Here is a 72,089-nt window from a genome sequence, read left to right on the forward strand (position 1 = left end):
GGTTCTCACCTAGATCTTTAAGTGGCAATCTTTCCCTCTTAGTTATATTGTATGAGATATATGATTTACCTTCATAAATCTTCTTCTCTAGTTTGTTTAGTTCATCCACAACTAACCTATGGAAGGTATCTATGACATTGTCACTTGGTAATACCGGTGTAAAAATAGTTTTAGGTTTAAATACACTATTGAGCGATAAGTCCTGTGTAATATTCAAATCACATAGAACTTGTCACATGTTGGTAGTTTCATCATCCACATTATTTAACGAGAGTAGAGTTTGAATATCCTCTATATCTTTTATTGTGTGCAGACTAGATAATGTCTCTGGTACCGTCATATGTGTTTTGTTACCTTTTTCTGCAAATAATTTCTTGAGTTTCAATTGTCTTGAAAATGTATACAAATCAATATGTACCTCGGTCATATTACAGTGACTGGCAAGACAAAAACCCAAACCTTTACCTAGTACATTTATTTGCTCTTCGGATAACACATAATCAGACAGATTGACAATTGAAATACCATCATTGTGTACATTATCAACAGTTGTATGTCCATCACATGAGTGTAATGTTTTTAGGTTTTTGAATGTTTGTTCTTGGATGCCCTGTTCTGTACTCCCATTGTGTTGGAGGGCCCTACTGGTCCTCTTTCTTTTCCCTCTACGTGTTCTTTTGATTTTGGTTGTATTGTTTGGGGAAACTTTCTCCTGTTGCCCAGTCAGTATCTCTTGGCCTCCCGTAAAAAACCCGAGGGGACATTTGGATCTATATCAGAAGTTGGACTAGAACTGTCGCTTGGTGTTTCTCTTTCCTGTTCTCCAGATGTAATGGAGACTTCAGATTCACTTTCCGACATTTGTCTAGTGGTGTTGGTGTCATTTACTGTTTATTTAATCGAGATACCATCAAACCTTTTGGCAAAGGTATAAATACGTCCTTCTTTATAGTCCCTCTCATCTCTATTTATCTTTGTCATTTTTTTGTCTTTGATGTATGATTGATGTTTGTCTAGAATGTCTTTTAATATCTTATCATTTTTTTCCTTCACTTCAGGTAGAATCAGGTTACATATTTCTAGTTCCAACTCTTGGATCTCTCTAAGTAGAGTGTCTCTTTTTTGTTCAGCATGTTGTATCAATATCATCATCATCCCCTTTGATGCTTCGAAAAGCAATTGTTCCCATTCTTGTAGATGTTTAGATGATAAATCGTCAAAGGAGGGAAAAATTACTATTCGGAGCCCTCGAGGTACCCTTTTATCTGAAATGTATTTCTTTAAGACTGTAGCATCCCACCAACGGGATAGTTCCTGTTTACGTAGTCTTTCTAGCCTAATATATTTTTTCCTCATTCCTTCTGATTGACTATTTCTTATTCCTACATCAAGGATTGGTTCTGTTTGTCATTTGAAGATTGTTGAAAAGATTTGTTCTCTATCACCATTGAATTGATCCATCTGAGAGATTGTAATATTCCGTATGTCTGTCCTTAGTACTTAGTTACTAAACTCTTTTTGGGAAGTGCTGGCCGGTTTGTGAAATTTATTTCATTGGGGGAACTTATATACAACAGAAAACCTATTACTTGCCGCACATTCCTATAATATCGAGTATTGTATAGGTGCTCAATACATTCAAAACATGCCTGTTGTCAAGCATGTGTGTAGGAACAAGAAAACTTGTACCAGCAAGCTACATTTATATCCAAGGATGAGAATGGAGCACACATAGACTAATGTCATTCTATTATCAATTCTGAAGTGATCATGAATCACTGAATTGTGTAAGAGAACCGTAGTAATATAAGTATACCCAGATGTGGTATCAGTGCAATGTATGACGATTTAAGAACTAGAAAAAAGTATTTTATAAATCTTAATCATTAAATTTAATACATACAAAAAAAAAATCTAAAATTACAATACAACTAAAGTACACTACCAAATGACCTATTGTTACATGAAAGTATTCACCAGAAATTCAACAATTTCTATATTTAAATCAAGAACAGAATGGTTCATCCCTTAAAACATTCATACAAAGTCCAACAAATTAGTTATAAGGGTGGAAATTATCCACTCTGATGATTTGAAGCGGAAGGATTTCTCTTCATCCAATAGGGAAATAGGTTGTCAAGTTCATCCAAATTCAGCCGACACGTGTTTCGTCCTACAAAGGACTTTATCAAGGCTGACAAAGCAAATGATATAATTACTTGTTTATACCTATAATACCGCTAATGTCCAAATTAATAGTAACCAAAACATTAAAATAACCCACAATATATCGGCATAATAATGACGATATAAGTGTCATAAAATTACAAATACCTGAGTGATAAAATACACCATGATACCACAAGAAATCACCAAATTTTAAGTGTATTAAAAACAAACAGAAACCATACTTCTAAATATCCTCACTTGATATTCGAAGTATTAATGAGCCCAAGAGGGGAAGTGAAGATGATATAAGAACAAGATGATATGAAAACACCACTGGGCATAGTACCCCCATGAATATTTATTGTGTTCAGTTCCAAAGAGCCAACATTTTTTAAAGTGTCACAGGGATTCAGATACCAAAGATAGTCGATGATTTAATTTGTGTCCAAGAACCCAGGTGGGTATACTGACAAAAGAAAGGATATATTAGATTATGTACCTTTTTCTTTTTATTATTTGTTGTATTTTATTAGAAATATGAGTCCACAGATTTTTTCAGAGTCATGAAGAATCTGTAAAAAAGGGAGCCATAAGTATCCCTTGTTCAAAACATACAGCCAGAGTTCTATATGTTATTTGATCCAGCAGTCCAACTAACCTGTACTTAAAAGTCTCCATTGGAAAAAATGGCCTATAAATGTCCAAACTCAACCTGACATCCAAATATAGGGTGCCTAAAACGAACCAAAGTAAAGAAAGTTCAATATATAGTCCAAGTAGGAGAGATAAATTGACTAAGCTCTCCCCACACTGTCTGGGGTGTCAAAAAGAATAGAAGAGAAACTTTTACAAGTGCCTTATAATGTATAAGATATATACTAGGATATTACCCCCTTCTGATATTCCTAATTACCTTTACATGTCGTGTGTCACCAGGTAGTCGATCCTTCGATTTCAGCTTCAAACAGCCGAGTGATTTAGAGGTTCGTTTTTATAAAAAGCAGCGTAATAGAAGAAGGACACATCCTTCTCATTAGGCACATCTATATGATAATGGCAATCACGAAGTGACCGCCATCTTGAAGTTCCCAACCGGCATTAATATGGGATGCCGAGTTTGCGGGGTACCGACGTGAAAGCAGGTATTTGGCCCCCCTGATGGGTAATTTGTGTCCGGTCATTAGCCCATCGCAAACCTGGAGCAACGGCACACCGCCCGCACAAGCGCAACGCCACGATAAGCGCGCATCGCATGTAATGGTAACCACGGGCAATTCTTTTAAAAAGAGTCACCAACCATTTCTGGCCATCCCAAATACTCTATAGTCCTGTCGGTAACCCTGCCCGTCATCCACAAAGCCATATGTGCCCAAAAGGCAATTGCCTCAAAGATAAATCGGAAAGGCTGGTCCGCATACACGATATCACATAGTTTGCGGTCGCCATCTTGGAATGTCCACAACTATATTCCCCAATACCAAATCAGTCAGAATCGGAAAGGCTGGTCCGCATAAACGGTATCACCTAGTTTGCGGTCGCCATCTTGAAATGTTCACAACAGTATTTCCCAATAGCAAATCAGTCAGAATCGGATCGAAACAAACATGGACATAACATTTTAAGTGCAAAAAAAGGAGAAAATGTCCACGTAACCCCCTCAAACCATGCTGGAATATCTCTCCTTGCATGATTCTGCTCTCATATGACGGGAGAATATCCAGGCAAGATATTAGTATATAAAAGTCACACTCCGACAATTGGTGACTATAACTATCTTTGTGTCTTTTATCAATGAAAGGTTGAGTCATGTCGGAATTTAGTATATGTTGTTTATATGTACAAGTCGCCTGTCCAATATATCTATTCATAATTGTCAGTGAGAAAATTTAGTACAATGTGAGTATAAGAGAGTCAAAAGTTTTCCAAATACATTAGTATCCATTAGTGAAGTTTGGGTGTAAGTGTCACGTCCACTGTATGATAAGAAAATATCATGCATAGAGGGAAGGCAGGTTCCAGAAAGCAATGTATCATAAAAATCATGTGACATATGTTTGTATATATAAATGTCTACTCTGTTGATTGTTGACACACATGTTGCCCACTTGTGGCACATTAAACAGACAGTTCTTGGAAACAGATTTTCAAAATCATATAGAATCATAAAAAATAATGCATTTCGTGATCTATATTCATTCCCATTCGTATACTCTTTAACCTAAGTATCCATTTCCCCTCATTTCTTCTGAGTTCCAATTCACGATTACCTCCTCTAGGATGTGCCCGTGTCTGACTAATGCCCATATATTTCAGCCTAGGGACCTCTATTCCAGAGTGTTCCCTACTAACATGGCGTACTATAGGTGATAATGGATCATTATTTCTCAGCACACGTATATGTTCTTGGATCCTCTCCTTTAGGGGACTGATGGTACTCCCCACATAGATCTTTCCACACTCACATACCAGTATATAGACTACATATTTGGTATTACAATTGATGAAATCTTGAATTTTGTATGTCTTACTACCATTAACGTTGAAATTGAGAGTCTTGTGCAAAGCAAGATTGCATACATTACATCTGCTACAATTGTAGAAACCATTGGGTTTAGCAGATTACCAATTGATCAATTTCTCCTTAGATGGCGGTAAAAAGCTTTTACACACAAGATCTCGAATGGTGGTCCCTTTCTTATGAATCATTGTAGGTTTAGTCAACAATAGATGTTTCAGAGTGTTGTCAGTGTGTAGAATGCCCCAATATTTGGAAAGGATTTTATAGATGTCCTGACTGTTCTGACTGAATGGGGTACAGAATGACACCAATCCTTTCGATGTCCGATTCTTTTGTCCACTGTTTCTTAGGAGGGATGATCTTTGAACTTTATTGATTTTCTTTCTGGCTTTGCTTATGGTTTGTATAGAGTATCCTCTCTGAATGAATCTGTTCTCTAGTCTATTTAGTTCCAAATCACATAGTTTGCTGTTGCTGCAATTTCTTTTTACCCGAATCATTTCCCCAAACGGGATAGCATTTTTTTGTATGTTGGGGTGAAAACTTCCAGCATGCAGCAATGCATTACAGGCAGTGGATTTACGGTATAGGTTTGAATGTACACAGTTGTTTTCTACAAATATTTCTAAATCCAAAAAGTGAATCCGATCCTTACTGTGTTCATGTGTCATCTTGATGTTGAAATCATTTTCATTGATATAGTCTATGAATTCCAACAGCTGTGGCTTATCACCAGTCCAAATCATAAGTACATCGTCAATGTACCTTCCCCAAAAGAATATATGTTCTGTCAAATTGGGGGGACCGTTCAACCACACGTGTGTTTTTTCAAAGAGACCCATTTATAGATTGGCATATGAAGGCGAAAAGCGTGAGCCCATCGCAACTCCTTGTGCCTGTTTGTACCACCTGCCTTCATGGATAAATACATTATTTTCCAATATGAATTTTATCATATTCACTAACATATTGGTATGTTCTAAATATGAGGCCGATCTGTTTGCAAGGAAATGTTGAATCGCTTCCAGGCCTTTGTTTTTAGGTATGCAAGTATACAGGGAGCTGACGTCTAAGGTTACCCAAATCATTTCAGGTGGCCATATGATGTCTTCTAGTTTCATCAGAACATCCCGTGTATCTTGCAAGTATGAAGGGAGGTTTCTAACAAAAGGTTGTAAAAAACTGTCTATATATTTTGAAAGTGTTTCAGTGGGCGAACCTATACCTGATATAATAGGTCTTCCTGGTGGTGATGTCTTATGTTTGTGAATTTTTGATAGTATATAAATACACGGAGCCTTGGGATATGCATTGAAAATGTATTTATACTCTAAGTCCGAGATTAGGCATTGATCTCACCAGATATGCAGTAATATATCTAAATCACACACAATCCAAAATAAGGGATTGTCCTTCAATTCCGTGTATGACATGCTATCCGCCAATTGGCGGTTGATTTCATTGATGTAATCTAGTCTGTTTAGGATGACTATATTGCCTCCTTTGTCGGCTTCCTTTATAACTATAGCCTGGTTCTCACCTAGATCTTTTAGTGCCAATCTTTCCCTCTTAGTTATATTGTATGAGATATATGATTTACCTTCATAAAGCCATAATTTGTGGTAGGCTAAGGAATTTGTGGTAGGCTAAGGAATTGAAGATATACATGTCCATATGATAATGCACAAACACATGAACAGGCACACATATAGCCATGTCATTTGTTGTCTGACATGGGTCAAATCCATTAATTATGAAGAGTTCTGCCCATCACAAAAACATATGCTGCATCTAGCATATTCACAATTGGTTAGATTGTGATGGCTACCCAGCCGACACTGTCAATATATGTTTTCACACTTTAGCTTTTGGTTTGTCATACTGCTACAAGGAGAGGTATGTGGTCTAAAACAAATTAGGTGTAACACAGCAGATATGTTTGGCCATGGTTAAGGTTAGTCACATTAAAATGCTGTTGCTAGGGAGCTCAAAAGTATGCTGCAGGTTAGTGGAACATATGTGGCATATTCACTCAGTGTGTGACTCTGATTCCATGATACCTACTAGTTCATGCCTGCTGACAGTGTCTGTGTATTGATATTGCACATCATCTCCAACTGTATCATACACAATTCTGGACATATGCAACAGAGCCCTCCCTAGACATGCTCAGCAACACACATTTCACTGTGCTGCTACATACGTTAAAATATGATTCAATTGGTTTGTACCCTTTGTTGTGCAAGCTAATGTGTTTGTATTGAACACTTGCAGATTATGCACCAGATGATGGTTAGTGTGCTGAAAGCCGCATGACTATAGATGTGCGAACATTAACACAAATGTAAAGATTCTTAGATCCTGTGGGCTTGCTTACCTACACCCTACATTCACAATGAAATTCCTCCTTGTTCTTTCCAAATGAATCTGGAGGCAAATTCTGTCGTGTTTAGCACACTGACAGCAAATTGATGGTAGGTGATTGTTACCTCCCCTAACATATTACAATGCTACATTCTGCATAGCTCAAACACAGATGTCAAAATGCTTTATACATGCGCTTATGACATTTAAGCATGTTTGAATGGTACATGTCACCTAGAAGACATAAATTTGGACATTGCATTGTAAACAGCGCCTTCACATATGCTTACATTTATATCTTAAAAACTATGCTATCCCAGTTTTTCTGATATACACACAGTTTAAACACACATATCCAAATATGACAAGATTGTTGGATGCAGTAAGTCCATTAACGAGCCTAAGCTGGCTGAATGACGAAGTTCAGAAGTATCCATCATCACATGCCTGAAGAATGCCTCAGGCATGTGATGTATTTAGTAATACTGCATTGCACCATGGGACATGGGTGACAAAACTGACCCTCGGAAGTACTAAGTGGTTGTTTTTATGGAAAAAGACAAGCATACATTGTATGTGACATCGTAAAAGCCATATAAGGGTTTACAGAGTGTTGACTAGTGGTAAATCTTTGTATTTTCCAACTTTATGCAAGGATGCATGTCTTCTCAGCAGGTTTTATGTTTCGGTATTACCCTCTAAGACCCATAGTTCTGAGCATGTAAATACTTTTTAGGCATATTACTCTGTGTACACGTGTAGCACACATGGAAGATTTCACATGAATGGAGTTTCGACATAGATCATCTGCTTAGCCTTCAACAGTGATGCTCTGGTAAATTTAGAAACATCCCCTGGTCATTAATGTATGTTGCATGAGGAAATGAACATAATTCCATATATTTTCATTCATAACTACCACCCACTAACCATTGAACAGTCCCTTGTGCCAGGGTATGGCAATGGAGCAATTTCCACGGTACTTGCTTTACACTTGCTGAATGTAGCTACTCTGAGGCACACAAGGTTCCCTTAGTTACTTTCATTTCTTTACATTAATTTATTTTGATATACATCTTTCACGTTTCACGTTTGGCATTATTGATATAGCTACACCACTAAATGCAGATTTGCAGATGGAACATACATACATACCTACTTTTCCACCAATCTCCAGTCCAAGGTGTTCAAGGAGATCAGACTTTCAAGCCACCACGTCACCCCATCGATGTTTAATCTGGGTTCCGGTCAGATCAACCCCAAACTTAACAAACCATGCAAACATTGAAACGTCTTAGTAAGTACTACCTTCCCATGAGTGGCATTACAAAGAGTTAGATCTTCAAATCTCTAAATGCCACTTTGTTTACAGTGACAGGAAATTAGGGGAAGTGTACTGTGGTGCACATGTGTTGGATGCAAGCAAGCAACATGATGTGCAGCACACACAGTCACTGCACACTGTTTGGTTCTGCGCTCCTTTTGGACTGTGCTAGAGTGTCTGAAGGTGCACACACTCTAGAAGCACACACAATCTCAGAATATGCACACTGTTCTACATTGCAACCTTTGTGTTCTGTATGTCTTGCACAGGCACATGTGTTCTGCACATAGAGTTATCATGGACATATATTTTGACCAACATGATGTTGGGCAGGGGAGAGAGGAACACAGAGCAACAGACCTTTGAAATAGGTGAGTGAGCTAATAAGCCTCACTGTAGGCCACCAGGCACTGAACCAGGAACACATGGTCATGTTCACTACTAATGTTCAATTAACATCATGCTACCAAACACACACATGATCTCTGTCTAACTCCTATCAAAGGCAGCAGCAGTAAATCTACTCTGAGAGCAGGTCTATGTGTGGCCCTCCTGGTCCAATAAGATTCCAATCCCTAACACAGACATATGTAATGGTACACACTCAAATGCCATTTCCCCTTTGGGACGAAAAAATATTTATAATTCCATCAACTATGCACTCAGGGCAGGGGTAAACTACTCTTGCTCTGCAGGGGTAAGTTCATATCCAAATTTCTCCATCACACCATGTTCAATGAGTTAGTGTGTGTACACATACAGTTTTATGTGACTTTTGCCATGGAGACTTCACACTCTTGACATCTCTGTATTCTTCAGGTGTTGTGATGTTTACAAAAAACATCCCCATTATCATATTTTTCTGGGTAATTACTCACATTGCAAAGTCATCTGCTCATATTGTTGTGTCACAGGACTTGGAGTCTCATCACATTGCTGTGAAATGCCTGTGAAATGTGTATTTTGACAAATGTGGTCAGAAGTGATATGACAATCTGGCCAGGAACTGACTCACATGTGCATTACTTTGATGATACCCACACATGCATGTATGCATTCTGTACAAATAAAATGTTAACTTGTACACATCATGCTTGGCCTTTTTCCATGGCAACTGTCACTCATGATCTATGAAAGTATAGGCTACAACATCTGCTCCTGCAAAGCGCTGCCATTATGCATGCTACCTGTGGAAATCATGGCTTGTCACTTACATGCAGTACACTGCATCACATTGCATTACTGCTTTGGTTGACTGAATATTTGGAGCCATGATCCCATGTTGCTCAACAGATTTGACAACATGATTGATACCTGTTTAGGCCTACTTCTTGTGAGAAGATGTGATTGACTTGATGTTTAAATTGGCTGTGACATAAAGACAACACAATGAATGAGTCCAAACATTTATCTTCATGTTGAACTTTGCTGAAAATGTAAAACATTTTGTCCATTGGGAAAATTAATTATGAAAATAAATTTGATACAATGGTTCTGCATCGCTGATTGTGTGCTGAAGGTCTCCATCATTGTCATCCACCTTTCAAGTCCCATGGGACATTTGATCTAACGCAAATGTTGTGTAGGATTGCCCAAATCAGGATTATCTTGTACACCGTAGGTGGGAGTATATCAATCTTCCCCCAGGCATATTGAGGCACAGAAACCTGAACTTCAGAACAGCGAATATCTGTTCCACCACATTCCAAGTTCTGGTCAGTGCCTGGTTGTTCTGTTTTTCTGGCTCTGTTTGGGGATGGGGGAATGGAGTTATGACCCACGGCTGCAGACCATATCCTTAGTCAGCTGGGAGTAGAAAAAAAGGTTAGTTATTATGTACATAGTTAACAAGACATACCTATTCATGTGTGTTATGTATACTGAATAATTCATAGACATTTCTTCCAGTATTGAAAGTTATGGGTTATATGGTTTAGACAGTTGACAATGGTTTGGGACATGTCTCTTCCAGTTCCAGTTATCTGTGTCAATGCTAATGCTGTCCATGTCCTGATATATTAGCCACTTCTACATGCTGACTTTCATATTTAGGCTGTAGATTACTGTAATAGGTGGACAATTCAATAGTATGTGCATTCACTACATGTGCACAGAGACAAATTAGTGATCAATCACATTTTGGGGGTCATTCAGACCCTGGCGGGCGGCGGGAGCCGCCCGCCTGGAGGGAACCGCCATATGGCCGCTCCGCGGTCGAAAGACCGCAGAGGCCATTCTGGCTTTCCCGCTGGGCTGGCGGGCGACCGCCAGAAGGCCGCCCGCCAGCCCAGCGGGAAACCCCTTCCCACGAGGAAGCCGGCTCCGAATGGAGCCGGCGGAGTGGGAAGGTGTGACGGGTGCAGTTGCACCCGTCGCGAATTCCAGTGTCTGCTGAGTAGACACTGGAATTCAAAGTGGGGCCCTCTTACGGGGGCCCCTGCAGTGCCCATGCCATTGGCATGGGCACTGCAGGGGCCCCCAGGGGCCCCATGACACCCCTCAACGCCATCCTGTTCCTGGCAGTCGGAACCGCCAGGAACAGGATGGCGGTGAGGGGGTCGGAATCCCCCATGGCGGCGCAGCAAGCTGCGCCGCCATTGGGGATTCCCAGGGCAGCGGAAAACCGACGGGAGACCGCCGGTTTTCCTGGTCTGACCGCGGCCAAACTGCCGCGGTCAGAATGCCCTGCGGGGCACCGCCAGCCTGTTGGCGGTGCTCCCGCATCCCCGGCCGCCGGGGTCGGAATGACCCCCTTTGTATCCTATATTCAGCACTAAGTAGGTTTAGACAGTGCTGACCTGTTTGGCACTCATACATACATATGTCCTTTTAAAATTTCTGAAATGTTGTTGCTTGGCTACATGACTTTGACCTAGCCTTTGATTTGTTCACTTACTTTGACATTGAAAAGTGCTGTCTACATGTATTGCATTTGCAACATGTGACATGGCTAGCTATACATGTTGTTGTTAGCCTTCAGCTAATGCTTGTTGTCAGACAAGTAATGCTGAACTTAGATGGACACACAGATATGGCAATGTGGGCCATTAGTATGTAGGACACACTGATATAGATACAAGTATCTTTCTACTATAGACCAGGACACAATGCTTTATTGTTTACCATATATAGGTATATGATTCTATCTTGTAGGGAATTCTGAATTTCTATCCCTTGATTCTGTCATCATTGTTGTGGCTTATAATGCTGAGATTCGGATACTGGGTACATTGGGATAGTGTGCCCTGGTTGTATTCCATTCTGTGTTTGTTACTGGTATATGACATGTTTGACAGCATTGTGTTTGAGTTTGTAAGTTTCACATTGAAGGCTTCACATGCTGGGAATTTGGCCTAGTTACAAAAATGTACTGGTGATCTATTACATTGGTTACATATGTCAATGTGACTTGATGCATATGCATGTGTCTGGGCCTAGACTTTCAGTATGGCTGAGACATGTATTTTGTAACGTTGGATCTCCCATCGGTACACTAAACTGACTTTCAAAAATGTATATGGTCTACATTGCATTGCATGACACAAATGGAATTTATAAGTACTTCTTCCAGAGTTGCTTCAGGAATTGTGATCAACATATAAGTATTCTGCCATGTGTGACACACTTACTTATGAACACAGGATTAGTTCACAAACCATTCATTTTTTTGAGGTTTAATTGGTACTGAGTCTAGGTACACCATTGAAGAAACACTCATCCCACACTTAAACATCATGTGCAGTTCGTACTAATATTAAGTTGTCTTGTGATGATTATTATCTTGATTTGTTAACCAGTGAAATGATGTGGTTCAGTCCATTTGGACAGTGTGAGATGAGACAATACTACATACAGATGTTCTATTGCTACTGCCATTACAGGATTAGTGACGGTAGGACTGAATAGGAATTTGTTGTCTACACATTGCTGTAAGTTGTTCCCACTATGTGCACATGACACTAGGAGCCAGATATTTGAGAAAGTGGCACAGTGCAGCACAGTAAGTGATCTTGCTGTGTGGCACTGCATCACAGGGAAAGGGCAGTAATGCATAGTATTTAAGTCATATGGCACACTCCTGTCCTTTCACCCTGCAGTGACACACAATAGGCAGCCTAGCACAAACACAGGCACTCTTGCACCATGGTGTAAATGTGCCTGCATTGCATGCATGATTGTTTTAGTGCAGGAAGGTGCCCCTTAGGGCACATGAACAATGTTTACAACCACATTTCTCTAGCTATGTGTGCCACAGAATGCAGCAAACATAGGAAGCGGAAGTGACTTAGACAACTTACGTCATTTATCCTTGTTATGCATCACCTGGGAAGGCATAATTATTTCATGCATTCTCAGGTTTACCATGTTTTGGATGCATGACATATGTCATCAAATGTGGGAGTTGCATGGATACACCCACACAACGCACATGGAACACTTCCCTTACACACAGTAACACAACACAGCATTTGTCTCTGTGTTTTATGACTCCAGATTTTGTATGCTATTCCAAGCCACACAAAGTGGCTTGGCCTGTCCTCAAATATCTGACTTCGGAGTTTGCATCACACATGTACCACAATGCAAACAAATCCATCATCTAACATTTTTAGAGCACGACAAATCACCCGTGAAGGTCTTGAGGTGCTGGAGCTGTATGCTGCTGCGTGGAGTGACTGTGCGGTCTGAGGTGCAGAGGTAGGTTGTTCCAAGCTTTGGCTGCCAGGTGCGAGAAGAAGCTTCCTCCACTGTTAGCTCCACGGATCCATGGGGTGTCTGCTATCAGAGGTGCCTGGTCAGTTGGTGAAAGGTCAGGCATTTCTTGATATATGTTGGTCCTTCATTGTGCAGGGCCTTGTAGGCGTGGGTCAGCATCTTGAACTGGCATCTCCTCTGAATCAGGAGCCAGTGTAGTTTTTTGAGATGAGGTGCGATGTGGGTCATTCTGGGGAGGTCGAGTACGGATCTTGCCACTGAGTTCTGTATTGTCTGGAGTCTCTTCAGGAGGTGTAGTGTGATTCCTACGTAGTCCATTCTGCTGGTGATGAGGATCTGTGTAACAGTCCTTCTGGTGTCTGTTGGGAGCCACCTGAAGAACTTGTGGAGCATGCAATGCAAAGGGTATGGAAGCACGTGGATAAGACTGTGCCGACTTGTTTCTTCATGGATAGCTTGCTATCCAGAATTATGCTGAGGTTGCGGGCATGGTCTGTTGGGACGGGGGTGCAGAGCTTTGCCAGCCACCATATGTCAGTCCATGTTGAGGTGTTGTTCCCAAAGATGAGGACTTCTGCTTTTTTGATGTTGAGTTTGAGACAGTTGTCCTTCATCCAGTCTGCTACGTTCATCATGCATCTGTGGAAGTGAGCTTTTGTGGTGAAGGGATCTTTGGACATTGAGAGGATGAGCTATGTGTCATCGGAATAGGCGATGATGGTCAGTCTGTGTGATCTGAAGGTGAAGAGGTGTTGAAGAGGGTCAAGCTGAGGATGGTCCTTGGGTGACTCTACAGATTATCTTCTTTGGCTCTGAGGTGAACATTAAGAGACTGATCCTTTGGGTTCTTCTGGTGAGGTATGAGGCAATGCATTTGTGGTGGAGTCTGTTGATCAGAACGTGATGGGAGACAGTGTCAAACACGGCAGACAGGTCTAGGAGGATGAGGACTGCTGTTTCCCCATGGTCCAGGAGGGCTCTGATGTCATCTGTGGCTTCAATCAGGACTGTCTAGGTGCTGTGGTTAGCTCAAAATCCAAATTGAGAGGGGTTCAGGTAGTTGTGGTGAGTTGCTGGTTAATCACTTTCTTGAGGATTTTCACTGGATAAAGGAGCAGAGAGATGGACAGGTAGTTCTTTAATTCGGCTGGTTCGGCAGATGGTTTTTTCAGGAGTGGCCTTACTCGGTGATGGAGGTATTCAGGAACTTCCTGAGCTTGTTGCCGATTGCCTTGCTTCCGAGATTGAAGACGTGGTGGGGGCAAGGGTCCGTAGGTGCTCCTAAGTGTACGGAGTACATGATGGAGATAGTGTCTTGCATAGAGAGGAGTTCCCAGTGGAGAGTGTCATTCCACTGGTCTTCTGATACCTTTTTCCAGTTTCTTTGCACGGATCAGGTGCCAGGGTATGTGGGTCCAGAGATGATGAGGTGTACGGAGTGGTGGTCAGACCAGATGAGTGGTGTGGATGTACCTAACTCTGTCTCTGGAGGTGAAGATGGAGCTGAGTGTGTGTCCTGTGATGAGGGTAGGGTCGGTGATGAGCTGCTTGAGGCCGATGTTGCTCAAGCTTTCCAGAAGGTCAGTGGCGTTGGCGTCACTGGAGTCGTCGAGGTGGAAGTTGAGGTCTTCTAGGAATATGTAGTGCTCGGAGTCAATTGCTTGCGGGCAATGAGTTCCGGGATGCCGTTGCAGAAGCTGGGACATGGGCCTGGTGGTCTTTAGGCAAGGGTGCATTTGATTGTGCTTTCTGCATCTGTGTGGATTTGGAAGTTGAGATGTTCCATTACCGCTGCTGGGTCAACAGGGGATGTCATGCAGCAGATGGTGTCCCTGTATATAATGCCTATTCCGCCTCTGTGCTTGTTGGTTCAGTCACAGTGTGTCATGTTGTACACTTCGGGGATGGCGATGGCGATGTCTGGTGCAAGGACAGGGTTGAGCTAGGTTTCTGTGAGGAAAATGCCATCCAGGGTAAGGAAGAAGGTCATGTCCCAGAAATTGGTGGCATGTTTAACTAGTGAACGTGGGTTGAGTAGCATGCACTGGAGTTGTGTCCTGGTGGTCTTGGTTGATGTATTGAGTGCATTGGTTGCCTCAGTGCTGAAGGTGAGGTGGCAGTGTCGGTAGGAGAACAATCCTCTGGTAGTACATGGGAATGAGTGGCAGCAGTGGTTGCTGGTGCATCAGAGGTCCTGGGCTCGGAGGTCAGCGGTGGTGGGGTGTAAGAGCCAGGAATCCTGGCACTGGGTGTGGTCAAGGTGTGGACGGGCGCAGATGTGCTTGCCTTTGCTGCTCTAGGAGTGTGCCAGCGGCACACCTGCTGCTCGCATCCGCTGCGCAGCTGCGCTGCAGTGGCCATTAAGTAGTTCCTGGGAGGAAGGAGGGCGCTGGGAAGCGGTGGGTGGGGCTACATTACATTAAATTGGTTACACTGTCAAATTGTTTCCAATTTTTAAATGAGTGCAGGTTCTAAAGAAGAATTTTCAAATGAAAAGTTAAAAATATTTTTATGAAAAAATGTTTTGGACATAAATTATTTTTTTTTATTAATTGTTGTATCCATGAATATATGCATTTAGCGCAATGCCCAGTAGATCTATTATATTAGTAGTATGGCCTTCCCGCCAATTATATGCTCTTACCTCAATGTAGGACTTGAGTCTGAATAGTGGTTCTTTCCCCCCAAATGTGGGCACTTTCCTCAATATTAGTTGAAGTGGTGTTAGAATACTAAAGTGGACCAACCACTCTCAAAAAAGACTTTGCCCATTGTCGGCTAGATAGGTGTGAGAACAATAAATCTGACCATTTTACCACCAATCCACATGCAGAAGCCTCAGTGTTAGCTGGAATTAAGTTAAAATAGTAAATCTGACATCCCTAAATATGTGCACTTTCTCTAATGTTAATAGAGTTGGATTCTAAAAGTAAATCTGACCCCTCAACATATATGCACTTTCTCAGGGTTAGTTGAAATGTAGTGACAATGGTATGCATGACCTCCACAAGTAAGGTGTTTATTATTTTCGTGCATGATTGAGTGTTATATCTTATTTTAAGTTTGTTTTCGATGTTTTGTTTGTATTTTAGTTTTAGATTTAGTTATATTTGTTTATGCCATTTATTATTTTTGTAAAAAAGCTTTAAGATATTAATTATCTTTTGTTATTTCAAAGTACATGTTATTTTCTTGAAAACTGAACATTTCTGTTTTGCATATTTGTAGAATTAGTAACCTTATGTCTTTACAAAATACAAATATATTTATTTAGGAATAGTATAATTATATTTCTATTTTTAGAAGGATAATGATTACAAAAAAATGTGAATTTATCTTTGTTTTTCATATTAAAGATTTTTTTTATGCACATATACATGTTGTGATTATTTGCAAAATAAATGTACATATATTTGTGTATATATTAAAGTCTAATTAGAAAAATAACTGTAATTGTGTTAATATATGTTAAATGATTAAAATGAACTAAAACTTAAAATAAAAGTAACTTTACTTAAATAAATGTATTTTTTCTAAATTATATTATCAATATTATTCGACATATTTTAGTTTTCATTAATTTTGCGAATTGTAATCTGAAGTTAAAAGTCAATATTATTGTAATAATTTCAATAGTAAGCATTTTTAAACTTAAGTTACTTTTGTAGGATGATATTTTGGAAACAATACTTGTTATTTTTATTAAAGTTTAGGGTCCATGAGATTTAGGTCATTAATATTTTGACCATTGTATGCCAGTATTGAAGTAGTCGCTATTCATGACTACAACCTTGTGGGACAATTAACCATTGGTAACAAGCCAATTGCTTCCTTAATCCTTGCAAATTCACTAGCTGTAATGCGGTTACTATTACCTACATGTAGATTAAAACAATCTTGCATAACAAGTCTAAACAACACAACCTCAACACAATTAATGCATTGGTGACCTCAACACTAGATTCTGAAGGATGATACACTGTGATACAAATATGGATGTTAGTTAACTCAAGGTACATTTTTTGGGAGCAGACTAGAGGTTCAAGGAATAGAAGCCCATATTTACAAGAAAATGACGCAGCATGGTGCTGCAGGCCAGCTTGCTGTGTTGTGCTGCACCATTAGGAAAGTGCAGGGATGAGCTGCATTTACAGAAATACGATGCATCCATGTACCTTCCTGTGCACTGGCGCACAATTGACTGCCTAGCCCCAATTTAGGCGTCCTTGCACTCAGGGGGACTGCATTGCAGGGATGATTGTTTATCTGCAGGAAGGGGTTCCTTGCTGCACATAAACAATCATTAATGTTGTCTCCCTCCTTCTATGTCTGCTGCATTCTGCAGCAGACATAGAAAGAGCAATAAATGGGGAGAAATAAAAGTATTTTTCCTAATTGCACCACTTTTATGCCACCCCTGGGGTGGCATAGGAATCTGATACCTTCCCAGGTTCACGAAACCTTGTAAATCTAAGAATACATCCGATTCCATGGATGTTGTGTGGGAACAACCACAGCAACACCCATGGAATGCTCTTTTCACACAGAGTTATGTATGAAAGGGGGTCATATCTACAAGGCAATGAAAAGCCAAGCAAGGCGGATTTACGTGGCCTTCTAAATATGTGCGGGCTCACTGCTCTGCGAAAAGCATCAGAAAACTGATGCTCCAGCTGCGTTATTGTGCCGCAGTGATATTGTAAACATGCCCCAGAGTGTCCTAGTCTGATATCTGCTTACATTCAAGACACTGTATAAAAATCAGTGCAACACCTATCTCCCAACCAATGTTCTGTATTAAGGCTCATGAGCTTAAAGACATTAGAAACCACATGACTCAAATGTTGTCAGTTACTGTTCTGCAGCTAGCTTCCAGTGGAGAATAGAAAAGCCCATTGCCAGTATATGAGCACATGACACACTCCTCAATGATGGTGAACCAAGGAGCAGTATTTAACCAATGCACCCAAATACCCCTGCCTAATCTTCATTCCAGAGATAACAGTGGACAGGAGCAATCAAATAGGGTTGGAAGGAAGTGTTTGTCCATTCTCAGTTCTCCAGTCGCTCAACCTTCAGATAATAACCATAGGGAGCACAGCAGAGGCTACCATTTCACGTAGCTGTGACATGTAAAGCAAGGCCTTTATTTTTTAGGGTGGTAAATAGGCTAGAATCCACTGTCAACCACACAGTATTATAGCAGAAGGGCTTGCCTTTGGGGAACCCCCAGGGTGGCCATGCTGTAATCTGACTGAAATCCTATGTGGGCAAAGAGTGAGCAATTAAAATTTATCAAAGAAACAAGATATCAAAAGAAGCATATACAAGGCCAATGTATTAGGTAAGAGAAACAAGTATTTGCAATGCAACGGGTCTCGATTTTGCTCGAGTTAGAGCAATGAGCATCGTATATTCCTAACCAGACTTTTCTTTCCACACAAATTGAAAGAAAAAAAACGAGCATGATCGTGCTATGTAAGACGCAGAGCAATCGTGCTGAAATTGAAAACATAAAAACCAAGCACGATCGCGCTATGTAAAACCCAGTGCGATTTCACTGCGTGGAAAATAATAAGATAAAGTAGTGCCGAAACCAGGCTGAAAACATTGAGCCTCGTAAGTTTTTAGTAGTTGGCCGGTGCACTCAAGGAGGGATAAACAACTGAAAAGGCATGACGTATGCATCCCTTTCACTGATGAATGCAAGCTCATTTTAAAAGGCAAGCCCACGAACCAATTAAACTGACAGGCGTGACATGGGCGTGGTTACAAGCCCAAAGAGAGATTACAATAGGGAAGGAGCGCTTGTGCGCTCGACCCTAAAAAACACCAAAAGAGAAGCTAAAGCACCTTTTAATAACTGTAGTAAAGCACACAGCACACCCAAAGGCTCAAAGGACCATTCAGAAATTTTTTCCCATTTAGTGACCTGGAAGTTAATAGAAGAATGTTTTCTAAATAGGACTTAATTTAATCCAATTTTACGAGAAACTCTCTCTGCACTAGTAAAATAAGTGATAAACCATTACTGTTTGGCAAACCATAGAAATTTTGTCACAATTTTTGCAGTGACACGATGTAAAAAGCTGCTAGATTCTGTGGTCTGTGGGCTCAATTACAAAACCAAATACGTTTCTTAGGTGTGTGCATTACTTCATTTAAATGTAAAAAAACACATTCCTGATTTACAAAATGTGATTTGAACTCTTAAAAAGATTTGCTCACTGGGAAAATTCATCCAGTGTGGTGTAATTTCTTTGTCAGCAGGTCTGCTCACTGTGGCACGCTTGTGAACGGTCAGTTGTGGAGACCTGCAAAATGAAATACTGCTGGCTATCTACAACAGTCACAAATTCCCAGGAGAACTCCTTGATTTTTTCCTGGAATTCAAAAAATCTGCTATGTACTCAAAATGGATGCATAATCCTACGCGAGTCAGTGGTGTAACGAAACTTGAGGGGGTCATACTGCAAAGAACATGGGGGGGAGAGGGCGTCTGGACTTTTACGGGAGCTCTCACGCGAAGGGTGGTGTGCTGAGGCCCCCCCTGGAGCTCACCCCACTCCGGCTCCGCAGGGCCTGCGGGGGCCTTTGTTACGCCACTGACTGGTGAGTACATTTCATACTTCTTTTGTGAATCAGAGTCCGTTTCATTGTAAACACCCGAAGCTGCTATTTCACAAGCAAGCCTTAGTCCGTGAGGTAAAAGTACTAACTTCGAACCAAATTCTGCCCAACAGCAATAGAATAATATACTCACTGTTTCGAGCCTGCTGCTGCTAAAAGATACCATAAATCAATTGAAGCAGGATTCCAGGCTTGGAAATCCCGGGCAGGCCGGCTGTATTCAGAATGTTGGCTTGGAGGATTGAAGCTGTCAGAATCAATCAAACATGCTGAAACCCAGCTTCCCAGGTGGCAAAAGCAAGCTATTGAGAAGTGCCACTCTCCCTAACCCTCTTTCTGCATCTCCAGTATAAAGTAAATAATGATTTTATAAACGAGAAGATGGATACAACGGTAAAGGCAAACTAGCGCGCTTCAAAAAACGAGCATATTGTAGCATTTGCTACTGCGCAGAGAACATAAGCAGTGGATTTAAATACTTACAAAGACCAATAACCTATGGAAAGAGGAGAACGCTAGAAGAGACCATTTCACAGCTGGTTCAGATACGGGGGTTTATAGCAAGCCGCAGACAAGCATAGCTGTGGTCCCTAGTAATGTACTTCTTTTCGGGATGTTTTGTTTCGACTGGTGTGCCACACAAAACCACTAAAGCTAATATGTATTAAGTTACAAGGTTTGTGGCGTTTTCTCCTCTGAAAGAAATATTGTGTGTTAGTTTTTGATAACCTAATCATTTAAATTATAGGAAGGCTTTTCACGTGACTTTCTGGTTTTCCGTCAATAATTCCTGAGCTCTTAGGGAGGACAATATAGGGAATTCTCAAGTCTCAGACGTGTTGCTATATAAACTCAAATTCCAATCATCTGTTTATATTTCTTCCTTACCCTATCTCTTTGGCTCGAATTACCATGCACCAGATTTTTATTGAAAAATGAAGGCGGTTATATGGATTTTTTTTTTATCTTCCCACTTTATTTCCAACCACCCACAGAAAAATAGTACATACTGCATTCCCCTAAATCCTGTTACTTTCTGTCAAGAACGGGAATATCATTCGAGTCTCGCCCTAGGACATAAGAGAAGCCCTTTCCCATCTCCAGCTGTTTTCTTGATTCCTGGATAAGTAACCATTAGTCTTTATTGCCCCTTTGAGGTTCATTTCACATGGTTGTGTATATCCTGTCTGTTCACACTATAGCACGCATTGCACGCTTTTGATGGCTGTCCTGCTGTGGTGGATGGCTTCCCGCTGGAGCTCATTTGGTGTTAGACAGCTTTCTGCTCCTGTGGTGTTGGTTCTTGCCTACAGCATTGCCCCTGCCTGCTTCTCATTCACTTTTTGCGGTTTCCATTTTGCTTCTATTTGTATTTTTAATGTAGCAGTGACTTTTTTTCTCTTTTAACGCAAGAAGCGCTTTGAAAAAGTAATTCTCCAATGTAAAGTATCAATTCGTGGTTAACTGAGGCCTGGGCGTGATTTCAGGCCAATCCTAACAGAGCAGATATTGGATGCACCAAGCAGGCCTCACTCTTTTTCCTCTTTGGGGCTCTATTATAGTGCATGATAAACAATAGGCCCCAGGAATATTACAGTGGTCAACAGTTCTACCAACCTGGCTAACTATAGAAGAGAAGTGATTGAGACATTCATTCTATCTCAACTCCCTTTTGAATAATTTCAGCTTGGATACTGGTAAATGCATTATTTGCACTTTGTAGACTACGAGAAACCTCAGTCCGGTGGCTAGACCAGTAATGCGTGGAACGGTTGCACCATTTTTCCCTATAATCCCATATCTTGCGTTAGAATTAGATATAAACCAGTGGTGATGGAGAACTCATTGTGGCCAGTTTGGTGGATCATGGTCAAGGAATGAGTTGTCTCTTACACCTGAATTTTTGCAAAACTCCTAGGCTATCTGCACTTTGTCAGTCTTACAACAGGTATATAAATCAATTAGGGGCATCAAATCCAGTCCACTTAGGGGCGTGGCCAACCCCCAGCAAAAAAGGTTGTTTCCTAGAGAGGCTCCTCCTCTTCTCTCCTTCTTTCCGACAAATCCCCCGGCATCCATTCATAAATCCTACTTACCAGTCCGAAAATAGCACAGACATACCTCTGCTCTATGGGAACAGGTCTGCTCTGAGTTGAGCTTTCAGTTCTGAAAGGAACAGGGTCTGGAGACAGGCAGGGCCTGAAGCAGCATGAGAGCTGCACCTGGAAAGAGATGAATCCTGGGGCAACCAAGCAGGTTGGGGCTGAATGGAGACCAGAGATATCAGCAGCTCAGTGGGAGAGGCAGCGAACCTCATCCCTTAGCGGTGGGTGTTACAAGGCGTGACTGCAGTGATCAGGGGGGTGCAGCCTGTGGACGGCAGCAGAGGAGGGTGAAAGGGCTGCCGCACATACAGAGGACATTGCGCAAGGCGCATTGGGCCCAACAGCAGTGCAAGCGTTTGGACGCTTACTCCACCCACTTCGCTGTGATCCCGGTGGGACTTGGAAGGCGACATCTGCTGCACACAATCTGTACCCCAATGAGAGCAGCATTGGCCCTAACACAATACCAAGGGTAACAAGTGAGGGACTCGCCTGTTACGCAGGCCCTAAATCGAGACAAATGGGCCCACCTGAACCTAGGGTGCGAATAGCACTCAACCTTCTCCACTCACACAGCTAATTGCCGACCCCCCAGCCTCCCTCATACTGTCAACAGTGACAAAGAAAGGCCAAAGAAGCGGTGAGCGCACCACGGTATCCGGGGGGGTAGTTGTAATGCCCAGGCAGTGAGTGGCCCTCTAGTAGTCTTCCTTTCTGATGCAACATTAAAACGAGACAGGGTCATCATGACTGGAGGGCAAAGACCCAGGCTGATGCAACAAATGTAACTAGATAAATACGCCCTCCCGAGTGGTGAACAAGGCAAGGTTACCGTGGCAGACACAGGAGATGGAGCAACTGAAGCACATGAGGACAAAGAAACACCCACTCATAAAGACGTACTGGCAGCGATTCAAGGTGTGAAGGGGGCGCTGGGACTCAAAATAGACTGAGTATCAACAGAACTCATGCTAGTGTGCACCGACCTACATAATATCAGAGACCACGTGAAAGATACAGAGAACTCCCTGATGCAACCACAGAACAAAGAAGAGTCCGGGGAGGCCTGACAGTCATGGAGCAGGGACGCCTCTTCCCCACCAATGAAGTATTGACAAGGCATAGCAATAGCTTCATTGTATTGGGGAGTGGAGAGCACACCCCTAAATTGACAAGCAGACTATGATTGAAAGCTGGTAATGAGCAATTCTTTTGCATGTCTGGGATGTCGGATGGGGGAACAATGTTTAAATTCCACTGTCCACCATAGTTAAGCTAGTTGAAGGGTGACAGGCACACTGCAAAGTTGGGTAGGCGGGTGGTTTCAGGCCCGCTATGCAGGGTGGCAGTGAGGAGGGGGAGTTCTGGGTGGTTTTGTTGGTTAAATTTGGCTCCAGGGTTTGAAGCACAGAAGTTCCTGTGCACACATATCACACTTCACAGGAGGCGCACAGAATCTCCCCTGTTGTCCCCAGTATTGACTAGTGTGACAGTGTGCGACTGAACAGTGTCTCCAGCACCCACTATGGCACCGGTAGACAGGAGGGCTCCGTCCGTTACACTCCTATCATGGAACGTGAATGGGTTAGATGACAAAATTAAATGCAGAGAAGACCTCCAGTATCTTAAATGGCAGTCACCTGCATAGCCCTACTACAAGAAACTCACCTACAAAGGAACTCATGTAAAATACTTGACATATGAGGCTACAAATTAGTGGCACATTCTGGATTGACAACAGGATCCAGTGGGGTGGGGATTTTAGCTAAGAAAATGCAGCTATTAGAGGTTCACCTGACCTCGTCTGACACACATGGCTGCTTTGTGGCCTTAACTGGGAAATGGCAGGGACAGACCATCAATATCTGCTCGGTATATGCTCCACCACGCCCGCACAAAACTACACTCCGAGACCTGGGCTCACTGCTCCTGGGTTTGCCGTAGGAGCAACTGGTTGTTGGTGGTGATTTTAATTTGGCATTATGCGATACTCGTGATTGCTGACCCACAGACAGACACTGGCCCACAAACAGACATAGGCTCCTGAATGCCCCTTAATTGACTTCCTGAGTGCTACAGGACTATTGGACAAATGGAGGGCACGTCACCCACATGAACAACAGTTTACCTTTCTTTCCGGGGCACATAGTAGTATGTCCCACATAGATTACATATTCACATGCCTTTACAGAGGTGCACCACCTGACACGGGCCATATCAGACCACTTACCTGTGGTAGCGATGATGGGTGAGGGAAGGGGCCTCCTGCACTGACCTACCTGAATTAATCCCTGGTACCTCAAACTGCCTAAGATTAGAAAGTACCTCCACGCAGGAACTAACCACTACTTTACGGACAATGCACACTCAGTGGATTCTGGCCAGACATTATGGGAGGCTTACAAAGTAATAATAGGAGGGCTCACAATAGCCTCAGTTTTGGGACACAAAAAGGAGGAAATACGTATCCTAGATCAAGATCTGACACAAGGCATGATGGCCGACTCCACACACAAGCTCAAGGTAAAGCAGCACAATTATAGAGACGTAGCAACGGACGCAGCATGGCTGAGCCACAGGGCAATGCAACACCACTTATATGAGGTTGGGGACAAGCTGGCTTCGGTGGACAGAAGAGATCAATTCAGCAACTGGGTAATCGAAGTGTGGGAACCAATGGGGGAAGTTGTGCGTAGAAGTCAGCAGATTCCTGACGCATTCATAGCTTTTTATGCCTACCTCTACACTGCCTCTATGACAGCTACAGAGAAGGAAACCAGAGAGCTCCTCACTGATATCAAAATGCCATTCCTGACGGTGGAGGAACAACTGTTCCTCGATGAGGAGATTACGAAAGCCAAAATACAGGAGCAATGCAGGACCTGTCCCCCTGAAGGGCAGCTGGCCAAAAATGGACTCCGACTGAGTTATATAAAATTATTTGCCCAAAAGTAGCTCCACACCTTTTAAATATGTTCCAAGAAAGTAGACACGGAGAGGTCCTTCCTGAGGATCAGAGACTCGCAACTACTATTGTGATTCCCAAAGCTGGGAAACAGCCTGAGGAATGTTTATCCTACAGGCCAATTTCCTTCTCAATTTAGAGGCCAAGATACTGGCCAAAGTCCTTGCTACTCCTCTTCTGAAAGTAATTCCAACCTTGGTCCTCCGCAATCAATTGGGCTTCATGCCCTGCCTTAGTACCACCATAAATCTGAGGCAACTGCATAGTGTACTGAGCAGGGCCCCGCAGATGCAACAGGCAGCAGTGCTGTTCGCCGTTGATGCACATATGGCCTTTGACTCTATTGACTGGACCTTGATGTTTGAGGTTCTGATAAAACTTGGCTTTGGCTTGGAGTTCCTTAAAGGACTATGACTTCTCTACACCACATCCTTAGCTCAAGTCAGGGTTAATAGCAGTCTGTTGAAGATCTTCAGTCTGCACAAGGGCATGAGACAGGTCTCCCCCTTGTCTCCCTTAATATTTGCCCTCACAATGGAGCCTCTGGCAGCCTGGATAAGGCAAGATTCTCAGGTTTGGGGCCTTTGTTGCTCTGATCAATGAGAGGATAGAATTTCTCTCTACGCAGATGACATTCTACTGTGCATAGCAGATCCAGAACTGGCACTGAACAGGCTGATGCAAATATTTCACATTTATAAACACGACTTGGGATACATTATTAACTGGGTGAAGTCCCAGATTTGTGTCTTACAGGGGCAACCACAGCGATTGCCAAGAAACTGCCTGGGCTATGGAGAGAGTGACTGAGGGCTTTCGATATCTGGGGGGGTATGCTACTGGGAACCCAATGTTCTTTTATCAAAAAAATTTACTACCTCCCCTTGAGCGGTTGAAAAAAGACATACATCACTGGAGGGCATTACCCTTGACTCTATTGATCTGCGCTGTATAAAAAAGATGATACCCCTTTCCCGATTTGTATATATACTGCAAAATACACCCTATCCAGTTCCCATTTCCTATTTAAAGACTATCAACAGTGAAGTGAGGACACTGCTGTGGAATGGTGGACCGGCCAGAATGAAGCAGAAAAAGCTATGCTGGGGGTGGTGTGATGAGGGGTATCGGGCTAGCTGATGTTCAAATATACTATTGGGTGGCACAACTAACCACAATTAATGGTTGGGCCTTTGGCCCCCTAGAGGGCTCAGTCTATGGCATGGATAGGCTCAATTTACTATTGAGTGGTTATCTTGGAGTGCTGTATGCCCCCCTAAGTGGGCTAAATGCCAAGGTCCGAGTGACATCGTCATACAACTGTGGCACAGGGTAAACAGGCAAGCTAACATATTTTGCGTCTCAATTGGACTCGGCAGCACTAAGTACACTGGGAGATCAACCCGGCTTCGATAAGTGGGACCTAATAGGTATTTCCAGGGTGAAGGACTTAAGGAGCCAGGGAGCGGTCATATCTTTCGCGGACCTCAGAAGTAATACCACCTGGCCCACACTGAACACTATAGATATTTATTGATCTGGCATGCACTCCACATGGCGATAACCAAAAACATGCAACTTCCAGAAATGTCGCTCTTGGAGGACGGGCTTCTGGACGAATACATGCCACGCAAAGCCACCTCACTGACATAGTAGAAAATAATCCACAACTCGCCAGACTGATTGGTAACATTGCATGACAAATGGGCACATGATCTGGGCGACGATGAATGGATTAAAGCCATGGCCCCCCATAGAGAAATTGTCATCAGAGCAGGATTCCACTTTGCGCAATTAAAGATACTGCACCCTGCATTTTTCTCCCCTACCATGCTGTTCAAAATGGACAGAGTAGCAACCACCAATAGCAGGCAGGGCTGTGGCCAAACGGGTACCTTTTGTCATGTGATCTGGGATTGTCTGAAAATACAAGCTTTCTGGGAGAAGTGTTATAGAGCCTAAATGATGTCTTGGGATCCTCCCTCACACCGGAAGCAGGGTGGTGTCTTTTGAACATACAGAGAGAATCAAAACTTCCTCGAAAGCCACGGGTGTGGGCAACACAGGGACTGGCAGACGCAAAGTGCAACATTGTCAGAATGTGAGGGGTAGAACTGGTGCCACTAGTAGCAGAGTGGGGTAAGGATATGAACTGGTGCATGCTGGCAGAAAATCTGTCTACAAAAGTCCTGGGTGTCCAAGGAAATAGGTCAAACTTTGGTGGCCCTGGAAGTCATACAGCGGTGGTATGTAGGAGGTTATCATGAAGACTGCAACCTGACCCCACAGGTAGGGAGGATCAAGAAAGAGCACTGAGGGTTTCTGAGGATCTGAAAGGGACATAGTGGTAGGGGGGACACAATGTTATAACATATACGAGTAATGTAGAACTGTTTTGGTGCTTGATGTTTCTTTTTCTTTAAAATGTTAATGAACAGAATTGATGGAAAAAACCCAGGCCACTAGTGGAGGTGGCAAATGCTCTCTGGGAGTTTTATCTCAGTGACAAGATTTTTCTTAGAGTGAGGCATTACCTAAGAACACCCAATATGGTGGCAGAATGGTTCTCCAGACATTCAATAGACTACAGCGACTGGCAATTGCATCCTCTACAATTTGAACCACCTTTGAGGGCCATTTCCTATAGACTTATTCTCTTCCCAATTGACCTTTAAGTGGGATCCATTTTTCAGCTGGAGAACAGATTTGTGTGCCTTTGCATTAGGCTCTTTTCTCCAAGATTGGTCATCCAGGTGCTTGGAAAAGATGCGAAGACATGAGGCATAAGTGCTCAACATTGCTCCTTTGCGGAGAACTCAGCCTTGCGAGTGAATGGAGGGGCGGGAGGGCCCTAGCAAGGAGGAGGAGTGGTGGGCACTGTAAGCGCACATGTTAGTTTTGCTGGCCACCTTAGGATGGCCAAACGGACATGCACATTTACAATTCTTCAACCCAGCTGTGTTGTACAGCTTTTGGAGAAAAGGCACAAACTCCCTGTCCCTGAGAGAGCATTAAACCAGCCCGCTCAGGCCAATCCTGGCACAGCTCTCATGCTAGGTAATAGCTGAGAGCAGCGTCTGGATTTGGTGGGTAGTCTGGGAGCCTGTGCAGTGTGACTGCCAGGAGCAGAAGTGCACAAAGCAAAATGCAGCACTCATAGAAAGGAAAAACAAGGATAAAGATATTTCTCCTCGTTAAGCCTCACCTTTGAAACTGTAGCATTTTGACACTTTCCCAGGTCTACCACTATTGATGAATCTGAAAATGCATCAAAATCCATGGGTGTTGCGTGAACCCACAAAATACCCATGGAATGCCTGCCCCGGGCAGAGTAACACAACACAGCAATTTGCACTCCAGATTTATCAAGCCACTACAGGCCACTGAAGGTGGCCTTGCATAACTTGATAAATTGCATTTTAGAGTTGTGTCATGCATGTACCATGTTGCATGGTAAGAGAGTGATGCAACTCCTTCATAAATATGGGCCTAACTCCTTAATAATGAAAAAGATACCAAAACAATCAAAATTGACTTACGGGAACCAGAGATATAAATATTTTAACTTTTAAGCAAAAAGTGCCTTGAAAAAAAATAAGCAACAATATAAAGTATCATTTTGTGGTTTGCTGGGACCTAGGAGTGATTTGAGACCAACCATGATGGAGCAGAGCTTTGAGACATCAACCAAGTCGCATCTGTCAAAGTTTTTTACCTTGAGACTTTTGTTCTCAAAGTGTTCTCACGTTGGGCAAGGCCCAAAGCTGAAGCCAGCAAGGGTCCCTTGAAGTCAGATAAGTAATTGATGATCTCCCACTGAAGCTGTTGGTTTGGAGGTAAATGCTCTGAGCCTCTTTTTCATAAGCTGCCAAGGTCTTTGCACTGCTGGGATAGATTTGCTGTATCATCCCCGTCCAGTTTTTAAGTTCAGACTTAGGGGGTTATTCTAACTTTGGAGGAGTGTTAATCCGTCCCAAAAGTGACGGTAAAGTGACGGATATACCACCAGCCGTATTACGAGTTCCATAGGATATAATGGACTCGTAATACGGCTGGTGGTAAATCCGTCACTTTTCCGTCACATTTGGGACGGATTAACACCTCCTCCAAAGTTAGAATAACCCCCTTAGTGACTTTATCATTTCTCCAAATCCACCAGTGGGGCAAGTATGGAAGCTGTTGCTAAACAGTGCTTCATGAGGCCAGATATCTTTTCTGTAAGGTCTCAATAACCCTGTTTTGAGCACATTCTGAAACACATGGCATACCCTGCAATCACTAGGGACCTGGGGTGTAATTAAGGTACATGTAACAGTGGTCCATATTTAAATGAAGGATGCAGTTTAATTAAAAAGTTTCATCACACTAATCGCCAATGAGTGAAGAAATTGCAACAAATAATTAACCTTGTATTAACGGTGCACACATTTCATTCAGGTACAGCTTGCATGTCACAAATTAAATATAATACAACAAATCTACCTTGTTCGTCGACACCGCTACAATCCCTAAGAATATTGAGATCATCAGGAATCTAGCCATTAATGAGCCAGAGATATTGCTACATGAGAATGTGGAGGTAAGGGGAACAAAAGAGGAAACATAAATGTAGAATACACATTCTCATATGTGAGTTCATGATATCACTGTGGTTACTCTACATTACACATTAGGGACCTTCTATCTCCTACTCTCACCCTGGTTTCTACTTTTCTTCCGCTCAACACATGACCTAGCGTCACCTTTATGCAAGTACTCATTTGGCATTGTAATATATTGTATATAAAACTATGTCCACCCACATTCTCAATTAGCTACCTTTAGGGCTCATTAATGAATACATTCCTGATGATCATCACATTATTCTTTGGGGTTGGGATGCCATCAATCAACAAGGCAAACTTGCTTTATTGTATTTAATTTGTGACATGGGAGCCATACCTATGCTACAATAATTTGTGATACACATATATCCTAGAAGTCGACTTGTGGGTGCAATGTTTGCTTGGGCACCAAGCATGATTTTCTCACCTCACCACAACATTTTGTTGTTTGTTGTAATTTGTTTACTCACTATTATTAAACCTTCAAAGCTTCAACATGGGTAAGCCTTGTTTTCTTGTTCCCCAAGTATGAAGGCTGGCTGGAGAAGCCTCTCTACCCTGTCCGGTCCTCTGGAGGTGTAGAATATGACTAAGTTCCACCTTCACTCAAATGTTCAGAGAGTTCCTTCTGATCACTCCTGGAGCCACAGGTCTCAGGACAGGCTTCTAGGAACTAGTCTCTCTTTAGGCAGTGGACCTGCACAATCCAGTTCTCAGTGGTCAGCTACGTTTTGGAGTTAGGAATCCTGCTTTTTATGTCATTGGAGGAGGCAAAAAAGAGGGCAGCCAATTGACTTGACACTTAGGCCCAGATTTACAAGAATCTGATGCATCAGTACTGATGCGCCAGGTTTCATGTGTCCCCACCGCCATCTAACGACACCATGAGTGCACCATATTTACAATATGGCACACCATGGCACACGTTAGGCCAACAGAGTCAAATATTTTGATGCTATTGTGGCGCTTTGCTCCACTAGAGTCAAAAATATTGACACTATTGGAGCAATGTGCAAGTAGGCCCATTGACTTCAATTGGTGTATCCTTTTATAGCCTGCTTTGAGCAGGCATTAAAAATTACACCAAAAATGGTGCAATTAAATCTTGTAGATTTCATTGCGCCATTTTTGCGGGCCTCCTAACGCTGGAATGCCCCCTTCAATACATTATACCTATCAAAGGCATAATGTGTAGTGCAAGGGGTCTCAAAGTGGCGCAATGCATCCATTGCACCACTTTGTAGATATGGCGCTGTGATTTGTGATGCTAATGTGGTGCAAGGAGGCGCAAGGGCCTTGTAAATCTGGCCCCCAGTGCTTCGGTGTCATCAGGAACCAAGAGTCCTTGAGTCCTTCTCTCCCAGCATGGACCTCTCTCTTTCAGATGTTGTCATCCAAGATCCAGGAATGCTCTGAGGAGGTGGTGGTAAGGTACCAGTTTTATCTTGTGCAGAAGCTGGTGAATAGAGGATTTCCATCAGCAAATACTGGCTATTCTTTCACACTATCCCCACCTCACTGTTTAGCACTTCCTGTTTGGTTTACTAAATGAATGACCAGAAGCCCAGGGGCGGCAGCTGCACATCTCAAGGGGAGAGGCAGGTGGGGGAGCGGGAAGGGTGGGACAGGGAGCAATAAATAATCATTTTAAAAATCAATAATAGTAATAAAAACCTTACCTTTCCTGATGCCGCCAGCCGCCTCAGTTCTAGCATTCTTTGGGACACCAGCACAGGTTCCCTCACACAATCCTGGCACTGCTCTCATGCTATACCTAGCATAAGAGCAGCACCAGGATTGGTCTGAATGGCTTGGGCTGCCCCATAGACACTGTGTTGGAGTCTCTGCAGTTTCTCCAACCAGGCTGTTTAATGCAGCTGGGTTGGAGACACCTAAATGCATATCTCAGTTTGGCCTGCCTCAGACGGCCAGCCAAACTAACATGTGCAATCAGTGCACTGACTCCACTTCCCCTAAACACCCCTCACGGAACAGCCCCACACCTCCCTTCACTCTCTGGCTCAGCTGAACCAGAAGTTGAAAAATAAAACAAAATATCCATTGGGGCGACTCTCCTTCGCCATTGCAAAGGACCTGCCCCTGCAGAAGCCCTAAATCCAAGATAGCTATTCCGTTTCCCCTTATGTTTGGCTCTGGTCTTTTCCTAGCCACTCTCTTATTAAAATAAGGCACCCTCCCCTCTGTCAGCGGACAGCTTAGATTTCCTTTCTGCTGGAGTTGGAGCCAGAAAGTTTGGGATGGCTTGGGGAATGAGTAGGAAGAGTTTCTGCCAGCCTGATTTGGCTTCAGCTTGTCAAAAAGAAAAGTGTTAAGGCTGTTCTTTGTTCTGCAACTGTTTCTGTCTCGATATCAGATGGCTAATCCCTGTTAAGAAACCTCTTTCAAGATGCACAACTATGCACAATCCTGATTCAGCAGAAGCACTGTGAGCTTCCACACTTCTGCCAACCCTTTGCCAACTTTACACTAACAATATGCGAGTTAGAAGTAGACCTAGGGAAAAGGAAATGGGACAAGAAAGCAAAGTAGTCAAACTACCTGGTTGCACGATTTGGCTTGAATCAGCACTGCAGGGTTATTGAAGTTTAAATACAAGTGAAGTCTTTGTGTATGGCCATGGCATTGATTTTTGCATCCAACTTTCAGTATTGTATATAATATACCTCCTGACATTCTCTGAATTTATAACTCTCTTTTCAGAGCTGAAGAATACTTTAAGTTAATATGATGACCACTAACACTCTAAGTTAGTATATGTTGTCTGTTAAAGCAAGCTACTTACAATATTATGCAATAACATTCTAAGGATCTCATTATGTTCGATGTAAATGGCTGATAACTGTAGTGGTAAAGGTGTTCATTAATATCACATTGTCAATCAGCAATCATATATTTGTTCAAATTATACCTTAGTAGCATACTTTCTCTAAGAACAGAACTAAACATTTTTCAATGGGGTTTAAAACTGATTTGGTAGCAGTGGTATTTTCCTGGCACTTCCAAAACCCTGGATCCAATGATTGAGCACAAGTAAACGAAACACAATGAATTGGTGCTCACCTTGTATTTAACACTGTTCTACTGATATAAGGCCGAATTCACAAAGGGCATCCATTCCAGTGGCGGAGGCCTCGCAGTCATTGGGGAGTCTCTGCACCCAGGGCAGAATCTTCTTAAAGAGAACTCTCACTGCAGAGATGTCGCAGCAATGCGGAGACTGCCCCAAAAGTGAGGAGGACCTTTGTGAATTAGGCCTGTAGTGTATATTATTTGTGAGGGGAACCCCACAAAGTCAAACATGTATAAGAATAATGAAGCGTGCATAGAAATTGCACAAAGAGTTATAGGAATCAGACTACATCGGTAACTGAATTAAAATAAAATAGCTCCTTTATTGGGAAAAAACAAAGACAGAGCCCCATAATTATTGGTCCTTGGGACAGGTTTAGTATTCCTAAAACAGTTCATGGCTATTTGTCAAATGAAAAGTCCAGTTCTTGAAGTTTTCTGACAGGCAACAAGTGTTTCGTTGTTACACGACTTTCTCAAGGCTTCAAAGTCCATACATGAATATAAGAATGATCTTGGTATACACATTAGAGCAGTGGTTCCCAACCTGTGGTCCGGGGACCCCTGGGGGTCCGCAAAGCCTTCTCAGGGGGTCCGCGAGAGCCTAGAAAATTAAAAAATATTAACAAATATTGACAAATTAGGCCCCCAGCTTCCACTAATGACTCAGGCGGGGGTCCCTGGATTCCCATGATGATTCAGTGGGGGTCCCTGGGTTCCATTAATGTTAAAGTGGGGGTCCACAGAAATCAAAAGGTTGGGAACCACTGCATTAGAGTGTGCTCTTATTAGAAGTCAGTGACCATGCACTAGAAGGAGTCATGGATACCCCAAAGTAGTTATGTAAAGAGTCAGTACTACATGTCAGTAAGATCCTAAAAAATAAACTCTTGAAAAAGTTACGAATAAATGTGTGTAAAAATACAGAAGTGATGACAGAGACAACATTTAGAATCATGCAACCCATAGGTATCCCAAAATATTGTGAATCAGAATGAAATATGACCACCATAGTCCAGTGCTTAATTTGTGCTTGTTGTGTCCGGTGCTGAGCACCGGCACTTATTTTTGAGGGCCGGACTTATTCTTCTGCCTCAAGCATTTGCTGCGAGCAAAAGACACATATGGGAAGGACGGAGAAAGGGAAAAACGAAAAAGCGTCACAAGGGGAGAAATTAGAAAGCAGCAAGAGTGAGCGGAAGGGGCAGGGAGTGGTTTTATATGGATTGAAGAGGTCCGAGATGGTTTCAGGATTACGCCGCCTCAGTGTTCCGTGTTCACACATTTAATTGCAGCAGCTGCGTGTTTAAGAGGAGGGCTATGGGCACTGCCACCTTTTTATTTACAAATTAAGCACTGCCATAGACCAGTCAAAACAGTAACTATATAGAATAAAAGATACTCAGAGAAGCCCAAAAACATGACTTATCAAAACTTGCACCAAACTGATTTATGATTTATGAGGCAAAATACCTCGAAATGTGCACTGTGCTTGTCTAATTAGCTTGTCTACTTAGTAAACCCACAATGTTTTGGTACTAATTAGTATAGTATAGTGAGGGGTGGGGTGGAAAAAAATGCCCGTAAAAAATAGATGCAGAACAAACCATTCATCACGTACTAGTTAAAATTAACCTTACTATGAGTTCATGTGATTCTCGATGATGGAGTTGAGCACCTGTTCCCTTATCAAATAGTCATTGGGTCAAATTATAAGTTTCAGGGCCATGATATGCCCCAGACAAATATTGTAAAATAGTTGTAGCAATACAAAAGGGTCGGGAGAAATCTATCTTAAAATCATTAAAAAATATTATATTTTCTGGTGGAACTGAACTGGGCCACATTGGAGCCATCTATTCACTTGATTCCATTCCGAGTTGGAATGCGGCCTTGAATGCAAGATCTCCGGAAACAAACAAACGATTAAAACGTACCTACGGCAGTGGTGCGAGCAGACGCGCCGTCTTTAACGTTCCCCATCAATTAAGTAATGTAATGAGGTTGTCATCGATGACGTGATCACTGATGTCATTTAATAAGTCTTCAGTAATGTCAATAATGTGAATGAACATCTCATGAGTGATGTAATATATGAGGTCATAAGCAGTGAATCGCTGAATGCAAATTGTAGTTAGCTGGCTGAAATATAACTTGTAATTGTCAGTGTGTTTCTGCTTTAAAATGCTATCACTGACATTGCAACCTAATTGTTAGGGTTTTTTAAATGTAAAGTGAAATCCAGTTTTCAAAGTTAACCATAATGTCAATTTTTGCCTTTAGATTTTGTAGTGAATTTTTAGTCGTATGCTTTAATGATATAAATTAATGTGTGCGAGGCATTGTATTAATATTTTTGTTCACTTTCCATGGTACTCAAGCGGACCCGTACAACAGATGGATAGCCCCTGTGGCAGTTCTGTGTGGGTTGTACTTCCTGTTATGGGTCCCAAGCCAGTACTGGATGACCACTAAAAAATAAAGATGTGTTTTGTATGAAAGAGTATTTTTTTAATTTAAGTTTGAGCCCAACACTTTTCTATTTGGGTCAATTAAACCGGATGCCTTGAGTCTTTTTTTTGTAAATCTGCCTCATTGTTGGGTCCAGGAAGGTCTCACACTTTTAACCTCGTTTGGGATTACCACATTGGTGTAATCATACATTGCGCCTTTCCTCACACCATTATTTGCATTTCTGCAATTTTGTTTTGACAGCTCAAGCATGGCTTCAGGTGAGAAGAGAAAGAAAGACATTGAGGAGCAGCAACCAAAAACTCCAAAAGCCTCTAAGGAGTCATTGGTAGGGCAGTTGTTTTAGCTGACCTTCAGGATGATGAAAGTCTCCTCAAAACATGTGATCTACAAGAAGCAGTTCTAATAGGAAACTTAAAAAAATACTTGTTCAGCATTTCTAGTATGGGAAGTCCATGCGGTCCGTAAACCCCAAAAGGCTTGCATCCATTGGATTAGAAGATCCAGTGCCCACCGAAGTGCTGCAGGGTCAGTCAGGCCTAAATCCGATCTACAGAAGATGGTGACTTACTGCAGGAGGTGCAACAAGACTGTGTATGTCGGAAAGCAAAGTACACAGGTGACAAGCAAGTTTGTGCCCGAACATCAGTATCCCAAAAATAAATAGTTTTGTCTGGTGGGGGGCAGGAGATTCCACTCCCTCTCCAAGGTCATTGCACCTATTTGTGTTTTCAATTTGAACCCAATAAAAATTCAAATATACTAAAAAGTTTGAAAACTTGAAACACCTTCAAAAATGGTTTATTTTAGAGCTGCCTTTTCTGACTAAAAATCATGTGTATCAAAATAATCATCATTATAAGCAACTTTGCAGATAATGCACTCACATACCCATAATCTATTAGTGCATTCTCTACTTGAAATGTCTAAAGTGTTGTCAGCCATCCAATGTATATGGCTGTATTAAATACTAAGCTTATATTATGTCAAGCCCTGTAAAGTTTCCACATAACTCTGATAACCTTGAGTCATGTCTTTGCTATAAAAAACATACAAATAAATAAATAAAACGAATACGTTGTCTTCAGATCAGAAGTCAGAACTCAGCCATTCAGTATCTGCCCTCACCAACTGGGACATGTGTCTAACTCTGTCCCTGCATCTGTAGCTTAGATACAGGGCCACTGGAATTATGTGATTGTGCAGCCTCAGAGTGTTCTGGATAGGTATGGTATTGCCTCATTTGCCACATAATCCATCACCTGCTGCATAATCTGCACATTTTGGCAAAAAACTAATTGTTTCTAGCTCAAACGGTTCAAAGGTTACTAAAAATGCAGCAACACGTGTTGCTGAGCAGTGAAAGGCCCTTTGCAAAGGTTGAATGATCACCTTTATGTTGCTTATTTGTATGTTTGGGTGCTAAACCGGTACTAATGAGGTGCAACCTGTGCACAGGCAGTGTTAACAAATGCAAAAATGGCAAAAAAATGTAGTGCTACTGTCAGAAAACATGCTGCATTATGTCACATAATTTGACTTCTCTTGCCACATAATTTAGTCAACCCTGACACATAATTTGCCCCTCTCCTGCTGCATAAATCCAGTGGGCATCCTTACATACTTTATTGCTAATGATGTCTTATGGAATGATTAGCAGTCATTCACCTGCTGCTCCTACTTTGCTACAAAATTGTGCAAACAATGCCTATTTGCAGAAGTGTAGAAATGCAAATGCTACTTGTCGTTCCTTCCTCACAAAATGGAGTTCCAGAAGGTTATCTTCCCCTGTAGCTGTAGTTACAAAGCATGCAACAAAGTGGAGCTCTTTCCTTCAGACAATAATTGTTTCTAACATGCATTATTATCATAAGAAAGCCCTGCCACACATGACGCCTCAGTCTTATGCAGTGATCGGCATAACTGACAGTCATTTGCTCTTTTTTTGTGTGCGGACTAAGGATCAGATATACATTTTGTGAGTGAAAACCCTGCGATTTGCAAAGTCACTGGGTTTTCAATTGTAAAATGGCTTTTAGGTATGCATTAAATCTATTTCGAGATAGAAAAGCCTTTCCCACTTTTAATATTGCCTTAGTGACCCATATGTAATTGCACTGAGGAAGGGTCATAGATCCTCTTAACTGGGATTCGGTATGGCATGTGTGGATTGTTTTGAACTCACAAAACTTTTCTCACTTATTGACACCTAAAAAGAGGCAGTAACCGATTTGTAAAGGGGAAGGTGTTCCGAGGGACTGGTGTTCAGTGAACTTGGAACCATTACCCTGAGTGTCAGCCACCATTGCCCTGAGTTTTACCGAAGGTTTCCCAAATGCAAATCTTTTCTTAAAGCAGCACTGGTTCCTTTCAGGAACATCGGCTCCTTTTGAAAAGTTTCTATTTGGGAATGGAAATACAGGGATAGTGGTCTGCTGTTCCTTCCAGGTCAACATACCTCTGTTTTAGCCAAACATAAGGAACTGTAGTTAGTAGCCTGTCTAATTACTATTCATTAGGCCGGTCGTTCTGTGTACTCCTGTGACTGGCCATTTATTGATGTGACCTTTTCGGTCAGTGTACAATATGTGACTGCCTTTTGTGATCTGTCTCTTAGTAAAATTGACTCTAAATACTTTGCTATTATTAAAGCCCTTATCATTAGTGTAATATAGTGTAGCGTGAACTCTACAGTGAATTAGTGGTCAGAAATGCTCAAATGTAGAACAATCTTTACTGGAAGCTTGGCTAATGAATTTAAACTTGTGGGTTATTCTTTTTAAAGTTTTATTTTGAAGGTTTTGTAAAATAGTACAAAGAGAACATTAGCAAGCTGTGGTGGATATGGGGGAAGGTAAGATACACATAGTTCAAGTGTATCTTTACAGTATACATTTCCGTTGTCACTGGATACCCCATAGGACACAGCCAGACTCGCACTTCAGAAACGTTCCATACCTCCACTTTGGATCATCTGAGACAGGACCTCCCACCCAGGGCCCCCTCCCCACTTTCATCAATGTTATCGCTATTCACTGAGGCAACATCCGATTCTGGATCTAGGAGTGTGTCACACAGGTCTCTCCAATCTGACAGATCGTCAGACACTTTATCCTCTCATCTGTTGAGTTTCATATGGTTGAGAGACTATCCCAAGATAACTTTATGCCAGTGCATTATCTCAGGTGCCCGTTGCCTCATCCATGTGATGGCAATCCTATGTCTTGACAATAACAACATCAGTTGTACTAATTTATATTGTACCTTCCTACATTTTAGTCATCTGATTTTGCCTAAAAGGCAAAACTGAGTGTTAAGAAAGATATACAGGTGCGTGGTCCTTCCTATGTCATCAACCACCTATCTCCAGATATCCTGTACCTGACTGCATTGCCATGCTAAATGTAAAAAGTCAGTGCCACTGACTCCACAGCGAGGGCAATTATCTGCGTTGGGGTCATGCACTGCATGTCCTTAAAGGTGAGGTAAGTCCTATAGAGGAAGTTGTAGTGTACCAGCAGGTGTTACATGAGACAGAGTGTGTTAATTTGCTTACCCCTGTCCACTCACTTTCATCTATCGGGGTGTCTAAGTCTAAGTTTAAGTCCGATGCTACGCGGGTGATGGAGCAGATATGCTAATATAAGAGATTTCTAATGATTAACGTGTGTTTATTATTGAGAAAATTCAATAAAGAAACTAATATCTGAAAATAACGTGTGTAAGCAAAATGTGCCCACGGGGAGGGGTCACCCTGTGTATTAACAAGATGCTAAATAATGAGAAATATTAATGTAAAATGCATTAATATGTCATACTTGGATGAATAACCTATGTTTTATGTTGATTTGCATTCTTAACTTAGCCAAACTAAAGGCCTGGTTTCACTGGGCCTTGCCTGCTTATAACATGAAGACATGACAAGGCTTTGGAGGACTGGTAACCGGAGCAAAGGACCTTGAACTGCACGCAGTTCAGATGGCTCTGCTAGAACATTCTGCAATGTACCAGCGGACAGGAGATGATGAAGACAATTTGATACAAATATGTGTAGTGTAGGCTAAACATACTTTCCCAGGACTTGAACAATGGAAGCTCTGACTAAAAGACTTGTATGCAACAACTTTGTTACCTGAAGAGCCGGATGATGTTCTCATCAACAGAGGAACCAATCAAACTAATGGAACTTGAATCCTAAATAGACGTGTAGATGCGGTAAACATAAACTATAGGTTAGAGTCATAACTTCTGATAAGGTTGATCAATTAGCAATTAGTGGGATGGACTGAGAGATCCTAATAAAAACTCATGACCAGGGGAGTAAAATCAGAGCAGAGAGGAAAAAGTTGATGACGTCAGGAGACGCTGTCCGAAGTGCTGATAATTGGGCTTACACTCTGTGAGCCTGATACCTTGCTGACTACTGATGACCTGGAGACGAAGACTGACTCATTGCTGACCTATCTTGGATAGGTAGCTATAATAATGCGACTGATTAATTTGTGCCTTTTCTTCTAGGTACCAACTGTGCTGTTTTTACAGAATTCTCATTTAGACAGATGTTTTCTAAATTAATGTTTTATCCAAATTGTTTTTGCATGAAGACCCACATGCTGATGCTAATCTTGGTTAGGTAGGCTGACGAGGGTGGCATTGACAGTGACAAATTTGACTAACAAAATTGCTTTGCTGAATACTACATAAATGACTAAGAAATTATTAGCTTAATGTTTGCTTTGTTATTTGTGATTCTTGGATGAATAATGTCCCTGTGATGATTAATAAAGCTTGATTAATAATAAAGTCAAACAAGGGTTTTTGATTTGAATTGTAACAAATAGGGAATAAAAACTATTAACCATTCTTGTGAGTGATGGTTATTTTTGTTAGATAGGGTTTGTTCTTAGTTTATTGAATGTTGATTTTGATTTATGAATGTTGATTAATGGTTCAGTATTCCACCGCATGACTAGGATACTCCATGTGATTCAAAAGGTTCACCAGCCTATAAGCGTCCCTTTGTAAGTTAATTGGTGTGTTCTACTTGAATCCCCGGATATCTAAATTGTGTTAATTTCCAGCACAGATCTGGCAGCTGATCTACCCGCGTACCTGCCAGAGAGGCGAGAGGGAATATCAATGACTTATTTTGGTTTAGCCGGAGACTCAAAATGTTGCCAAAGTTATCAAAGTGCCACAATAGCCGTGGCAACGCAACCCTGGATGAGGAGAGATTAAGAAGCCCATCATCAGCATATAGGGAGATGAAATGTCGTACATCACCAAATTGTATGCCCCAGTCCCGGATTTCTCCGCGCACCAATTTGGGTAGTGGCTCTATTGCAAATGGAGACAGAAGACATCCCTGCTGCATTCCCCTGCCCAGTGTCCAAGCATCCGAGCGGCAACACCCCACCTGCACTCTTCAGTTTTATTCCGTATAGAGGAGCCAAACCCAGACGCAGTACCAAGGGCCATAACCCATAACCTGCAGTGCCTGGTTTAAGTAATCCCAGTCTACAGTGTTGAAAACCTTTTCCAGGCTGATTACCATGAGTACTAACTCCTCATTACAGTGTTCAGCTTTGTGTAGTACATGTGGCAGATGCCTTAGGTTAATAGTGATATTTCCACCCGGAATAAAACCGCATTGGTCTTCATGGACCAGTTGCGACATGTGAGGTGAATGTCAATTGACCAGAGACTTGCTGAGCACCTTTGTGTCAGTGTTTATCATTGTTAGAGGTCATGCTGGTGCCCCATGCCCAGGAAAAGAATATGAGGCCTGTGTTCTGTGTAGTTGTCACCACGGTCTAGGACTGGAGCCTACCTAGGGTCTATGTTTCTCGTGCGGCAGGGGCTTCAACTCAAAGCATGGTGCCTCACTTTGTTCGCCAGCCTCACTCAATTCAGACAATATAAATAAATACACTAATGGAATTAATAGTTCTCTAACTCTCACAAAAACAAAATACATGTTCTTTTGAATACTGCCATTCAGAAAGATTTATTCTTTACAAAGTAACATGGAGAAAATAATGGCCCTCATTATGACCCTGGCGGTGAGTGATAAAGTGTCAGTAATACCGTCAAAAGGCTGGCAGTAATTACCGCCAAATTATGACCATAGCGGTGATAACTCCCATGGACAGCCAATGTACCACCCCAAACAACACTCACCACGGCTGTAGCCATCAACAGCCAGGCGGAAGACAAAGTACTGCCCACCATATTTTGACCCATTAATCTGCCACGTTTTCCTGGGCGGTACCAACACCATCAAAAGCCAGGCAGAAATGCATCACAGAAGAGCAAAGACTCACCATCGGAGACACAGGAAAGAGTGACGCCGCCATGGAACCGGAACTTCAAGTCTTACCGATGCTCATCTACGTCATGCTCCACCTGGAACGCCAAAGCCGATGAAGATGACAACGACGGTGAGTACAGCCGCCTAGCACACAAGGGAGGGAGGGAGGAAAATGAGGGAGACACACACAGGCATGACCCACACCCTACACACGCACACCATACACACAACCAGCTGCAGATGAAAAACAATGGCACACAATACACAGCAGAATAATGCAAGGACAACAAGAATGTATTGATATAAACAGCTACTAAATAAACCAATTGCAGTGAAACAGATATGTATAACTGTACACAAAGGGCCACTGCCCAGTCCAATGTACTAAGGACCCACATTGCCACAGGGCACAGTCCAAGGCCCAACTCGAATCTGCAAGTGGGCAAGCTCCTCAGGGGGATGGGGGTGGGAGGCACCTCAGCCGAATACGGGAACACGCCCACTGATTCTGGAGGGGGCTCCATGCCCATTACTCTGTGCTAGGGAGTGCAAGACCACAGTCTCTGGAGTGGGTGACTTTTCCACTGGTTCTGGAGGGGTCTCCATGCCCATTACTCCGTGCTGAGGACTGCAAGGCCACAGTCTCTGGAGTGGGTGTCATTCCCACTAGTTCTGGAGGGGGCTCCATGCCCATTACTCTGTGCTGGGGAGTACAGGGCCACAGTCTCTCAGGTGGGTGTCTTTCCACTGGTTCTGGAGGGGACTCCATGCCCATTACTCTGGCTGGGGAGCGCAAGGCCACAGTGTCTCAGGTGGGGAACATGCCCACTTCTCCTGGAGGGGGCCCCTCGTACAGCAGCCCCTGGAGGGTGGCCTACATGCTCTCCGGTGGTGGTGAGGGATGAACTGTGGTGGCAGGTGGAGGTGCCTCCTGGGCAGCCTCTACTGGTGGTTAGGGATGCACTTCCTCAGCTGGCGGTGAGGGCCCTGTGACCACTGGTGGTGGTGGAGGTGTCACCCAGCCTCCACTGAAGTCGAGGGCCTTTTCCCCTTCATGGCATGAGGCGTGGGCTTCTTACCCTTCCTGGCAGGGGTTGAGGGCTTCTTCCCCTTTATGGCAGGTTGTGCATGTTCCTTAGCCATCCGGGCAGGAGTCGAGGGCTTCTTCCCCTTCATGGCAGGAGGTGTGGGATCCTTAACCTTCTTGGCAGGGGTTAAGGGCTTCTTCCCCTTTATGGCAGGTTGTGCATGTTCCTTAGCCATCCGGGCAGGAGTCGAGGGCTTCTTCCCCTTCATGGCATGAGGCGTGGGATTCTTACCCTTCCTGGCAGGGGTTGAGGGCTTCTTCCCCTTTATGGCAGGTTGTGAATGTTCCTTAGCCATCCAGGCAGGAGTGGAGGGCTTCTTCCCCTTCATGACAGGAGGTGTGGGATCCGTAACCTTCTCGGCTGGTGGAGTGGGATCCTTCACTGACTTGCCACCATGACTAGGTGGTGCCACCACTGTCCGCGTGGACTGTTTGGCTGTGGTGTTGGGTTGGGTCGTTGGGACAATGCTCTGACGGGCAGGACTGGGGGAGGAGGGAGGGAAGAGGTCAAGATGGGCAAGGAAAAGCTTGTTAGGAACAGTGCGGTGAGAGGAGGAAGGAGGGATGGGAGTGGAGGTTGAGGGAGTGGTTGTAGAAGGTGTATATCTGCTGGATTTGAGTGCAAGTGCATGGGCAGTGTGCTGATGTGAGGTGGATGGCTGTTGGGTGTGTGAGTGATTGCGTTTGTGTCCTTTAGGAAGGGGGACAGACAGGGTGGAGAGGACAAAGAGGACATGTGCATGGATGTTGTGAAGGTGTCTGCTAGTGAGGTGTGTGTGCTGCTTGGTGTGGTGATGCTGGTGGTGGATGTTGATGCAGTGTATGCAGGTGTGAGTGTGGACGAGATTGTGAGAGAGGTGGCGGAGGAGGAGGAGGGGGAGTCAGTGGAGGCAGTGGATGTGGTTGTGTCTGCAACTGTTTGGTGTTTGCGTGAGTGCTTGTGGGATGAAGTGTGGTGCCTGTGTTTGACTATGCCACTCTTGGGTGTTGTCTTGTGTGCATGCTCGTCTGTATGTGTGCATGGGATTGGTTGGGGTTGAGGAGACTGGAACTGGGGAGTGATAGTTGGAGGGGGGACAATAGAAACAGGGACAATGGCTGCCATCAGAGAGGAGGCTAGAGACTGAATTGATCTCTGTTGGGCCGCCAATCCACTGTGGATGCCATCCAGGAATGCATTACATTGCTGCATCTGGGATGTCAGCCCCTGGATGGCATTCACAATGTTTGACTGCCTTACAAAGATGGATATCAGGAAGTCAAATGCCTCCTCACTCAGGGCAGGAGGGCTCACTAGGGCAGGGCCTGAGGTGCCTGGGGCGAAGGAGATGCCCACCCTCCTGGGTGAGCGGGCACGGGCAACTCGCTGTGGGGCTACTGGGAGGGCGATGCTGGTACAGGGGGTGGCAGCTGTACCTGCAGCTGGGGTGGTCACAGAAGTGTCCACCACCACCAGGGAGCTTCCATCAGAGGAGGTATCTGAGTCTGTGTTGTCACCTCCTGTCTCCGCTGTGGTGTTCCCATCTCCCTCCGTCCCACTGGTTCCCTCGGTGGACTCTGACTCCTGGGTCCTGTAGGATGCAGCTCCCTCTGTCGCCGGTGCCCCTGCTCCTCCACCAGATGATGCTAATGCACACATGAACAGGATGACAGAAGAAAATAGGGGGGGAGAGAGAAAAAGGAAACACTGGGTCAATTACTGCACCGTCACACACAGGGATCAGGCTTGAGCACTATGCATTGCACTGCCAGAGATCTGGCTAGATGCCACGGCAAGATGAGTGCCACACACTGCCAACTGCACCCCTCCTGGGACCCACAAAGCCCTGACTGACATGGAATGCTAATAAGCTAAGTTAACTGCATTTGTCATACACCAATTACCCTAGAGTTGACTCATGCTGTAATGTATGGCCTGGCCTTAGGGGCACCCACTAACTCACATCCACCACCCAGATCCCATGCTACCTGCCAAATATTTTAATAATACACACTGTACTCACCCACATGTGGCTGCTGTGACTCCCTCAAGTGCCCATCCAGCTCTGGTTAGGCCACTGCCAGTATGCCGGCCATCAGGGGAGTCAGGTTCCGATGGGCACCCCTTCCTTGATGGGAGGCTATCCCTAGCTGGGCCTCCGCAGTCTTCCGTGCCCAGCGTCTCAGGTCCTCCCACCTTTTCTGACAGTGGGTGCTCCGCCTGCCATAGACCCCCAGGGCTCGCACATCCTTGGCGATGGCACGCCATAATCCTTACTTTTGATGGGCGCTGACCTGTAGAGGTAATACAGACAGGAGAACACCATTAACCATACAATCAAGCCTGTCACACATATGGCCCACCAATCCTGTTTCCGTCACCATTGGCACACACATCAGCTGGCGCACACCATGTACACCACCACAAGTCATTCCTCCCCGCAATGACACAATGCTTGCACACACATCTCCATGCATCCTTCCAACATTCATTGTGCCCAAAGTGTACTCACCTGTTGGTCTGGAGGCCCATACAGCAGTCCATACTGGGTTAGGACCCATCCACCAATCGCTCCTACTCCTTCGAAGTGAAGGCAGGGGCCCTTTTCCCGGTCACATGGGCCATGGTAGGTTCCAGGCATAGGTCACAGCAGCACACGCAGTGTAGGTGTTCTTCTGTTGAAGGTCAGGAACCAAGGGCCAGATGTTCAAAACATTTTGCACGTCGCAAACAGTGCATTATGCTGTTTGCGACGTGCAGAAAGCACATCGCGATGCACAATCCCCGTTTTGCGATTCGGTAACCTGGTTACCGATTCGCAAAATGGGACTGCGAGTCGCAATTAGGAAGGGGTGTCCCCTTCCTAATTGCGAGTCGCAGCGCGATGCTGTATTGTTTTGTGACCGCGAACGAGGTCGCAAAACAATCGCAGTTAGCACCCATTTCAAATGGGTGCTAGCCGGGGGACCCCTTCCCCTTTGTGAATGGCATTGAAAACATTTTTTCAGAGCAGGCAGTGATGCTATGGACCACTGCCTGCTCTGAAAAAACGAAACGAAAACGTGTAATTTTTTAGTTTTGTAATGCATCTCGTTTTTTAAGGAAAACAGGCTGCATTACAACAACAAAAAATTGTTTATTTAAAAGCAGTCACAGTCATGGTGGTCTGCTGTCTCCAGCAGGCCACCATCCCTATGAGTGTTGCGAGTCTCAAGGGGGTCGCAAATTACGACCCACCTCATTAATATTAATGAGATGGGCCTTTGTGACCCCCTTGCGAGTCGCAGATGGTGTCAGGGGCACCATCCTACATTCTGAATCGGGACTCGCAAATTGCGAGTCTCTCTGACTCGCAATTTGCGAGTCGCAATTCAGAAACTACTTACATCTGGAATCAGATAGAAAATGGTGGTCACGTCTGCGGCAGTGTACACCGTCACCGCCGGCGCAGATCCCCATTGGCCACTGTACTCCATAGAGCCCCATATTATCCAATGAGGAATTACACGGTGGCGCAAGATCACCTTCCGCCACGACGCCCAACGTTGTCGGAGTTACCTCTCTTCTACCTGTACCTACATACAGGACAGGCGGTCACTATTTCATGGTGGCGGACAACAGTCATATCAACCTTAACTGGGTCACAGCCTAGATTAGCACATACCTAGCCATTCCCACTGTCCCATCACATAAATGCACTATGTACACTAAAGTGTGGTTCCATTGTTCAAATTTTGACAGCCTTCTCACTCTTGTGTCCCTTAGATACCTACCACTGTGGATGAATAGGAGAAGGAGACATACCGCCTTGTACAGATCCCGGACTTGGCTACACTGGAGGACAGGCACAAAATACTCACCTATAGACTGGACACAGCCACAATAACTGAGCTGTGAGCCCAATTAGAGCCAGCCCTGATAACTGCTATCCGTCATCCCACTGGGATCCCCCCTCTTGTGCTAGTGCTATCAGTGCTCCATTTCCTGGCAACAGGTTCTTTCCAAGTGGCAGTGGGCTTGGCTGCAGGAATGTCACTGCCAATATTCTCAATCATGCTGGCAAGAGTTTTGTCTGCCCTGGTAAAACACATGTGCAGCTACACAGCCTTCCCCCAGGTGGAAGATTTGGCCACAGTGAAGGCCGGATTCTATGCAGTGGGACATATCCCCAATATTATTGGGGCGATTGACGGAACACATATTGCGTTTGTTCCCCCCTGCCAGAATGAACAGGTGTTCAGAAATCGTAAGAGTTTCCACTCACTGAATGTGCAAATGGTGTACCTGGCGGACCAGTACATCTCCCACGTCAATGCTAAGTATCCTGGGTCGGTGCATGACTCTGTTCTGAGGAATAGCAGATCCCAAATGTGATGGCCCAACTACAGAGGCACAGGGTGTGGCTAATAGGTGAGCCAAGGTCCCCACCCACTGTATGTTAGTGTATGCCTTCAGGTGTCATCCTTATAGCATTGTGTGAGACTAAATGTTGTCCCTCAATACTTGCAGGTGACTCTGGCTACCCATACCTATTGTGGCTGCTGTCCCCTGTGAGGAATGCCAGGACAGGGGCAGAGGAATGTTATAATGAGGCACATGGGCGAACCAGAAGGATCATCGAGAGGACCTTCGGCCTCCTGTAGGCCAGGTTCTGGTGCCACCATCTGACAGGTGGATCCCTGTGCTGTCAGATAGTAGAGACATGCTGCATGTTGCACAACCTGGCCCTCAGATAGCATGTACCCTTTCTGCAGGAGGAAGAGACTGGAGATGCCCCTGTGGCAGCAGTAGACCCTGAGGACAGTGCGGAAGAAGAGGATAAGGATGAGGGTGAGGACAACAGAATACCAGTTATCCGTCAATACTTCCAATGACACACAGGTAAGACAGTGCAACCGACCATTCCTCTGACTATTGATATATTCTGTGTGGCTGTAGTATAATGGTATTAACTAACTTTGCATCTCACCTTATTGTCACCTATGGCTTGTCATTTTACAGTTGTTGGTGATATCACAACTGTCTACGGATGTGCTGACTACAGACAGCTACAGATCCTTATTTCTATGCTCTCACAGTGTTCAGATAATTTGCACTAGATGTGACTGTTTCCATATATGAACATTTTCAAAACATAAAATACTAGTAGTCAAGCTGTGTTCAAGGGTATTTATTGTAGTGCTATAAAATTGGGGGAAAAGTCCAATGGAATGGGGTGTTGATGGAGGAAGTCCAGGGTATTGTTTCAGTCTGTTTGTAGCACAGGTCCAGTGTCTAAGGGGCCATACGGAGGGGAGCAAAGGCAGATCAAAGTGGACAAGGTGACTGGGTGGGACACAAGGGGGACAATCAGGAGAGTCTTATTTCCTGGCGGTGGTCTTGGCAAGTGTCTCTGGCTTCTGTCTGGCTTGCAGGGATCGTTTGCGGGGTGGTTCACATTCTGCGGGGGAGGGGTGCTGGTGGCCTGTGGGTCCTGTGGCGGGGCCTCTCCGCTGACATTGGCTGGTGCACCTGTGGGATGTAAGTGATGTATTATGCTTCATATCTGTGACATATTGTACATCCCTGGCTTCCCCTCTATCGCTGGTGTTGTCCTGCTACCTTTTACTTGTGTATGTTGATGTATTGTGTGATTCTTAGTTTCCCTATGCTGTGCGTGCTTTGGTGATGGCTGTCCATGCAGGGCTGGGAGGAGTGTCCATGCATTGGTATGGCATGCAGAGCTTGGCATTAGGGTTAGTCACATGTGTAGGAGCCCTGTGTGGGATGGAGTGATGTGAGTGAGGGAGAGGGGGTGAGATGGCATGCAGGTATGGGGGTGATAAGTGGGAAATGTTGACTTACCAGTGTCCAGTCCTCCGGCTGCTCCAGCGAGTCCCTCAGGATGCAGTATTGCCAAGACTTGCTATTCCCATGCTGTCAGCTGTGGCGGAGGAGGTGGGGGTCCACTGCCAGTCTTCTGTATGGCGAGTTGGTGCCTTGTTGACACAGATTGTACCTTCCCCCCTCTTCCTGATGTTGTCCCTTGTTCTTGGGTGCTGTCCCACAGCGTTCACCCTGTCCATGATTCTCCGCCATAGCTCCATCTTCCTGGCAATGGATATTTTCTGTACCTGTGCTCCAAACAGCTGTGGCTCTACCCTGACAATTTCCTCCACCATGACCATTAACTCCTCATCAGTGAAATGCGGTCCCTTTGTGGGGACAAGGGTGTTGTGTGGTGTGTGTTGGTGAGTGTGTGTTGAGTAATGTGGTGGTGTGTGTGATGTGGGGTGCGTGAGGGATGGATGGGTGTATGTGGTGTGTGTCTAGTTGTCTCTGTGCTGTTTGTGTCAATCTCCTGGCAGTAATTGTTGTTCGGAAAGAGTTGTGGGTACTGTGGGTGGGTGTTTTATAGTGCTGTGGGTGGGTGGGTGTGGTGTGTGTATGAATGTCAGGTGTGTGTTTTTAGTATTGACCAATGTAGTGTTGTTTTGCAGGTGGGTGTCCATTCTGAGTGTGACGGTATGCACAGCCAATGGTTTATTGCTGTTGAATGTCTGCTGTGGTGATTCGTGGGTCATAATGTGATGAGCGTTGTTTTGTTGGCATAACGGTATGGGTGTTGGGACCGCCACTTTAGCACTGACCTTTGGACTGGCGGATTTGTGTATGTGGAAGTATTCTGTCTGATTTGTGTGTGTGTCTCATAATATGGCGAACGGATATTTGCCACCGCAGCAGTATGTTGGTGACTGTCACCACGGCGGTAAGCGGGATTTACCACCAATGTCATAATGAGGGCCAATGTGTCTGATCTCTGAATTTGCCAAACCTAATTTCATCATGCTGATATTGAATGATTCTTAAACACAAACTAGGGGTGGTTGTATCTCACGTAATCTTCTGTTTTGTAATTAAGTGAAATTACAGCAGAATTATGCATGGTTACGCGGAATTAGACCAGGAGCGTAACCTTGCATTCAGTGTTATTTTCTTAACACAAAATTTACACTAGTGTCCTAAACAAATCCTAGAATGCATTTTGTGCTAATAAAATAGCGTTAGATGTAACATAACAAGAACACAGTAGATATCAGCGACTCAGACTCTGTTCCTGTGCTCTTGAGTAGGCATATGCACTCCAATTTATGAGAAGGGGCGTGATTGCATACTTACATATTTTGGCTATTTCTCATCACATGTATGTAGTAATGTTGCCCTGTTGCAAACTTTTCCTCAAGAGCCAAACAACTTCTGTGGAACATGCTGATCACAAGTTGTCAACTGTCACCTGCACAAAGGGTTACTCTTCAATGAAAAGATTTATAATGTGTTTAATACCTCTACACAGCTATTATGTATTAAGAGACCATGCGTTTTGTAAATACTTACACCTGTTAGATGGATACAGGCAGAACAATGTTAGGTAAAGAAGTGCTATGGTAGTTACTCGCTGATATGTAAACTCTAAACCAAGCACACTCATTGGATGATGTCATCAATGATGTAATCCATGATGTCATCAATGACGTCATTTGAGATGTCATCAGTAATGTCATAAATTATGTCATAGAACATGTCATGAGTGATGCAATATGTGAGCTCTGAAGCAGTGCATGGTTGGAGTGCAAGTTGAAGTTGGATCTGCTAACTGTAACGCAGTAATTTCTGTGTGCATTTTTAGTTTAAAATGTTAATATTATCTCTGAGATATGCACCTAACTATAAAGTTACTTTAACATTTATCTTCCACCTCCATCTGTGTGCCTTTAACATTAAAGGGATGTGTGAGTATTGTAGGCGAAATGTGAGAGACTTTCTTTTGCTGGTTCCAGACAGTTGTTGATTTATGGTGTACCCAACCCCTTTGTGGGGCAGATTAGGCAGGCAGAGAGCAGTAGTTGATGGGCTCTGGTGGACTAACTAAAAGTTATCAACAATGGGAGGAATTTGACATCCTCACAGAGAGCGCGCTGTGAACCTTTATAGTAGGATACTGGGTGAAGGGAAGGATTGCAAAAGCGAGGGTTTCCGGGAGCACAGACACGTGTAGTGTTCACACAAAGCCATCCTCCTTTTTCTGCTACCACCTTTAACCAGCCACACATGGTCTACACTCATTCTGCACCAACCACAAAATGCAAATATACCATTCACTTACCCACGTAGACTTGAATGAAATACACAAGTTAAGGAAGACTGGTAGAACGTTTTAAACAGAGGAGATCAACAGGTATCTTCCTCCAAAGACAACAGGGAAACAGGCCAGCCACTTCACTACAAATTACATTGCTGCCACCACCATTCCAACAAGTCATAGGTCCAGAAGGCTGTAGCCACTTTCTCAAACAGAGATGCAATTGCTGCCCCTTTGACGGCGGAGTGTAGCTCTGAGGAATCTTTGTAACAGCAAGAACCGATTTTCATCATGCATGGGTATCTGGCTCCATGTGGAAGTGTAGGGGAGGAGGGAGGGGGATCAAACACACTATTGTGCTTTACTAAGTAAAGCAAAGCAGGGCAGAGGTGCCTGCTCTCTAGAACCAAAGGGGGGACATTTCTATCACAACATGCCCCCCTTCCCGATCACACTGACTGGATCTTACTCCTCATTTGGAGAAGCTCGGTCATTGTATTTGGTAAACCAAAGGGAAATACCTGTAGTCCAGTAACCCTGCATTATACTACACAGTTCCAGAAGGGAAATGGACAAATTAAACTAAATCAGGTCTGACCCTGCAGCATCATCAATGCTTAATGGTTTCCCACCTGCCTGACCCCAAATATAGTTCCAAACAAGGCCTGAATCTTTCAGTCCACATAATGGCAAAGCATGTTTTTCAATGGCTTCTGAGTTTCTGCTCTCTAGGGAGTAGTCATGGCTGATAAAAAACACCAAATGCATTTCTCAGTGAGCTAAGCAAAAACTGGCTCGCATCATTTACTACCAATCTGGTGGCCAAGGTAGACTACAGAGTATTGATTGGTCTGACACTTGGTTGCTCTTACAGTCTGTTTCTTCCCCTGCATTCTCATCAGCATATGCTTCGGTGCAACATATGGTCCTCCCTGGTATCACTGTGGACAGCAATATCATTCAAGCAGGCCAGACGGACCTTCTCAAGTCATAACTCATTGTACACCAGGTCCTGAGCATGAAATTAATTATTTTTTTATCTGAATGGCCTAACTTTGAACTTGTAGATGCCTTGAGGTGTGGAGAATGTGACCCTCTTGGCAGTAGGCCTCTGAGTGATCTGCTCATAGTGAATGATCAGACCACAACTACTCAGTTACCTGTCAGCAACCAATCAATCAACCAGCTTGTTAGCTCCAGAGAATGGACAGGAAGACTAAAGAAGGCTAAGTGAACAGAGCTTGGGAAACAGGATGGGATGGAAAGGAGGAAAAGTAAAGGGATTAGTGTGGAAGGTAGCTGAAGCCAAGAATACGGGAGGGAATGTTAGGAAGAAGAGTAGAAAATTAAAATAATGAATGTTAGAAAATGGGTCTCGAGTTGCCAGAGGTATACACCTTGTCCAAGTAGGGACCACAATCCTAGCCAGGGTAAGTCACAACACAATTCAAGTTATCCTGTGCTCACCCTCTGGGAGCTCTGCACAGATGAGGCAGGCTTAACTTAGAAGGCAATGTATAGAGTATTTGTGCAATAACTCATATAGTAACACAGTTAAAATACCACAAAAATATGCAACAGAAAAATAGATAATCTTTATCTGAATAAAATAGGATCAAAATGTAAAAAATCCAATGTATAGAAGCCAAGATATGAATTTTTAGGGATTGAATCCCAATAAAGCATTTAGAAACGCAATAGCTCCAACTAGGGCTATCACGACGTCGTTGGCGGAGTCGCTCCCAACAGTCCGACGCCACTGGCACCGGTCACAGAGTCACATGGACCCTCAAACACAATAGCTTTGAAAACAAAGAAACAAAAACGTGCATGGAGTCGTGGAGGTGCTGCGTCACTGGAGCCGGTGAGGCGTCAGGCCCTTATGGTGTCTGGGGGGGTGAGATGTTGGTTCTGTGCTGCGAGGCAGGGGAGGCAAGCAGTTGGTTCCGTCCTGTTGCAAGGGAGCTGAAGCGGCATTAATGACAAAGCATCGGTTCGTTGTGACCCAGCGGGGTCGATGAATCTAGACGAACAAGGCGTGATAATCGACTTCTCACTGCCACGATCACATTGCGGAATGTCAGATAGCCTAAAGCTAATAAAGCCAGCAAATGGAAAGCCAGAAAGTGTGAGTTACAAACCACAAAGCCAGTAGTAATCAACAAGCGTAATGCATTCCTTGGTCAACTTTCTGATATTCCCCAAGATTTCTTTAGCAAACCAGACAGGAGCTGGTAGGCTGCAACCTAAAAAGGGATGGGTGAGGAAAAAAGTGGTAGATAATGAAAGAGTAGGATTTGTTAAGAAAAATGTATTTTATGCCAGGAGAATGAAAAGTAGGTATAAGTGTTACTTCAAAATGAATTCTGTCTTTGACCATTATGACTGTTGTTGCCAGTCCTGGGGTGGGACATCATCCCCAATATACCTTTTGCTGAGGAGGTGGGCCCTGAGTGTTGTAGCGGGATGCACTATTTAGGCACACTGCAAGACCCGCAATGCAGGTTACTCCAAAACTAATTTCTGCCCACTCTGTGACCATCATTGTGATGGCTGCTGCCGTATCTGGGGTGAGACTTCATCCCCCAGATACCTTTAGGTGGATGCTGGAGTGTAACGCTGTATATAAATGCACTGCAAGTCCCCCAAAGTGGGTTACTTCAAAACTAATTGTTGCCCGCTCTGTGACCACCATTGTGACTGTTGTTGCCGTTTCTGGGGTGAGACTTCATCCCCCAGATATCTTTTGCTGAGAAGGCGGGCCCTGGGTGCTGGAGATTTACGTGCTATATAAATGAACTTCAAGTCCAGCAATGCAGGTTACTTCAAAACAAATTTTTGCCTGCTCTGTGGCCACCATTGTGACTGTTGTTGCCAGTTCTGGGGTGGGACTTCATCCCACAGATATCTTTTGCTGGGTGCTGGAGCGTGACACGCTATATAAGCACACTGCAAGTCCAGCAACACGGGTTACTTCAAAACTAATTTCTGCCCGCTATGTGACCACCATTGTGACAGTTGCTGCTGGTTTAGGGTTGGGACTTCATCCCCCAGATACCTTTTACTGAGGAGGCAGGACCTGGGTGCTGCAACGTGATGCACTATATAAGCGTGCTGCAAGTCCTGTCTTGGAAATGGGGTCTCTGGTTGGCAGTCAGTTTGCACTCTGTCCATGTATGGACCCTCACTCTAGTCAGGGTAATGAAGATACTCACTAAGGATAACCCCTGCTCACCCTCTTGGTAGCATAGCACAAGCAGTCAGGCTTATCTCAGAGGCAATGAGTAAATTATTTGGACAATCACACACAGTAACATCGTGAAAACACCACAAAAGGACTCAACACCACTTTAGACAAAACAGCCAATATTTATTAGAGCAAAACAAGACCAGAACAACAAAAATCCAACATACACAAGCAAAGTTATGGATTTTCAAAGCCTAAACTTCAAAATAGCACTTAGAAACACAAATGCTTCAATATGGTGAGATCACAGCATCGTGACGGAGTCCTTCCCAACAATTTGATGCCAATCGCACAGGCCACAGAGTTGCAGAGGCCCCCAGGTACAGTACCTTGTGAAAATGAGGAAACCAGCCAGGGCACGGAATCAAGGATCAAGGTGTCGCTGGATCCGGTGCATCGTCGATTCGGGTGCTGCGGAGCGAAGGAGCGGAGATGTTGGTGCGAGATGTCAAGACCTTGCACTTCCAGCAGGGTCGATATCTGTCAGTCACAATGTGGTGCAGCGACCTTCAGGGGTCTTGGTTACGCCACGAGGCTGCAGGTGCCACAGCGGTGTTCGGTGTCACGGACATTGGTGAAACTGCACTTCTGAACTCACAGAGTTGTGAACTTCGGTGAGTCTGTGGCAGTGTCGGGCCTCCGGGGTCAGAGCCTTCGCACTCAAGTGGAGACCACAGCTTCAGTGGCAGGAAGTGTTGCGGGTTTCGGAAGCATTATCAGTCTGGGCATCGTCTGAAGTCAGTGCACTTGGTTTTCTTGTTTTTTCACCAGATTTTCCTTTCAAGGGCCCAGGAACGGGATTAGGCACCACTTGGCAGGGTAGGAGTCTCAGCAGGAGAGACCAGAGGCTGATAGGTGACGTCTTTGCTGTCCCTGAGACTTCTTGACAGGAGGCAAGCTCAGTCCAAGCCCTTGGAGAAACTTCACAAGCAAGATACACAGCAAAGTCCAGTCTTTGCCCTCTCTAAGGCAGAAGCAGCAACTGCAGGCCAACCCAGTAAAGCTTACACAGCAAAGGGGCAGTACTCTTGTTCCAGGTCTTCAGCTTTTCTCCTTGGCAGATGTTCCTCTTGATCCACAAGTGTTCTAAAAGTCTGGGGTTTTGGGTCCACTACTTATACCCCTTTCTGCTGTTGAAGTAGGCAAACTTCAAAGGAAAGTCTCTGTTATTGACAAGATCCTGCCTTGCCCCAGACATGCACCAGGGAGTTTGAGACTGCATTGTGTGAGGACAGGCACAGCCCATTCAGGTGTAAGTGTCCGCTCCTCCCTCCCTAGTGTAGCCCAGGAGACTCATCAGGATGTGCAAGCTACACCCTAGCTCCATTTGTGTCACTGTCTAGAGGGAATTCACAACAGCCTAACTGTCAGTCTTATACAAGCAGTCCTGGAATATACAAGCAGACAGAGGCACAGAATTATTAAGCGAGAAAATGCCTACTTTCTAAAAGTGGCATTTCCAATCTAACAATCTAAAAAACAACTTTACCAAAATATTTACTTTTAAATTGTGAGTTCAGAGACCCCCAAACTCCACATCTCTATCTGCTCCCAATGGGAACTGCACTTAAAATATCTTTAAATGCAGTCCCCATGTTAACCTATGAGAGAGGTAGGCCTTGCAACAGTGAAAACCGAATTTGCCAGTATTTCACTGTAAGCACATGTAAAACATATCAGTGCGTGTCCCAACTTTAACATGCACTGCACCCTGCCCATGGGGCTACCTAGGGCCTACCTTAGGGGTGCCTAACATGCACAGAAAGGGTACGCTTAAGCCTGGGAAGTGGGAACACTTGCCAGGTCAAATTGGCACTTTAAAACTGCACACACAGACACTACAGTGGCAGTTCTAAGCCATGTTTACAGGGCTAGTCATGTGGGTGGCACAATCAGTGCTATAGGCCCACTAGTAGCATTCGATTTACAGGCCCTGAGCACCTACAGTGCACTTTACTAGGGACTTGCTAGTAAATCAAATATGTCAATTACACATACAGTTTACACAGAGAGCACTTGCACTTTAGCTCTGGTGAGCAGTGGTAAAGTGCACAGAGTACCAAAACCAGAAAAAAACAAAGTCCAGCACTTAGTCAAAACATATGAAGCACAGGTAAAAAGACAGGGTAGACTAAACTAAGCATGCCAGGTCTAACACATGCCCCCTCAGCTGAAAGTCAGTAGAACTACCCAACCTCATGGGAGTTCTCTTCACTAAGCCGGGAGAATTTGGACAGACCATCAGCACTGGCATGTTCTGTACCAGGGCGGTATTCCACTGTAAAGTCCATTCCCTGTAGGGAGATGGACCACCTCAACAGTTTTGGGTTCTCACTCCTCATCTGCATTAACTATCCAATGTGCCTGTGGTCCGTCTGAACCCAGAAGTGAGTCCCAAACAAGTAGGGCCTCAGCTTCTTCAGTACCCAGACCACATCAAAATATTCTCGCTCAATTGCACTCTACCTCCATGCCTGGGGAAGTAACCTCCTACTAATGAAGGCCATAGACTGGTCTAGTCCCTGTTCATTTAGCTGTGCTAGAACTGCCCCCACACCATGCTCTGAAGCATCAGTCTGTACAAAGAATTCCTTGGAGAAGTTGGGTGCCTTCAGCACAGGTGCTGTACACATGGCTGCCTTCAGCGCTTAAAAGCAGTCTGGCAAGCCTCTGTCCAGATCACCTTTTTAGGCTGCTTTTTAGAGTTCAACTCAGTCAAGGGGGCAACTACAGTGCCATACCCCTTGACTAACCTCCTGTAGTACCCGGTGAGACCTAGAAAGGCTGTCACCTCTGTTTGAGTCTTGGGAGGCTCCCAAGCCAGAATGGAATCCATTTTTGGTTGCAGGGGTGCCACCTGGCCACTCTCCACCTGGTTTCCCACCAGGTAAACCACAAATTCCTGCCCTATTTGGCACTTACTGGCCTTAATGGTGATGCCAACCTTCTGCAGAGCCTTCAACACATCACAGAGGTGCTGCAGGTGTTCCTCCCAGCTGGAGCTGAACACTGCAATGTCATCCAGGTAGGCTGCACTGAAATCCTCCAACCCAGTCAAAACCTGGTTGACCAACCTCTGAAAGGTGGCAGGGGTTTTTGTCATCCCAAAGGGCACAACCCTGAACTGGTAATTCCCATCTGGCATGGAAAATGCTGACCTCTCCTTTGCCCCAACAGTTAGGGCAATTTGCCAGTACCTAGATGTTAACTCAAACATGCTGGGAAACTTGGCAGCTCCCAATTGATCAATGAAGTCGTCAGCTTGGGGTATTGGATGCGAGTCAGTCTTTGTTGTGGCGTTGAGTTCACAGTAGTCCACACAGAATCTGAGTTCTGGGGTAGCACCGGGGGCCGCAGCCTTTGGAACCAAGACCACTGAGCTGGCCCAAGGACTACTTGAGAACTCAATAATCCCTAATGCCACATCTCGGAAATCTCATCCTTGATGCTAACCCTGACCCTGACAGTCACCCTGCAAATCTTGTGTTTTACAGGTGGACTGTTCCAGTGTCCACATCATGTGTACACAGATGAGTGACCCCTGGGATCAAGGAAAACAAGGAGGCAAACTGTCCCAACAACTGCCAACAGTCTGTCTGTTATTCTGGGGTCAGGGTGGGGGAGAGGTTCATACCCTCCACAGACCCAACTTTCTCCTGGGCAGACAGGTGGTCAGGGATAGGCTCACTTTCCTCTGCCACCCCATCATCTGTGGCCAAGAGTATTGTTAGCTCAGACCTCTCAAAGTGAGGTTGAGGCGGTTCACATACAGGACCCTTAAAGGGAGTCTGCAAGTTCACCAGATAGGAGACATCACTCTTGCGCTCCACCACCTCAAAAGGCCTAGTCTACTTATCCTGGAGAGGACGAGGATCCACTGGGACCATCACCCACACTTTCTGGCCCGCTGAAACACGATCAGAGTGGCATACAGGTCATACCACCGCAGGAGGAAGATCTTTCGCCTAGTGCACAGCTAAAAGCTGGAACAACTTTCCCACACATCTCAGACAAAGCCCATCACTTACCATCGTCAGGAAGAACCTCAAGACATGGCTCTTCAAATGAGTTTCAGACCCACCACCAGGGCCTTGAGACCCTCACGGGTCAGTAGTTGCGCTTTATAAAAACTGATTGATTGATTGGTTTCATGTCTTCCTGGCTTGCTTCTAGGTTCTCCTGAGCGAGTCTCCTGAAGCCGACAGCCTGGTTTCGAAAGGCCAGCTTGTAGCTAAACATATCCACAAGGGGCTTACTGGAGGTCCTCTCCAAGCCTTCCTTCACCAGACTCAGAGACCCCTCAGAGAGTGGCCATACAACAGGTCAAATGGGGTAAAACCAAGTCCCTTCTGTGGTACCTTCCTGTAAGCAAACAGAAGGCATGACAAGAGGATGTCCAACTTAGGCCTCAAGGTTCTGACAGACCCATAATCATGCCCTTCATCGTTCGGTTGAATCACTCAACCAAACATTTCCTTGGGGGTGGTAAGGAGTGGTAAACTTGTAGGTCACCCCACACTCCTTTCACAGAGACTTCATATACGTAGTTATGAAGTTGGTACCCCTGTCCAATACCACCTCCTTGGGGAACCCCATGAGAGTAAAAATCAGCATCAATGCCCGGCCCACCACAGGGGCTGTCATCGACCTTAGAGGGATGACTTCTGGGTATCGAGTGGTATGGTCCACCAAGACCAGGATAAACCTGTTGTCCATGGCTGTCTTAGGATCAAGATGCCCCACAATGTCAATCCCTACCCGCTCAAAGGGTGTGCTGACCACAGGAAAAGGTTGGAGAGGAGCCTTACATTTCCCCCCAGTCTTGCCACTTGCTTGACAAGTTTGGCAGGACTGGCAATATGCATCTAAGTGCCTGTGCAAACCTTTAAAGTTTGTGTCCTGCCTGAATGTCCTGCTAAAAGCATATCATGAGCCAAACCCAGTAGGAAGGCTCTGAAGCACTGGGGTATCACCAGCACACAGGCTTCCCCAGGCTCAGCGACCTTAGGATCACTATACAAGAGGCCTTCCTCCCAGTAGATCCAGTGTCATCCAGACTCCTCGCCAGATGACTGGTCTGCAGCTTGCCACCGCAGACCCTCCAGAGTAGGGCATGTCTTCTGTGCCACACAGAATTCTTCCCTGGTGACCCCTCTTCCTGCTGCCAATAGGTCAGCTCGGGCACCTCCTCCAGTTCAGCCACTTGTTCCCCTGTCGGCTATGGGGTGTCCCCGTCAGGTTCAGCCTCCTCCCGGACTGTGGGAACCTCTGAGGGTGAGTTTCCCACACCCCTTGCCCTTCCTCTTTCCGGCAGGCACCTGTGCCAATCTTTCAGGCTCTAGGGCCTCCTGATCACCCTGATGGGTGGTCACACATGCCATCCCAGGCAAACCAAACATCTCCAATTGTGCCCGGCGTTCCACCCCACTTCAAGGGGAATCCTCCAGGTCATTGCATAGCAGACAATCAATAGGCATGGTTGGACTCACAGCTACCCTCAAGGAACCTGAGATTCCACCCCCCACTCAAACGGAACCTGTGCCACTTTACACAGGTGCTCTGAGTTGTTTACTGCAACTACATGGTGAAGTACATGGGGAACTACCTGCTCTTCAGACACCAGGTGACACCTCACAGTAGTCACAGTGGCTCCTGTGTCTCACAGAGCCTCCACCCTTTGTCCATTGATGGTCACCCACTGCCTGTACTTTTCAGTGTTCTCAGGCACGAGGGTCCTCTGGATCATCTCACTGTCCCCTAGTGAGACAAGGATGATCTGAGCTGGCTCCCACTCTTCTCCTGGAACCAACTCTTCTCCAAGCGCCACACTGGCCAAACCCTGTGACTGAGCACCAGTGGGTGCTCGTGTCCACTTGGGACATTTGGGGTCCCCTCTCATGTGACCCACCTGATCACATGCATAGCACTTGTTGGGTTCCTTCTCTGCAGGTTTCCCTGTAGAAACCCATGGTTTCTTCTCAATGCGGGGCTGGGAATCCTTACTCTGGGAACTAGGTTAAAAAGCCCTACGAATAAGACAAGTGCTTGTGGGTAAGGTAATAATGATGTAACCGTTGCTGTGGCTGTCCCGGCTCCACCTGCAAAGACCCATATTATTTCCCGACCTTGTGATTTGACTTTGATGACAAAAGGTCCAGAAATGAGGGATGGGGTCTCATTGACTGATGTTGGCTCAAAACCTCTTCAATCTTCTCTCCCTGTGATCATCTTACCCCCTGCTTTGTCCTTAAGTGCGTATTCTTGATAATATCCCTACCTTTGGGGACGGGGGACACAAGGACACTTTGGACCTTAAAAACTAGACAGTACATTGGGTTTATAGGCATTTTGGTTCCTCATGTATCCGCCACAAAGAAGCTATTTTTGTGTGTAGGGTGGGGAAAATTGGCCATTGCCCCATTGCCTGAAAGGGGACTGCATTATTATAAACTTTTACAGACCAACCGTGGCTGAGGAAATTCTCTCCAAGGCACAGTCTGGTTTGCCTGCTACTGGTCCAATAAAAATCCTCCCCTTAGGGTTTTTCTACAGGCATACAGCACCCCATTCCAGGGAGGGATGTTTGGCAGCCTGCTCACAAACCTTTTAACCTGGTCTGTCACATGTGAGGGGATAGGTAGGTAGGTTCCCCTTGCAAATCTGGAGGACATAGATTGACCTAGAAATAAGGATAAGCGTACGATTTCAGTCATTGTACTGCATTGTCCATTCCCCTTACCTTTAACCAACTTCTCCCAAAGTCCCCCTGGCCTGCCAGTTGACTTGCATGTTAGTTGTTGCTGTCCCGTCATGCCAGGGGCTGTAAGTATTGGGGACCACTGCTGATCCGCTTGCCCTGCACTAGGTACAAGTAAGCATGTGCTACCTCTGCAAGCTTCCAAAATGAATGAGGGTTTCCCACAAAATGTTTTGAGTTGGAATATTGCAGGTGTCCATTCTAAACCGTGCAATGATGAATGGGTTACCTTCATTAAGGAGTTTGATATTGTTTTTCCTCCAGGAGACATGGTCACATGAGGCTATCGCCCTTGACGGGGGTGCATTATATAATCTTCCCGCTTCCCCCTCTGACTTGGGACAAGACAAGGTCCGTTTGGTGGCATGGTTTAAATTGGGTCCTAGCTATCAAATTACCCCATTAGCATTAGGTGAGGCATTTCTGCAAGCTTTTAAGAAAAGGTGGTCCTGTAGACATGTTATAAATGTGATTCATTTTTGTAACAATGACTTCTCTACTAAGGACAACAGAATGATGGGAAAGCTAATTTGGCAGATTGATGATCTGGTAATCAGCATGCCGACTCACTTGACCCATTCAACTCGATCCTAGCAGGTGACTTTTTTTCTAAGATAGGTACTCTGCAGTCTCTGACACCGTTAACCTGTGGGCTGGATCAGGACGTAGCTGATAAAGTGAATGGTAATGCTATGGACTCTAGGGGTGCTTCTTGCACACCATCCTACTGTCTCACGACCGGGACAGTGCTATTCCAGCCCACACCATTGCTTTTACCCCTTCCTACACAGGGAGAGAAGGAGGGTCATTTATAGATTATATCTTTCTTAAAAGGAATTTGCACCATGTGTTAGTGGGTGGAAGAGTGATTCCTACACTACATAGTGACCATATTCCCCTTGTACTTTTCATCAAGCAACAAGACTGTCAGTACAAAATGTAATAACCAGCCCCTGGCCATTAAGGACAGTGGTTTGCGGTTAGTTTGGCCCTCTGCCGACATGTCCAAAATTATGGCATAAATAAGTCTCAAAACCACATGATATAAGTATAAAAACAACATTCGTTGACCGAATCTTCTAAAGAACCTCAACTTGACTAAAGGATTGACAACTAATCCCTCTAAAGACGAAGTACAAATCAACAATAAGAGTAATTGCGCAATGGAAATAACTTACATTCAGCAACTGAATAACATCAAATAGTACTTTAGTTGGATGGAGGAAACCTCACTAGCTTCAGATTAGCATCAGCATGTTTGGGCTTCATGCAAAAGATTTAGTCAACATTAATTTAGTTAGCATCTAACTATGGCTCTATCAAAAGCAGCAGTTGGTACCTATAAACAAAAGTCAAATCAACAATAAAGACATTAGCAATTTGATTATACCTTTCCTTATGAATCAGCAAGCTGTGATAACCTTCATCAGGTGGACATCAGTTCAATCAGCATCGGCAATGGGACTTGAAAAGGGGTAATGGTTTAGAATCGGGGACTCTAAGCTCTCTATACCATTAGAAAGAAATGTCTAGAATAGGCAGCATTTAGCATCAGAAATCTAAACAAATGAAAGTTAAAGATTAAAATTCTCTAAGTAAGAGAATCAAGGGTGCATACACCTCATCAGTAATGAATCTTGCAGTAGAGTAGCAATAATAAGCTCACACCTCTCTGTGCGGTCCAGTTACATTAAAATTGTCCCATATGGTCGTTGGTCAAAGAATTATGCGATAGCCATTAGTCAGATAAAAGTAATAGTTCAAATCTAATATATAACTAAACAGCCTTTCACACGATGATAATTGGCTCCTCTTCTTCTGTGCCCCTCATTTGATTAGTCAATAACCAATTTTAATATCTTTCCATCTTTCCGTCAGTACAACCATTGTTAGTTTCTGGGAACATCACTTTCTCACGCTTCCAGTTAACATTTGTAACAGTTTAGAAAACTCAGGATTTATGTACACATTTGTTCACGAGAAAACATTCTGCTAGTACTATGATTTGGTCAACCTTCAGTTTGAACAACACATCTTTATTATTCATTAGACATGAGATCATATTTTATTCTGATATTGCATTTCTAATATAAGGCAGTGCGTTACTGAGGCCTAGACCTCGCTAACTTGAGGCCTACAGTTAATTTAAGGAAATACATAGCATTTAATCGTAAGTATAACACCCTACTACAAATTTCACATCCATAAATGTTCTGAATAAACATTAATACGCTATTAGTAGAACATTACATAGTATGTGGCGGCCTTTTAAGTGGGCACATTTTCAAGTTGCACATTATTTTCTATGTTAATTCATTTTCTATACAGATTCAAAATACAGAATACATTAAATATTTATTAGTAATAATTTCAGCGCTCACCGTACATAATTTGAACCTATCAATTCCTGTGCTTGGCAAAGCCCCTTAATTCCAAAACCAGCCGTTATGACATTTTGACATATGGGGTGCTGTTTGTTTGTCTACAACTCTTGTATATTAATTCAGGTATACATTAAATGTAACTAATACCTGCTGCTGAAGATATTGTGATAGTTTTGGGGCATCGAATAGTCTGAACTGTCACACTTGTAGGAGTGTGATGGTTAACATTTGTTTTGGTATTGTCATCGGTAGTGCTGGCAGGGGCAATGGGTTGTGCAAGCTGTGGTGGCCTCCTGATAAGGGTCCTGGCATTTATGATTTTGTTTTCACAATTCCAGCAATGCTTGGTATTACAAATTGAAAGGTAGAAGGAGTTAGGTAGGATGAATTTAGTCTATACTGTCATGTCTTCAGTATCTCTTGTGTGTCCCTATTGTACTTGAAGGCATTACAGTATTTTTAACGCCTTGGGTGCCCTGGACGAGGTGGTTATATCGACTGCCGTGGCACTCAGGTGCCATGGATGTAACCACCTCGTCCAAGCATAGGCCCCAAGGGGAAACGTTAGCATTCCCTCCGAAGGCCTCACTCCCCCCTCCCATGGGCAAGGATCGAATGGGAATTGCTTTCCCTTCCACCCCAGCCCCCCTGGCACCTCCAGTGACGTCTGATGACGTCAGTGTGCGATCGTGCGCTGACCTCACCAGAGGCCGCCCCCACTGTGCTGGAAGATTTGAAGAGAAATGCAAAAACATTTCTCTTCCGATCACAGGCTGGGGACGGGAGAGGCATCAAAGGAAAGGAAAGGTCTTTCCTTTCCTTTGATGTCTCTCTGAGCATTTCTGCTGCCCGATTGTGAAGCGATCGGGCAGCAGAAATGCCCACTAGACACCATGGAGTTTCTTGTTTTTTGTTTATGATTATAAGGGGAGTGACCCCTTGGGCAAGGGTCGCTCCCCAGGACGGTAAATTTACTTTAGGTCATTTCTGCCCCTCTTTGGGGCAGATCTGCCTATTTTATTTAGGGCAGAAATCACTAGGCACCCGTTTTTTTTTTTTTTTTTGCAGATGGGGAGCGACCTCTTAGGCAAGGGTTGCTCCCCTGGGGGGCAATTTTATTTTAGGCCATTTCTGCCTGGGGGGATTGGCCTACTTTTATTAGGACAATCTGCCCCCAAGGGGGCACAAACCACTAGACAACAGGGATTTTTATTTTTTTGCGACTATTTCACACAAGGGGAGTGACCTCTTTGTCAAGGGGAGCTCCCCTGGGGGCAAATTTATTTTAAGGATTTTCTGGCCCCTATGGGGGCAGATTGGCCAATTATGATTAGGTCAATCTGCCTCCAAGGGGGTGCAGAAACCACTAGGCACCAGGGATTTTTTTTGGGTGTGAATTTCACACACGGGGAGTGACCCCTTATGCAAGGTTCGTTCCACAAGGGGGGCACATTTATTTTAGGCCATTTCTGCCCCCTTGAGGGCAAATCGGCCTATTTCTATTAGGCCAATCTGGCCCCGGGGGAGCAGAAACCACTTAGGCACCAGGGATTAGTGTGTGTGTTTTGTTTTGTTTGGGGGAGCAGACCCTTGGGCAAGGGTCGCTCCCCATGGGGGCACATTACTGTTGACCATTTCTGCCTCCTTTGGGGGCAGATTGGCATATTTTTGTAGGGCCCATCTGTCCCCAAAGGGGGGGGGGACAGAAAGCCCACCAGAGACCAGGGAAGATTTTTTTAATCAAATAAATGGGGACAAAGTAGTTCTGCCCACCGGTGGGCAGATGGGGCAATTACCCCCGATCCACTCCCCGGGGGAGCAGAAAGCCTACTAGATGCCAGGGAATAAAAATTAAAAAAAATAGTGGGGTGGTGGCTACCAACCAGTATGGGCATGATTATGCCCCCACCCCAAACTGAAGGGGCTAACAGTCTTTCAGCTCTCCCCTCGCACACTAAAACATCTTATGCCATGGCAAGCAAGAGGACATTTGATTATTTTGGCTTTTGATTTTACATTTGGGCCATTGAGAACTTGACTAACTCTCAAAATCGTCCCGCTTGGAATGGTGAGGGCACCACTTTTTGGACTTTGGGACGCTGCCATGTTGAAAAATCTACGAGACGTTGGCACATCTAAAAACTAAACATCTGGGTGAGTCCAGGGTGGTGTGCTTCACATGCACCCCACATCATTTTCTTACTTACCATGCCCTGAAAACCTCCAACTTTGCTGAAAATCACAAATTTTTTCCTACATTTTTGGGATGGAACCTTCCGTAATCTGCAGGAATCCACAAAATTCCTTCCACCCAGCATTGCTGCATCTATACCGATATAAATCCTGCCCCACTTGTCAGCCTAAAAACATTTTTTTTTCAAACAGCCCTTTGGTTCCCCCTCATTTTTTACATGTTTTTGGCTCTTCCCTGTCACAGGCACTTGGCCCACCTACATAAGTGAGATATCATTTTTACCGGCAAACTGAGGGGAACATTGGGTGGTAGGAAATTTGTGCCAGTGTGGTGATCCCACACAGAAATGATGAAGAAATTAGATTTTTTAGCTACATTTTAGGTTTGCTAAGGATTCTGTGTAAGAAAATACTGGGGGAGCCACACAAGTCAAACCTCCCTGGACTTCTTCGGGTGTCTAGTTTTCAGACATGTTTGGTATGCTTCCATAGATGGCTGCTGAGCCCAGGACCAAAAACATAGGTGCCCCCCCCCCCCCAACAAAAACAGGTAGTTTTGTTTTTTGATTATTTAGATGTGTCCACATAGTGTTTTGGGGCATTTCCTGTCAGGGGCACTAGGCCTACCCACACAAGGTAACATTTTTATTGAAAGACCTGGGGGAATGCTGGGTAGATGGACGTTTGTTGGTCCCCGCAGATTCCAGAACTTTGCAGCACCGAAATGTGAGGAAGAAGTGTTTTGCCAAATGTTGATGTTTGCTAAGGATTCTGGGTAACAAAACCTGGTGAGAGAACCACAAGTTATCTCATCCTGGGTTCCCCTAGTGTCTAGTTTTAAAAAATGCACAGGTTTGGTAGGTTTCCCTAGGTGGCGGTTGAGCTAGAGGCCAAAATCCACAGCTAGGCACTTTGCAAAAAACATGTCAATTTTCTCTGGGAAAATGTGATGTGTCCACATAGTGTTTTGGGCCATTTCCTGTCACAGGTACGAGGGCCTACCCTCACAAGTGAGGTACCATTTTTATCAGGATACTTGGGGAATTGCTGGGGGGGAATTTGTAGCTTCTCTCAGATTCCAGAACTTTCTGTCACTGAAATGTGAGGAAAAAGTCTTTTTTTGCCAAATTGTGAGGTTTGCAAAGGATTCTGAGTAACAGAACATGGTGAGAGCCCCACAAGTCACCCCATCTTGGATTCCCCTAGGTGTCTAGTTTTAAAAAATGCACAGGTTTGGTAGGTTTCCCTAGGTGCTGGCTGAGCTAGAGGCCAAACTCCACAGCTAGGCACTTTGCAAAAAACATGTCAATTTTCTCTGGGAAAATGTGATGTGTCCACATAGTGTTTTGGGGCATTTCCTGTCACAGGTATGAGGGCCTACCCTCACAAGTGAGGTACCATTTTTATCAGGATACTTGGGGAATTGCTGGGGGGGAATTTGTAGCTTCTCTCAGATTCCAGAACTTTCTGTCACTATAATGTGAGGAAAAAGTCTTTTTTTGCCAAATTGTGAGGTTTGCAAAGGATTCTGAGTAACAGAACATGGTGAGAGCCCCACAAGTCACCCCATCTTGGATTCCCCTAGGTGTCTAGTTTTAAAAAATGCACAGGTTTGGTAGGTTTCCCTAGGTGCCGGCTGAGCTAGAGGCCAAACTCCACAGTTAGGCACTTTGCAAAAAACAGGTCTGTTTTGTTTAGGAAATTGTGATGTGTCCATGTTGTGTTTAGGGGCATTTCCTGTTGTGGGCACTAGTCGTGAGACTTGGGGGAATGCTGGGTGGAAGGAAATTTGTGGCTCCTCTCAGATTCCAAAACCTTCTATCACCCAAATGTGAGAAAAAAGTGTTTTTTTAGCCACATTTTGAGGTTTGCGAAGGATTCTGGGTAACAGAACCTGGTGAGACCCCAACAGGTCACCCCATTCTGGATTTCCCTTGGTGTCTAGTTTTGAAAAATGCACAGGTTTGGCAGGTTTCCCTAGGTGTCGGCTGAGCTAGAGGCCAAAATCCACAGCTAGGCTCTTTCCAAAAAACACGTCAGATTTCAATGTAAAAATGTGATGTGTTCCTGTTGCATTTCCTGTCGCAGGCATTAGGCCTACCAACACAAGTGAGGTACCATTTTTATTGGGAGACTTGGGGGAACACAGAATAGCAGAACAAGTGTTTTTTCCCCTTGTCTTTCTCTACATTTTTTCCTTCCAAATGTAAGACAGAGTGTAAAAAAGATGTCTACTTGAGAAATACCATGTAATTCACATGCTAGTATGGGGACCCTGGATTTCAGAGATGTGCAAATAACCACTGCTTCTCAACACCTTATTTTGTGTCCATTTTGGAAATACAAAGGTTTCCTTGATACCTGTTTTTCACTCTTTATATGTCAGAAAATGAATTGCTGTATACCCGGTATACAGTGAAAACCCATTGCAAGGTGCAGCTCTTTCATTGGCTCTGGGTACCTAGAGTTCTAGATGAACCTACAAGCTCTATATATCCCCGCAACCAGAAAAGTCCAGCAGATATAACCGTATATTGCTTTTGAAAATCTGACATTGCAGGAAAAAGTTACAGAGTAAAACGTGGAGAAAAATGGCTGCTTTTTTCACTTCAATTTCAATATTTTTTTATTTTAGCTGTTACTTTCTGTAGGAAAACCTTGAAGGAACTACAGAAGTGACTCCTTGCTGAAATCAGAATTTTGTTTACATTTCAGAAATGTTTAGCCGTCTGGGATCCAGCATTGTTTTCACACCCATTTCTGTCACTAACTGGAAGGAGGCTAAAAGAAAAAATATAGTAAAAATGGGGTATGTCCCAGTAAAATGCCAAAATTGTGTTGAAAAATTTGGTTTTCTGATTCAAGTCTGCTTGTTCCTGAAAGCTGGGAAGATGGTGATTTTAGCACCATAAACCCTTTGTTGATGCCATTTTCAGGGTAAAAACACAAGCTTTCTTCTGCAGCCCTTTTTCCCATTTTCTTTTTTTTTTAAACGAAAGTTTCATTGTGTTTTGGCTAATTTCTTGGTCTCCTCCAGGGGAACCCACAAACTCTGGGTACCTCTAGAGTTCCTAGGATGTTGGGAAAAAGGAGGCACATTTGGTGTGGGTAGCTTATGTCGACAAAAAGTTAGGAGAGCCTAAGCACAAAATGCCCATGTAGCCAAAAAAAGGCCTGGCACCTGAGGGGAAAAGGCCTGGCAGCGAAGGGGTTAAGCTTCTTGCCTGTAGTTCTTAACCATTTTATTTTGTTTCATATAACTTTGTATTTATTGTTTTTACAAGAACGGGCCTAACTGGACTCGAATTATTCATAAAATCACACCAAATCAAGTGATGGAAAAGTGGGCCAATGAAGAAAAAGGCCCTGGTAGGCCATATGCCTACTGTTTAAATTGGAAGAAATAAACAAATTTGACCATGATGGTGCAACCCAAAAGGAAAGATAAAATATATTTCAGATGGTAAGAATTAAAACAAGCACTGGAAAAGTCAAAAGGTCTAGCCTTTGCCAAGGTAGTGTGTTTTTGATCTTATAGCCTGTGTCACAAAAAAAGAATAAAGGGCATTACCTACACATAAGGCACAATACAAATTTTAAATTTTAAAAGCATTTACTCATGCCTCTATTCCTCTAGTTGTTTTTAAAATAATTTTACTTTCAGCAAGCATTTTAATATTATTATTTTTTCTGAAAGGGATAGGGTAAAGGGATAGGGTTAATTCACAAACTATTCATGCAAACATATTGTAGGCAGTTACAATGCCACAATGTCATTTGAAAATGTTTAACAGCAACTATGAATACAAAAATAAGTAATGTAAAAAAAGCCTACTTTGAACCAGACCTGATACAGAAGAGAAAGGTTCTCTTTTAAATGGATATGAACAATGCTCTCAAGCGCTGTGCAGTGAACCCAACAGAAAAAACGAGCAGTTGCAATGCAACGGGTCTCGCGTTTGCTCATGTTAGAGCTGATAGCGTTGTAAACTCCTAACCCGACTTTTCACCTATCGGCAAAAGTGCATTTATGTACGTAACCGGAAAAAGTGCAATTAACTGTGTAAAGCGCTCAACTTCTTCCAAGCAAAATCACACTAGGAAAATAGAGAAAAGTAGTCCACGAGCCGGACAGAAAACAGCGAGCCTCGCATGTTTTCTGTACTTGGTTGAGGCGCTCGAGGAGGGCTAGCCACCGGAAAAGGCATGAGGTATGCATGCCTTCGACTAATGAAAGCAAGCAGATTTTAATAGGCAAGCCCACGAACCAATGAAAAACACTGATGTGACGTCGAAAGCGCTCCGAGCCCTTTTCTAATACCTAAAGCGTCTCGCAGCGACGATGCAGGCTCGACCCTAATGAGACATTAGTTAAAATAGGCTGACCTGTTGCCCCATGTGATGTGTTGTGGTGGGCAGAGGCAAAATGCTAATAACAGTTTACCAGACCATTGTATGAAGTCAACTGACCAAGAGCCCCTCTATGTATATTATGATTATTTTTTTGGATAAAACAATTGCTTGTTGAGACAGCTAAATCTATCTCAAAAGGCAGACCAAAAAAAACAATAAAAACTCAGCGTAACCATATGTGTGACCTTGTGACCAGTGCTTTGTGCACAGATATCTACAGGTGATTTATTAAGACAGTGAGCTACCTCACCTTCAGTAATGGTCGTATGCAATTAAAGTTAGCTCATTCTGTCGCTGGCCCATTCTGACGTCTATTCTAAGGTCAACAAGACGGCCCCGCCAGTTAGTAATCGACTCAGACATCTACAATGATCTGAAAGTCATGAATTCAAATTCAGCCTTTCTCTTTCCTGAGCTCAATAAACTGACCACAATTGAACGAAGTAGCCGTAACTGCCGTGATTCACAGCACTTAGAAGCAGCAGAAGGGTGATATGAAATGCTGTAAAAACGCAAATTAATGTTATCAAATAACGTAATAGAAGATAGTACTCACTTTTCTTGCGAGTTTAAGCTTCAGACCAACCCTTTTAACGGAGTTAAAAAAAATGCCATGCATTTTTAAAAGTTGACGGAAAAGCCGAAGAGGTGGAGTGTGCAAGTTCAATATTTCAGTGTCAAAGCTGTAGGGTGACGTCACAGGCGCATAGCACAGGAATTGTATCACGGTGACAAAGGGAATGCCCGGTATAATGCTGTTACCTTCTATACATCATAAATGGCTAAACCCTACGCTTTTTCACTTTCTTGTTTTTTTTTTTTACTTTTACTTTATGATTTTCCATTCGCACAAAAACGGACGAACATCACTACAATTCCATTACATATTAAGATGTCACAACGAACTCTTTCTTTGATACATTACAAATTAACTGAGGCCTTTTGTCAGTCTCCATTTTCACTTCAAAATGTTAATATGTAATTAAAATACTTAACAATTATTTAGACCTGTTATTGTGCTGTAGTTACCCTAGTCCTTTCTGTAGATGCAAACAAAACATAAATTCACACTTAAAAAGGATGGGAATTGCCTTGATTAAAGGCACAGTAATCCCAGGGTTTAAAGTAACACTTTGTACTTGAAGAGAAGGCTTGGCATTCACACCCGACACACACCAGGAAGCCCATCATCATTCTGCCAACCTGCCTTTCCGTTGCCAAATTACAGGGCGTGCACCGAGGATTTCTCTGCGTTCTGTGCAGAGCTCGAGGGCAGCTATTGACACAGGAAATCCACGTTTTTTTCTGTTTGTATACTTTTTACATAACCTTCTCAGAGCTGATCGTGTAACGCGTGAGAGACTTTTATCATACGAAAGATACAGCAGTGAAAAAAGGGCGAGGCAGGTCTTAATTCATAGGCAAGGGAATTGAATGAGAAAGGTGAAAATACATTCAAGCAAGCAATTTGTCCAGCTCAAGCCTGTACATGCCAAAGAGGAGTGTGTACTACAGCTTCTGCTATCACAAAAAGTGAAAAAACAGTTTAGCTGTCTGTTGTAACTTTCCCCATGCCTCCCCTATGAGGTCACTAACGTTGCTTCTGTGCAATATACCCTCAATTACGTCACTGAACTGGTGGTTTGCTGGTAGCGAGCAAGCACACTCAACATTCACCATCTCATCTACCACACTTCTAGATGCTGTGCCCCTAGACAAGATCCGGAACCACTTAGCATCCCACTTAGCATCACAACAAATACAGCACGTTTCCAAGCACACCATCCTCGGTGGTGTAGGGTGCTAACCATCTGAAAATATGCTTCAACACAATTAGGCATGGAGAATGAAGATATATGTATTATGGCCAGGCCTTTTAGTTATTGGCTAGGCACAAGGGATGGGTCCCCAGGGCTGAAACCAGCCTGCGGAGGGGGCTGCATGGCCCCCTTTCAGTATTTAGCTGGGCCTGGGCAGGGGTGGCACACAGCCTCCCAACCCATATTTTTGATTGGCCAGGCCCTGAGAGATGGAGTCCGAGCCACCCTACTGAATAATAAACTCAAAAGCCCCCAGGGATGAGGCCCCTGGAGGCACATTGGTCTGGAGAGGGGGCAACATGTACCTCTTTTGTTTATTTTTGATGGTGGGGTCCCAGCAGATGGGGTCACCTGGGACAAAATTGGCCCAGGAGAGGCTAAGTGCCTCCATACACATTCAATATAAGAATGGGTCCGAGGGAATGTAGTCCTTTGGGCCGTAATTGGACTGGGAAGGGGGGTGGCGTGCCTCCCTCCTGGATTGCTGGCATGTGGGGGGTTGGCTGGCCAGGCCCTACGCCAACACCAGCACACCTGGGCAAAGGCCGTGTGTGGTGTGGGGTTTGGTTCCTATGGGGAATTGGTTAGGCTCTGCAGTTGACCCCTGTCGTGCACAGCCGAAGACCGTGTGTGGCGTGGGATTGAGTGCCTGCAGGGGCTTGGCCACAGTCTGTGCCTGCGGGGAGTTGGATTAACATAAGGTAATTAAATATTGCTTAACGTTAGAAAACAAACCTGGAAATTCACTGAAAAAAACAAAGGTTACAGGGACATTATAGTTAGGAAATAGAATTTCAAAACTTTGGAAATTCACTAAAAAAA

The sequence above is a fragment of the Pleurodeles waltl genome, chromosome 1_2, assembly GCF_031143425.1.
Source record: "Pleurodeles waltl isolate 20211129_DDA chromosome 1_2, aPleWal1.hap1.20221129, whole genome shotgun sequence".
NCBI lineage: Eukaryota > Metazoa > Chordata > Amphibia > Caudata > Salamandridae > Pleurodeles > Pleurodeles waltl.